Below are 72,089 nucleotides of genomic sequence, written 5' to 3'. Positions count from 1 at the left end.
TGTGGTTTGTGTCCAAAACGAGCGCCGATCTGAAATTATAGGAATTCAATCCTATCTTTTAGGAAAATTCATTTTTATTGACTCCGGTACAATCGCTACCCATTTTGGACTAGATAACTCAGGTTTAATGAAAAAGAGACTGTGGATTCACCCTATAAGGCTAAGGATAGTGAGAGTACCCTAAGAACTTATCGTGATAGATTCCTTCATTATATGATCTCTTAGTGGTTTAGACCATCCAGAGGTAGGTACTCTTCCCTTAGGAATATAGTTATATGGTGGATACACTGTATCCAACATAAAAAGAAGATTAATCTGCCACAAATCATCTTTAGTGAGTTTCCATAAACACTATTCCTTCAAAGAATATAGAAATCTTGGTTTATGGCTGTCTCCTTAGTAATTTGTTTATCAAACTCGGTCTTAGGGTCTCTTTTGATATTCCTATCCCTCTTCAAAACCAAATCAATCTTACTTCCTTGAAGAAAGCAAGATGGAAAAATGATAAGGAAACGGGCCAATGGATTTATCATCCCGAACTCAGAACTTTGAATTGTGAAACATTTTGATGTTCATGGATTGTTTTATTTTGGATGTTTGAATTTGTTGGATAATTGGATATTTGAACTTACATGCTTATATATTTGGTTTGATTTTAACTTTCATTTTGAGCTTAATGTTTATTTTTACATCATTTACATATTAGTTGCATTATGACCAATTTTTATCATTTCACATTATTTATGAATATTGAATTATGGAACTAATGGCTAATCTTTCTCTTGATTGTGATCTTAGCAGCTTAAGCTATATCTAAATATCAATTGGCTAATTTTTCAAAAACCTTGTTTAAAAACGTTTTAGAGTCTTTTTGATTTAACAAAAAGGGGGAGAAGATGTATTATAGTAAGGGGATGTATTATAGTAACGGGGAGTAATTTCAAATTTGATTTCAAAATGATTTTCTTAAAAATCTTAAAATTACTCAAATGTTTTGTTATATCAAAAAGAGGGAGATTGTTGAAAACATTTTGATGTTTCGATATAACAAATTAAGTTAAATGAATTTTAAGATTTTACAAAAGATTTTCTAAGTATATTCGATATAATTATTCGAATATCAAAATATTACTCCAAATCTTTCAAATGTCATTTTTAATCCTTACTCAAGTGTAAAATTAAGTTTTAATCTTAAAATAATTTTAAAACAATTTTACAAAGTATTTCGAACCATTTCAAAGACAAAAATTTTAGATTGTCCAAAGGGAACTGATTCCCCCCCAAGGGGGTACCGATTCCTCCTGAATGGTTTGGCTCCGAGAAAAACAGAATGCTCAGAGGGAACCGATTCCCCCTAATCAACGGTCGAAATATTTGAATTTTACACTTAGGGAATCGATTCCCTATGAGGGGGTATTGATTCCCCCCACGCTCCAAGTTGTTTTATTAATTGATTTCACACTAAAACGGCTCCATTGACTCCACTAATCATCCCCAACGTTTAGAATCAATTGAAGGAGTATTTAAACAAGCTTAGAAGCCATTGATCAAAAACAAGAAACAACAATTATCTAGAATTGAGAGAGAATCAAAGAGAAAGCATCAAACTCATTTTTTTAGCACTTCAAGCCTATTTTTCATTCAATATTCATTGTGCTTTCAAGAACACCATTTGTGCTCTATTGTATTTATCCTTGAGTGTTCTTTCTTTGTTCTAGAATTCTGCAAACAATCTACCTTGTGAGGTTTTCCTTGTAAGTTTGCAAATTTGTGTATTTCTCTTTGAAAAAGAGTGTGCTCAAGAATTTGGGGTATAATTCTTGAGGGAGTTGTAAGGTTACTCTTTGTCCTCAAAAGAAAGAACAAATTAGTGAATTTGTTGGAAAATCCTTAGTGTGGATAGCTAAGGTAGTGGATGTAGACTTTGGTTGAGAAAGTCGAACCACTCTAAATCGTTGTGCAAATATTTTCAATTTTCTGCAAAAGCTTCCACCAAAATTTTTATTGCCAATTCACCCCCTCTTGGCCAATTCCATCGATCGATTAACTCAACAATAACTTTAACAACCTCAGTAGCCTATAAATATCATATGAATCTTTCACATTTTTTTCATTTAATCTTTCAGAGAAAAATTCCTTACGAATTTTCTCTAAAAAGATAGTATTCGTGCGGACGTGTCAAATACACATATTACCACAACATGTTCTCTACCACTCAACAAGAGAATGGAGTATGTGAAGCTTAAATACCATTCCCACTAGTATTTCCAACTCTATGTGGGATTGAGCATTACCAACATTCCCCCACTAATGTGAAAGAATTATTCTAAAACTCGAAAACAAATCTTTCCAGAAGAGCAATAGCAAGATTAGTTACTTAAGCACTAGTGAATGTATCTTGAACTAGTACATAGTGATGATGATCAATCATTCTCTTAGATAAGTGAAACTAGTATTGAACTTTCTAAGATGAGGGGTAAACTCATAACACACAACTAACCTCTTCATCCACCTGAGTCCTCAATGTGTAAGATATATATATATATATATATATATATACAAAAGTATATATTTGGCTATCTTACCTCAGGATTCTAGTAAGTGTGCTAGAAAAATGGCCCAACATTTTTCATAGAAAGTGGCTAACCCTTCTCACTTACATAGGTTATTTCATCAGGTTCATCTCGACATAAACCACCCTTAACAGGGATATGAAATAATTAAGAGCTTTTATAATAGCTTAACTCACAAAGGGTATGATGATTTTCTTCAAGTTCATTAAAAATAAACCACCCAAACTCTTGGATAAAGAGTCATTAAGAATAATTATTCAACCTCATTAATCGGTAAATTCAATATGTCCTTCTCACTAAGACCATCCAAGCTTTTGGATTTGAATTTATTAAGAGTTTAAAAACTCAACCTTTCTGTCGGTAAGTTTGTTATTTCATTCTTATTTATGACTACCCACTCACTATGGGTTATGAACTTATTAAGAGTAGATATTCATCCAAAATCGGTAAATACATCAAGTCTTTCTCACTAAGACCACCCAAAGCCTAGGCTATGAATTTATTAAGAGCAATTAAGCTCATCATGGGCATGCACATTATTCATCATAGGGATAGGCAGTAGGAATGTGCACTATGAGTCTTTCTATGGTTTCGTTTGACCACATTGAACTTAGATAACTAAGTTGGATATCCACCATGAATTCCTCAACCAATGGGCTTTAAGCCCATCCCCCTCGAAGAATCTAGGACCAAGGATCTGCTAGGCTCCTTTCTGACTTCACATACTCTAAAGAGAACACTCAATTCTTTATTAAGTGTCTAACTGATTTATGCCTTATGCGAATGTCTTTGTTTTACCATTGTGAACATATTGCAGCTTGTGAATCACACAACAAAGAAATCGGAGGAGTCGGTCTTCCCCTCAATGGAATATATGCTAACAAGCTTCTAAATGACTCAGCTTCTTGCCCAGCTAGGTCAAGAGCTATAAACTCTGGATCCACGGTAGAACGAGCAATACAAGTATGCTTTGATGATTTCTACAAGATTGTTGCTCCACCTAAAGTAAAAACATACCCACTCATAGAACTTACCTCATCATTATCAGAAACCCAGTTGGCATCACAATATCCTTTCAGTACCTCAGGATAGCCAATAAACTCAAGTTTCCAATCTAAAGTACCCTTAAGATACTTCAATAAGCGTCTAAGAGCAATCTAGTGTTCACCACTCGGATTATGAGTATATCTACTTAGTCTACTCATAACATAAGCAACATTAGGCTGAATATAGTTCATTAAGAACATTAAGCTTCTGATTAATTTAGCATATTCTGTTTGGGAAACACTACTTACTTTATTCTTAAAGTGATATATGCTAGGGTCAGAAGGAGTTCGAACAGGGATGACATCAAAACTATCAAATTTCTTTAACATTTTCTCAAGATAGTGTGCTTGACTTAAAGAAAATCCTTTTTTAGTTTTGGTAATTTTGACTCATAAGATTACATTGACTTCTCCCAGACCCGCCATCTCAAATTTAGTGGACAAGAAACTGTTTGTTTTGTTAATGGACTCTATGTTAGAACTGAAAATCAACATGTCATCAACATACAAAACTTATGATGATGCAATCAGTACCAAACATCCTCGAATACACGCAAGCAAGCATCCGAACCATTCTCAATAAAACCAAAACTAAGTATAGTTTTATGAAATTTCTTGTACTATTGTTTCCATATAAATCTCCTCATCTAGATCTCCATTCAGAAATGTAGTCTTAACATCCATTTGATGTTCTTGCAACTTATGAATAGAGGCTAGTGCAAATAATAAACGGATCGTTGAGATGTTCATTACGGGAGAGTATAAATCAAAGTAGTCTAAAATAAACTTTTGAGTGAACCCTTTGACAACTAGTATTGCCTTGTACCACTGGATCAAACCATTTGGTCTCATTTTCTTCCAGAAGATTCATTTGCTACAGATTGGTTTAAATCCTCTAGGCAAGTCAACTAATTCCCAAGTATGATTAGACATTACCGATTCTAGTTCTTCATTGATAGCTCTTTTCTAGAAACTAACATCGATAGATCTTATAGCTTTTTTAGGATCCTCGTCTAATATTTAAGTTATATGATCAGAAAGAGAGTCTAAATCATTTATCTCAAAAATAAAGGAAGTGATAAAATTTGGTCCAAATAGCATTTTTCTTCTTCTAGGCTCGAAATCAATTTCTTGAGAAGACCTAGCAGGAATACTAGAAGAAGTGGATAAAATATTTTCTATTTGAGTTTTTGCATTTAACTACATTTTAAAACACCCCCACATTTCTAACATTTTAGGATATCCATAAGTGTCTTGAACAACGTGTAAACAAATTCTCAATCATACAAGAGTAAAGTTTGTTATGAGTTTTTGCCATAAAACTATATTTTAACAAACTCAAGTTTTGTTTACACACAATTATATTCTCAAAGTTTTGAGAAGTTACAAATCATTAAGATTAAAACGCATAAACCATTATGAAATTCTTTATGACTTTTTCTCATTCAAAATGAATTTTGGTTTTTTCCTAACTCTTCATAAGAAGAGTTTAGGAAATTATGAATATTATAACAAAGTTTATTGGAAGTTTTCAACTTTTCCTAACATCAGGAAAAATATTCTCAAGTTTAAAACTAGAGATTTTAGTACAAATTCTGAAATAGATAATCTCTTTTCTTTCATCTACTTAGGAAAATCACTTAAAGAGATTTAATAGCTACAACACACTTTTAGTAGCAATAGACTCTATCATATTTTTATTCATGATATTCAATATATTATCCTTAAAGAGATCATCATATATTTTATTTACTATGACTAAACTTGATATTCAACTCAACCAAATTAATCTCTACTCTTTTAACTTCTGCACTAAGTTTTAAGAGTTTTTATCTTGTCATAGTTTTTTTAAATTGAAATAGTGAGCATAGTAATGAACTGTGCACCAGGTAGGTTTCAATGAAAGAGAGGTGGTGCATTAGGCACGCTTAAGTACCAGGTCTTTCATAGAACCAATCCTAGACATGCACTTTCATACTCATCACACTACTTTTCAATAAATCATTTATATATTTTCTATTTCTTTAATTAAGGTCTCTTTAAAGAATTATGCTTGATACTTTTATTCACAATAGTATCTTATTAAGAATACATATTTTAGGCTAGCATTACTACCTTATCCTTAGTAGTACTACTTTAGTCTTTGCTAGTGGTTTTATCTCATTTCATACTATCCATTAAGTTTTAAAGACTAGCTTAAAGGCTCATGCAATCTAATTCATGTATTTAAAAGGCATGAATTAACAAGCAACAAGTCTAAATAATCTGACCTCGCAGGTGGAATCAAAATTCCAAATAGACTTGTTCATTTTCACCATGCATGCAACTTTATTCTTTACATCATCATTTTTAATCAGTATGACCCCAAAATCCCTCATGACCATCACTTCATCTAAACCAGCATCTCTTTTGTATCTTCTGAAGTCAAATGAAGAATATACATGGTTAGTCACGAAATTAATTTACTATCAATAATTAAAATAATTTATTGATAGTGACAAGAACCTTTTCTTTAGGATTTTGGTTTATTGTCTTCAAGAGATTATAGAATCAAAACTCAAATTTAACAACTATTCAGTTTGGAGAATCTTCTCGTTCAACATCATCATCTTAATGATTCTCCAAAATTGCAACCATTTTGTTGTCTTTATAAATTTCTCAAAAGAAATTATTAGTATGATAAAATAGATGATATTTATTTTCAACTTAATATTAAGAAACTGAATAATCTTACTCCACATGAAAATAAATAGTTACTCTTCTCCACATATGACTAGAAATAATTTAATATAAATAAAATCACATAATAAATTAAACCGAAATATATCTAATATATTTACATTATAGTCTGCCTTAAAAATATTTCAGGACTTTAAAAAGTCGAAAAAATAGTTTGTCGGTCTCATAGCTCAACTCATTGTACGTGAACCAACCATATTAAAATTCTTAAACACATAATAAATAATTAAATAAGACAGACCATGGAAACATGAAACAATTCACTAAGAATAAAACAGTCATCTACCACCTTTAGACAATTTTGTTAAAGTTTAATAATTTGTCATTAAAGCTTAATAAACAATTCAATTGCTTGCTAGAATAGACACATAAATGTTAAGGCATAATAATAATGCCATAAAAAAGCAAATAACTCTAAATAAAAAAATTAGAACCGCATAATATTTATAACACATTCATGATTACCAATAAATACCATTTATTAAAATGATATTACAATTCACATTGTTCTTAAACGCAGAGTATATGTGAATTTCCAAAAGTCATATTAATACACATTAACCAAAAGAAATGTGCATATATGCGTGTAACTGCATGAATTAATGCATGTAAATGCATTCACATGGCATTTTGTCGTTTCAAGTAATAATTGCATTTTTTAATCTGAGCATTATTCAGATATTGCATTACTTACAAACGTTTAAAAACATTTCTAATAAGTGTAAACAATCATTTTTGTCCGAGTTTACGTATTTATTATTATTATTATTAAATTATTACAAGACCAAATAAATAAACTAGGGCCCAATTACAAAATAGCAAACCCTACAAGACAAACTAGAGATCCAGAACCAGGTCCAGATCCAAAACCGATCCAGGCCCAAATTCAGACCCAAGAACCTGTCTAGGGTTTTTGCACACACATCTCCTGTCGCCTTTCTCATCCCCACTGTTCGAACAAAATGGAGATGAACGGCCCATATTAGTCTAATAGAAACCCTAGGGCTATTTTAGCCGCCGCCTCCAGGTGCTCCTGTCAACCGTTGCCACCCCATCACCACCTCACCAGATGAATTCAGAATATCTGGGTGCATTTAATGCACCCAGCAAGATAACCACACACATCATCGCCCCTATGGTGAGTCACCACCATAGCTCCAATGACTCACCAAAGCCTCATCATTACGAATGATGTCCAGGGCTTATAAAAGATCGATCCTGCAAGAAGAAAAAAATAGGGACAACCAGAAGATACATAGAGAGATACAAGCAAGGATGAAAGGGACGACAACAAGCAACGAAAAAAGGTAGCAAGGAACCAGCAAGGAGCAACAACCAACAATAACATACGTTCGAAAGTAAAAGAAAAAAAATAAAGAGAGAAGAAGTTTATCGTCTTCAGAGATCTTCAAACGTCGTTGAAATCCTCAATATCTTAGGGAAGTGGTGTCGTTCGGAGGTTAAACATTTAGATCTAGGTCGACCTATGGGTTTTTAGGAGGAAAGAAGCATGGATTCGGGCATGGAAAAATCATATTTGTGGTCCCTGTACTTTTTAAGCCTTACAATTTAATCATTGGATTCATGTTTTTGTACATTTCAATTTGGTCTTCTAATTTCATTTTATTTATATTTTAGTCACTAACCAATATGTATATTTGTTTGGGTAAAATATCCATTTTAGCCACTGTTATTTTAATATTTTATTTTTAAATTCCGAATAATTTATTAGGGTTAAATTACAATTTTAATATATAGATTTCGTGATATTTTCATTTATGGCCATAAATTTTATTATTTAGCAATTTAATCCCTTAATTTTAATATTTTTAATTTTTAATATTATTATTGGTTTATTTACAATTTTAGTACCTAAAATATGACTTATTTACATTGGTAACCTTGAACTTTTGTAGTTTTATAATTTAATCATTATGTTTACTTTTTAATATTTTATTTACATACTTATCAATTTTTGTAATTATAATTTTTATTTTATTTGATTAATTTATAAAAATATCTCACTAACTTGCTATGAAGGTATTTTTGAAGATTATTCTTATAAAATAATATCCCATTTTCCTTTTTATCATAATTTAAATATTACTTGAATTTGCCAATTTTAATAATTAAGATGACATATAATCATAAGTCCCAATTTTGGGCGTTGTGGGGTTCTAATCCTTCCCTATACGTAACCGACTCCCGAACCATTTTCAAAGTGAATCTCTGGTTAAACGCATAATAAATTTTTATCTTTTAAAATTGTTTTAAAAGATATTTTTAAGTATTCGACTTACCTAACCCAAAAGTCGTTTGGTGACTCCAAATTTTTCTATTTTAAAACTCGACATGTTCCCAATATTTAAGTCAGATCGATTCCTGAAAAAGCCCTAAAAAGCTTGACGGGGACCGTTTCGACAGCTTGGCGACTCCACTGGGATTGTTTTAGAGAGTCAAGTTTTAATTGATTATACGTCATCTTGTTAGTTAAATATGGAAATTATGAATGATATTTAAATTTTGATTATTGATTAGTTATACTAATTTGATTAGTTTTTGTGTTTCAGATTTCTAACTGTGTTTTAGGTTGATTGTCCTGAGATCGAAGAAAAGAATTGTAGGTTTCCCCTTACACACTACAGATGTTCGATATCAAGAACCTTCTAGCTGTTCTCTGTCCCTTTAGGAAGGGATGAACACTACGCTTACGTGAGAAAAATTATTTTTCTCTGTATGGGCTTTAGCAAGTAACCTCTAGGATACATATGCCTCATGTTTACGAGTGAAACATCGAGTTTCCTCGCATGGACAAGGGGAAATGAATTCTCTCGAATTGAACTCAATATGTTTAAGCTTGTAATGGGTAAGGATCGAGGGTCTGGTAAGCTCAAGGGGGCACCAGCAAAGGACAATTCAAGTACCCTATTAGTAGTACCAAATTTTTTTCCGTTTTATATTGAATTTTTGTTTGTAGAGGGAAATTCATTCTAACCTTTTCCTCGAATTTACTTATTTGTTTTGCAAGAAGCATGAGAACTAGAAAAGTATGCGGTTAGGTTCAATTTTTCAAACAAACATGCAAACTAGAAAGCATGAGGTTAAGATTTATAGGTTAAACAAAGCACGTTAGGGTAAATACCATGATAGATAAGATTTTTTTCCCTTTCATTTTCATTTTTGTATTGCATTTACATATTAATTTATTATGTTATTTGTACTAATTTGTTTTTATGTTGTTTTCTTTTGATTGCATTGCATGATCATGACATGGTTAAAAGGTATTGATTTGAGAGTGGTCATCAAAATAAAAGGTTTCCATTATGGACAAAGGGTTTCATGATCAAGTAAACTATAACACAACTAGAGAATGTCATCCTGAGGGAACTCCGAGGATAGAGGAGAGCTATGCACCCAAAGATCGTATGTCTGATGAAGAGGAAAATGAGATACGAGAGATAAAAGAGCAAATGTCCAAGATGATGGATAGAATATCTGTTTTGGCCAAAGGAAAAGAGACTCCTACACAAAAAGAGAGAGAGCCCAATGAACATAATCCTGAAATCTCAAATATACATAATATCACTAATCCTAATCAATCTAAGAAATTATGCGCAACACCATTCATATCAACAAGTTGTTAGGAGACCCCAAAGAAATGGTAACAACTGTAGAAATTTCCAGAGATAAAAAGAAGTCATGTAATCAGAACTTGTCGGTATTTAAGAGTTTTTTCCCAACGTTGAAAAATCAAGATCAATCCAAGATGAAAAGGGTTCTCATTTTGATGATATCCCTATATCATATAAGGAGTTGTACAAGAAGCTACTAGAAGCGCGAGAGGTGACTTCACATTATGGGAAACCTCGGCAACCTCCGTATCTAAATTGGTATGATATTAATGTTCATTGTGAATATCATGTCGGAATTCAAGGGCATTCCATTGAGAACTATACTGCTTTTAAGTATCGAGTCCAACATCTTTTGGATTATGGAATTTTAGTGTTTGAGGTAAAAATTGACCTAGTTTGGTCACTGATTATCCTATCAGATTAATACCAAAAGTGTTCATAGGTAAGAGTACTATCAGTAGGGGCATCCAGAAGGAAGAAGATTTGTTGAAGTATGAGGCTCAAACACGTCATTTAAAATTTGAAAATAATAAATTGAGCGCAGAGATGGAAACCATGCGTGATGATTTCCAAAAGGTCAGTCAAGCTTTTCAAAATGTTGGTTTAGGAAATACCCCAGAAGAGTAGATAAAAGGGGTTACTAAAATGAAAAAGAATTGCAAGACACACGAAGATCGAGCCAAGAAGCTTTCTCATGATTTACGAATTGTAGAAGAAAGGCACAATTTAGCTGTCATCAATTGGGAAAGATGTCAAGCTAAAAACCAAATGTTGAATATATCTACAACTAATGTGGAAATCTCATATCAACGTCACAAACATAATAATGAGGCTGAACTAGAAGCCATTAAGGAAAAAATCAAGACATTAATGGAATTTATAGATGATTGTAGAGATCTTATAAGGCAACTTCGTAACCATAAAGATTCTCTTACAAGGGAAATGAACAATAATGTCTACATCTTCGAGAATGGATTCAAAAGATGCAGGAAAAAGACAATGTCATGAAGGAAGTTGCTGCCCAGGAAAGCAATGTGGCTCATAAATTGGTTGATCTAGCTGGCTTCACGAGAGAATTAAAGCAGAATGACAACTCTACACTTAAGAATGAGTGTAAGTTAATTTGGGTTTTGAGGGAAATAGAGAAATTATGAGTGAAAGTTATCCATTATATTTAAAGTTGTTGGATGTATCAAAACTTTTGTGTTCAATGAAAGTTGTTTTAAGATAATCACTCTCGAATGAAACCTTTTACATACATGAATTTGCATTGCACAGTTTACATTCTCATTTCTGCATTTTCGCATTTGTATCACATTTATTTATTTAAGTATTGTTACATACATTAATTATAAGAGCATGTATATAATTCATGAAAGGTTTTGTAATAGTAAAACTGAGATAATTCATTCATATTACTGTATCATCATTATGGAAACAATGGAGCAATCTCATGAGGGATCACAAGATTAGTTGCTAGAACAATTGACTGGGTTACAACAAGATATGAGGAATGAAGCATCGAGATCTCTACAAGATGGATCAAATCAGATTATCCAGTTTATTACAACCAAGACTATTGATGAAGGAGATATAACTACTAAAGAACAACAGTACTATCAGATTAATGCGTCGAGAATGATAACATACCCTGGGGCATCCCACTCGAATATGATGAATAGCCTCATTAACTATATACAATATGAGGAAGGATTCAAGCTGGTGGAAGAAGCAATTAGAACTCTGAAAGGTGTTACTGTCTCCCACAAAGAACTAGAAGCAAGAGAGTTCAGCTTGGTTCCAGATTTGGTTATTCCCCATAAATTCATGATGCCTGATTTTGAGAAATATGTTGGCACCATTTGTCCCCTAATCCACTTAAGAATGTTTTACAGAAAAATGGATGGGTATCTACATATTGATGATTTATTGATTCACTCCTTCTATTATAGTCTCGTTGGGCCAGTGGTAGTACGGTACAATCATTTGAACCGAGAGCAGATCAAGAGATGGGTTGATCTAGCTGATGACTTTTTGGGACAATATTGATATGTTAAAGGTTTAACTCCCAAACGTAAGGATCTTCAAGAAATATGGATGAAAGCCAATGAAAGATTTAAAGAATATGCCTTAAGATGGAAAGGAGTAGCAACACAAGTTCAATCTCCCATGTTAGAAGAATAGATATCATATATGTTTCACGATTCCCTTCCAACTCCTTTTTTTGAGTTAATGATGTCAAATTAGAAGAATAAATTTGAGCATCTTGTAAAAAGTGGAGAATTAATTGAAAATGCAATCGGAAAAGGAAGCTTAAAAGTCACATCCAAAAGCCTATCCAAGCAAAAAGAAAAAACTGATGATGTGAATTAATGTCACATTCAGAGCTCACTCAACTGCAAAAGAAAATGAGCAATTAGTCGTTCAGACGGACTAAACAAATTTTCACGATCGAGAAATATTTTGGAGGTATTCCAAACTTCTATCTTAGATATGTACCCTCATTTGATTAAAGGTCAATACATCACATCGAGGCCAACGAAAGTACTACCAAACTCTTCTGCTCATAGCTATGATCAAGATAATGTTTGTGATTTACACTTGGGGCATCTCGACATTCTACGGGGAGTTGTAGGTCACTGTTAAAGGAGATAGAAATGCTTGTTGACAATGGGACATTAACACATAAATTTGGAACAGTGGATGACAAACTCAAGTAGGGCATCAAAGCAGGATTGAGTCAATTGTCGTCACATTAGATGAGTAATGAGGCATCCTAATTTTAAAGAGACCATTTCATTTATCATGAAGCTTTATCTCATGTTACAACATCTTGTTTGAACTTGTTTTTTTTTCCTTTCTCAGCCTTTTTGTAATATAAATAAATTTGTGCTACTTTATGAAAGGTAAGCATTGAATCAAATTTACAATCTTGCAGTTCTTTGAATATCAACTGGATTAAAAACTCTTTATGTTTAGAGTTATAAATCTTTAACAAAGTAACAAGATTGAAAACTGGTAAAACAAGGACCTTGACCTTACTACAGAAGAAATACACTCAAGCACCATACCCTTCTCTTACAAATATAGCTTTCTTATATCGCAAGGAATTGAACAAAAAGGCTTGGTATTTGGATATACATATGAGTGTACAACATGGGGCAACATATGTGTATGACGTTGCGAAACTTACTAGACTACTCTTCTATTGATGATGTTCAATGATGATCATAATCTTCATAGAGGGAATAGTCGAATCTAGTTTAGGTCAGTTGCATGGAAATTAAACTCTAAGGATGAGATTTTCTGACTTTCAACAAACCCATAGGCTATAACATGTTCTTCTTAACAAGCTTAAGAAGTTGAATCCATATATCTAGATTATATTACTATTACATACAATAAAGCTTGAGTTGTCCCTCTAGAGCAATTGGTTAATAGCCCCGACTTTATGGATAAGATTCAGCTAGCCTTATAAAGGTGATTATATTATATATATACAATAAAGCTTAATTCAGCTAGCCAAAAATGGCAAATTTACTAAATAAGGAGTTTCAGTAAAAGATGGACTAAGGGAGTTAAGGAACACCTGTTATAGTCAACCTCACACTAGCACTCATAAATTTCATTTTTAGACCGATATTTTTGCACTACCCCTATTAGAGGAGTCTACAAACCTTTAACAAATGAAAGATTTTAGAGAACCGAAATAGAAGCGTTCTAAAAAGTCTAGTAATTATGCTAGTTGCATCATTTTGTCCGCATCCAGTTAAAATATCAAGTCAAGAAAGTGAGGCATGTGATAATGTTCATAAAGATTGAGAGAGAAATGACATCTTTAATGGCCAAAACCATAGAAAATAGGAAAGCCAACCTAAAACCAAACCATCAATTTTGATACTTGTCAAAGAACTATAACTCTAAAATATTAAAGAGCGGTTGATTCTTTTGATTTTTTTGAACTCATATTTTATGATTTAATTCAATTGTGAGCCTAAATTAAGGGGAAATATTGTACACAATTATTTTATTCTTTGATTTTAAAACAAAATAAAGGATAAAAAACATTTTCAAACAGGACAATCTCAAATGAGAAAGGTCCTTGAAGCAAGTGATGCCTATTCTTTCTCTATTGGAGAAAAAAGAATAAGCGATGCCAGAATGATGAAGCATTTCATATTCTTGAAAGCAAGGGGTCCAAAAGATCATGAGGGTTAGAGGAGAGAACTTGAAACACTCTCTTGTTACATTGTCAACAATCCGTCAAGAAAAAATGACCGCCCTATTCGAAAGAGGTACATATCCTAGTACATAGTAAAAATGTAAGAGTGTGACCAGTCAAGATGAAGATGATCGCCTCATTCGAAAGAGGCACATGTCTCAGATCATATAAAAATGCAAGATATTTTTGTTAAAAAGATTGATCACTTCTTAAGTGTTTGTGGCAATATGAAGAGAAGCTCTATAGATATTTGATAACATTGTTGTTTAGTAACACCAGAATGAAAACATTCGAGATTAAAAGATTTGGACACAAAAAGAGCCACGAGTACCCACAATGGGGCATTATCAAAACCATACTTCGCAGGGATCATGAGATTCAAATCAAATAGAAATTGAGAAGTAAGCCTTATAACTTGGAATGTTGAGACATTTTGAAGGTTCATATTAGCAAGAAATAATGTTGGGATATTTTGAAAGCTCACATCAGTATGAAAAATGTTGGGGCATTTTGAAGGTTCATATCAGTAAGAAATAATTTTGAATGCATTTTGAACATTCGTATCAGTAAATGTTGGGGCATTTTAAAAGTTCGCATCAGCAAGAAATAATTTTGAACGCATTTTGAACGTTTGTATCAGCAAATGTTGGGGCATTTTGGGAGGCCATATCATCCAGAAAAAAGATCATTGAATTGAGTAAATATTTCCAATGAGATATAAATATATGAAGAATGAAAGTGGTGAAACAATGACAATCGAGCTTACCATATATGATCATTTTTTCTATCATACGGTTGCATTATCTAGGTGATTTCACCTACATTGATGCTGGGAAGCCAAAGCGTCCCACTTGTATTCCCAATGAGCTTTATTATTTGGTGTCCTTATAACGCCATACAAAAGCTCTGAACACCATGTAAAGAGTTTCTCTGGTTTAAAATCTAGGGAAAAGCCACAGGAAAGGATGAATGTGTTGTCAAATATTCTACGAACCAGTAATTATGGTGCTGAACCAATGTTATAATCATATGGTGTTTCCATTTGTTGACCCAAGATGAAAGTTATATTCCAAAACCTTAAGGTTAAAAGTGAGAAATGATGAAGATTTCTTTCCACGGAAGGGGTGCTGAAATTTTAACAACAAGAAACTAATGAAGCCAACTAAGGTTGAATGATAGGTTATTGTTAAATATCTCGACATGATATGGTCTAAATAGAATTGTTCGAGATCCGATTAGGTGTGGAGACACGAAAGGAATTAGGATAAATCCTCCTTTTGATATGTTTCAAGAGTCAAATTAGAACATAAACTGTTCTCCTAATTAATCTCTGCTGAGCTTGGAATAGTTACATCTACATTCTCCAAAGATGGTAGATTCTCCTTTAAAAAATGAAGGCTTTATTGGATTTTCACACAAGTCCAAGGATAAAATGGGGACAACAAGGTCATAATTCTGACTGCGACAATAGTTCCATAAATGAAACATTTCTTTTGAGATTTTAATGCAAATGGAGGCAAAGAAGACACAAAGATACAAGTTGATCAGATGACTCTTCAGAAATGCAAGTTTGAAATTATAGGTTGCTACACTGAAATTTGAAGTAAACCTTGGAAATGAATGATCATGTGGAAGAAGATTGAATTCGCCACTTTGAAGTCAAATGAAGATTGAATCAACATTTATGCATTCATAAGAACATCATTTGTATAAAATAAAATGCATTACATTGATACATTTGATTGCATTCAAACATGAGGTTTTTACAGATCTTCGTATGAAAAAAGAAGATTCATGATGACAAAATACCTTACAAGTAGAAGGTAGAATTCAAACCTCAAATACAAGAATCACGTGAGGAAGAGGCAAGACTTGAAGAATAGATGGTCGTAATGCACAAAGGAATCATTATTTTGGGGCATGTTACCCAAACATCAAATTGTTTTGAAAAATGAGAAAAAGATTTTCAAAGTTTCTCATTTAATCTTTTCCAAAAATGAAATTGTTGAAAAGTAAGAAACCGATTTCCAAAGTTTCTTACCCAGTAAACTATTTCCCAAATATGATAAGTCTTTCGGGCCATTCGTAAAACCTCCGGGTAGGATGTTTTCACATGAAAATGAGAAAGCGATTATCAAAGTTTCTCATTTAATGTTCAGAAAATGAAATTGTTGAAAAGTAAGAAAGATATTTCCAAAGTTTCTTACCCAGTAAACTATTTCCCAAAGATGATAAGTTCTTCGGGCCATCCGTAAAACCTCCGGGTAGGATGTTTTCACATGAAAATGAGAAAGCGATTACCAAAGTTTCTCATTTAATATTCAGAAAATGAAATTGCTGAAAAGTAAGAAAGCGATTTCTAAAGTTTCTTACCCAGTAAACTATTTCCCAAAGATGATAAGTCCTACGGGCCATCCGTAAGACCTTCGAGTAGGATGTTTTTAATCTTTATTGACTTCCTAGTAAAACGAAGTCAATCTTTGATTTCCTAGTAAAGAGAAGTTAACCGAACGAAAATTCCTTGTCCTTTTGTCTTTGCTCTATTTTTGTTAAACAAAAATTAGCAAAGAGGGGCAGTTGTCGACAATCATTTTCTTCTGAGTTTACGTATTTATATTATTATTATTATTATTAGTATTAAATTATTACAAGCCCAAATAAATAAACCGGGGCCTAGTTACAAAACAATAGACCCGAGAAGATAAACCAAAGATCCAAAACCCGGTCCAGATCCAAAACCGGTCCAGGCCCAAATTCAGATCTAAGAACCGGTCCAGGGTTTTTGCACACAAATCTCCAGCCACCTCCTCATCCAAACCGTTCAATCAAAATAGAGATGAACGACCCATATTCGTCTAATAGAAACCCTAGGGTTTCATTACAATCCTAGGGTTATTCCGATCGCCGCCTCCAGGTGCTCTAGTCAGCCGTTGCCATGCCATCACCACCTCAACAGATAAATCCAGAAGATCTGGGTTCATTTAATGCACCCATCAAGATAACCACACACATCATCGCCCCTATGGTAAGTCACCACTATAGCTTTGGTGACTCACCGAAGCTTCATCATTATGAACGACATTTAAGGCCTATAAAAGACCGATCCTATAAGAAGAAAAAATAGGGACAACCAGAAGATACACAGAGAGATACGAGCAAAGAAGAAAGGGAAGACATCAAGAAATGAAAATAAATGCAGCAAGGAACCAATAAGGAGCAGCAACCAACAATAACATACGTTTGAAAGTAAAATAAAAAATAAAGAGAGAAGAAGTTTACCGTCTTCGGAGGTCTTCAAACGTTGTCGGAATCCTCAACATCTTAGGAAAGTGGTGTCGTTCGAAGGTAAATGATTTACGTCAACCTTCGGGTTTTTAGGAGGAAAGAATCATGGATTCAGGTTTAGGATAACTCGGGTTTCGATTTGAGGTAAATTTCGGCCATCTTTAGTGGTTGTTGGCGTCGACGTACGATGGTCGGCCGGTGGTTGGTTCTCCCTCTGGTAAGGGAGTTAGAGAGAAGTCAAACCTTCTTAGAGAGAGAAACAAAATTGAGAAAATGAGGAAGAATGGCTTTTTAGGCTGGTTTAATGGGTATTTATACCTAATTCAAAACTACGTTGTTTCAGATGGGGTATTTGCATGATTTTGTGCATAGGAAAATCATATATATGGTCCATGTACTTTTTAAGCCTTACAATTTAGTCACTGAATTCATGTTTTTATACATTTCAATTTAGTCACTAACCAATATGTATGTTTGTTTGGGTAAAATATCCATTTTATTCCCTGTTATTTTAATATTATATTTTTAAATCCTAAATAATTTATTAGGGTTAAATTAAAATTTTAATATATAGATTTCGTGATATTTTCATTTATGGCCATAAATTTAATATTTAGCAATTTAATCCCTTAACTTTAATATTTTTTATTTTTAATATTATTATTGGTTTATTTACAATTTTAATGCCTAAAATATGACTTATTTACATAGGTAACCTTGAACTTTTGTAGTTTTATAATTTAATCATTATGTTTACTTTTTAATATTTTATTTACATATTTATCAATTTTTGTAATTATAATTTTTTTCTTTTATTTGATTAATTTATAAAAAATATCTCCTTAACTTGATAGGAAGGTATTTCTAAATATTATTCGTATAAAATAATATCCCATTTTCCTTTTTATCATAATTTAAATATTACTTGAATTTGCCAATTTTAATAATTAAGATGACATATAATCATAAGTACCAATTTTGGGTGTTGTGGGGTGCTAATCCTTCCCTACACGTAACCGACTCCCAAACCCTTTTCAAAGTGAATCTCTGGTTAAACGCAGACCAATTTTTTATCTTTTAAAATTATTTTTTTCTTAAAATTATTTTAATATATATTTTTAGATATTCGACTTACCTAACCCAAAAGTCGATTGGTGACTCCAAATTTGTCTATTTTAAAACCCGATATGTTCTCAATATTTAAGTTGGATCGATTCCCGAAAAAGCCCTAAAAAGCCTGGCGGGGAGCGTTTCGACAATAAGTATCGTATTAATCATTCTTAATATTAAGAATGCAATCGTACTAACCTTTTGATTCTTACCATTCCGAAAAGTATACTAAATTCAAACTTTGCAAAGCAGAGACACTATCTCATGCAGTGCAATCCATTTTCGATTTTTCTTACCGATAATTTTCCAGTAGACCATAGAATCCATATTCACAACACGGACAATAATAATTATTGTCGTATTTAGCAGAAGTAAGAATTCATTTCTAAATTTTTGGAAAAATATACTGTTGCAAAACGAGGCATTAATATTGACTGAAAAAATATATGTTGAAATATATTAATAAAGAACCAATTTACTATGTCGTGGTATTAACCACTACATTAGAAACAAATTTGCCCCAATGTGTGTAATCGCTGCAATAGGCGAATCGTCCCCCGAGGTTAACACGGTTGCTCCAAATTTCGTACACCCGAAATAGGAGTGGACTGCTGGTGGTATTGCACTTCTGATCGGAAAGCACGAAGAGAACAACTTTAAAAAACACTTGGAGAGTGAATTCTGAATGCAGAGAGTGAGTTGAGAAGCTGAATTCAGCTCTCTATTTATAAGCTAGAAGTAAGGGTAAATTCGTCCAACAAAAAATCAAATTAAATTTGATTTTAATTCTGAATTTAAACCCTTTTGTAACTCCTGAAATGTATTGATGAATCTAGATAAAAAAGAGTCCAGGTTCATTGCATAAAAACTCAACAGTTATAACTCCTAAAATTAAATCAAATAACTCCTGTAACTCTTGATATTAACAGCTTGTCTCTCCACAAAGCTGGAAATAAGTCCAAATACATCTTAAGTTCTGATTAATTTAGGAAAGTAACTTTAACAACCTGAGTAAGCTATAAATATCAGATGAATCTTTCACATTTTTTCATTTAATCTTTCAGAGAAAAATTCCTTACGAAGTTTTTCTAAAAGGATAGTATTCGTGCGGACATGTCAAAGACACGTATTTTCACGCTTTGTTCTCTATCACTCAACAAGGGAATGGAGAATGTGAACCTTAAATACCATTCCCACTAGTGTTTCCAATTCTATATGGGATTGAGCATTACCAACATATAATTCCATAAATGAAAAAAAATATAATAAAAGAATGTTTTGAAGTAAAATGGAAGTTACCCTCTTTTAAAGGAAAATATAATCCGTGAAGGTTAAAACTATATTTTTTTCCACTTTTACTATTGGATTGAAAAATATTTAAACACAGTGCTGATCAAAAGAAACTCGTCATTTGATAATGAAAAATATTTTTCAACAAGTGAAGGTTAAAATATAACTTTTGTTCACTTTTGCTATTGGATTGAAAAATATTTTTCAAACGTATTTTTCTCTAAAAATTATCTTTTTGAAATTGTTTATGGCTCCAAAAGTTCTTTAATCATTATCATAAAGGAAACTAAGCTAGAAAAAAAAAAAGGTTGAATGGAGGATTTCTTCTATGACTAGCCATTTTCAGAAGCTAAGCAGAAAGAGTATGTAGGAGATGCACATTCATTTCATAAGTAGGTATACAACGAAGTGTATTTAATTTGCAATCTGATCGTTACGAAAAACATTAAGGTCGCATGTTTTTTCCTGATACAATAAAAAGAATAGGGAGCACTGTGTTGTTCCTTCAAGACCTGAAAAACATCTGTGTTTATGGGAGAAAAAAAAGAAGAAGCAAATGAAGCTCTATGTACATCATGACGGCAACTTTCAATATGGTTGTTCAAGTATCACCAGGCAAATTATGATCTTAAAATGCACTTGAGTCCTTTGCCTACCATAGATTTCCTCCTCGATCGAGTATTTGATCCCTGTTCAAACAAACAACAAAATCAAAATTGTTAATTTGATTCCATATAAATCCTTTCCAAATGCCATTAATGAAGAGCTTGTGGATTCAAAATGTAATACCTTGCGATTGCCAGCATCCCCTTCGTGTTTGCCCATCATGTTATTTGCGTTACAATCACCTGTACAACAAAAAATGACGTTAGTGCCTTTGGCATTGGCGACCAAAATAATAATAATAATAATAATGAAGGCTTACCATGGGTGTTGTCATCGAAAGATGAATTGCAATATACCCTGAAACTTAGCGAGTGAGGTATATCTGTTCCATCGTCCTCCTCACTCTCGTCCTTGTGGTAATTATCTCCCCCTCTCTCATCGGACCTCGACTTACCCTTCGAATCCTCGTCTCCATCGCCGTCTACGGGCAATGGCTTCGGTATCACGACAGCAGCACTGTTCTTTCTATGAACTACTCTTAATTGACGCCTTTGCCTGTCCTCTCCTCCTACTGTGTTGTCAAATTTTGAAACCCCACAACCCATCGGTGGAGAGACATGCACCGGGGACAACTCAATCAATATTATCTCAGGTTTTCTTTCTTTTCTTTTCTTTTCTTTTTTGTCAAAAGAAAAAAAAACTAGGAGAAATAGAACCAGAGATCCAACGTGAATTGTGGGATTTAGCTACTTAATTATGTTATTCATTGGAACCTTCCTTTTATTTCTTTTTTCTTCCTTTGCTTGTTGTGTGGTATAACAAATTTTGGCATTTGATATAAATGAAAACAAATTTATTTTAATTTTCATTGTTTGGTTAGAGATCTCCTACGGGATACGACATCTAATTGCCACTTATATAAGGTAAAGCTAATAATCATCTTATTATTGATCAACTTTTTAATTAGGTGTTATACTTGAAAAAGGGAGGGTAAACTATATTAATTACAACAATATCAGATTTAACAAAATTAAACTAGTTAGTTTGGATCTAAAAATTGCTTCAAGCTAAATTATGAATTAAAAATTTTATAAGTGAAAAAGTAAATAACATGAGATTCACAATAAATAAATCATACATAAAAAATGAGATTTAATGTTGTTCACTTTTGTCAAACTCCACACACACAAAAATCAATAATCAATTGTAAACATAGAGATCACAAATAGTATAAATATCTACAATTTCTTTTAACTCATAATTCGATATATATCTCAAAATCTTGGTGTATCCCAAGAACTATCCCAACATACTTATAAAACAATCTCTATAACTAGGACCAAAAAATTACAGAGATCACAAAAAAGATTGCATCTCTTTAAATAATTATAGCATAAAAGTTAAGTGAAAATAATAAGGAATGGAATATCCACTATAACAAAACATGTTTTTTGCGGCGTTTTTTCGGTCATATAGTGGCATTTTTAAGCGCCGCTAAAAACCCTTGTGGCGAAAAAAAGCCACCAAAAGCGTCGCTAAAACCAATGTCGCAAAAGGTAGTAGCGTTTTTTGTCTGCAAACGCCGCTAAAGGTTACGAGTTTTAGTGGCGTTGTTTCCATAAACCCCACTAAAGGTTATGATATTTAGCGGCGTTGTTGAAAACGCCACTATATTCTTTTCTTTTGTGGCGTTTGTAGAAAATCGTCGCTAAATGTTATGACATATAGTTGCGTTTGTTCCCAAAAATGTATGTAAAAGATGTGACATATATCAGCGTTTGTAAATTAAAATGTTGCTATTAACTATGTCTATAGTGGCGTTTTTTGTATAAACGCCGCAAATGACCTAGAACTTCAGTGGTTTTTTTTCTAAAACACCGGTATTGATTATGTATTTAGTGGCGTTTGTTATACAAATGCCGCTAATTAACACAAATTTTGCCATGGGTGTTTTCTGCTCTTATGTTAACCAAATTTAAATTTTTAACTTGTAGCATTATCCAATAAACATAACATCCATAACAACAAACTTTAAATCAATAATAACCAACTTTAAATAAGACCTAAGATGGTGGAATATGAGATTGATTTTTTCATATCATCTGTATCATAGCTTCAAGCCGATTTTCAAATTCTTGACATTTTTACTGATATGTTGCTTCTCTCTCTACTTCCCTCGCTTCATTTTCGGCTTTCATGTTAGCTATTTTTTGATCCATTTTAGTCAACTGTTGTTTTAAACGACTCACTTCTAATTGGGACGGCTAACTCTGTGATGACATGTACTGAGATGAACTAAATCCAAAATATTTAGTGGGAGTAACGAATGGTCCTTGACAGCGAACCCGACATATCTTTCAGGATCCAAAACTTCATTAATAACTTGATTTTTGATGTCATCCGCATTAACAATACCATGACTTGAAGTCGTAGTTTCATACTCCGCCCTTTTATCCCTCAATTTTCCTAATAATCAATTCAATAATTATTTTAAAAAGAATGTCATACTATAGATATAAATATAACATAATTCAAATCTTGTGTCCAATCAATGTACCATAATTTATGCAGCTTCATCAGTCATATGAGTGTCATCCTTTTTTGTATGTGTCGTATCAAATAGCTTTATTCGTCATACTTTACAACCAGAAGTATTTTCCTACAATGTAGAATAAAAATTAAGTCTTTCAAAAAATTAATTAATAATATATTTAATTTTCGTTAGTATGTGCAGCCAACTGTAAATCACTATGTGAATAATCAATAATACCTCATCATTAGCTATACATGCAAAGCTCTTCGATCCAGCTATATGAGTAATTTTTTGTTGTTGTCTGCTAGCAACACCAACATGCTCTCGGTCCTACAATTTGAATTATTTACTTATAAAGTCAATATTATAATGAAATTATATTATTTTTGAAAAATACATCATACATGTCCTTTCTTTGAACTCTAAAACCTGACTGCATCTTCCCATTGATACCTGAACATTCCAGGTGGGACAATTTGTAGCTTCTCTTCAAGGTTGAGATCATTCTTGAAGTATTTCTTTTTTAATGAACGCTTGTGGTCTCTCCATCTCTTCCCTAACGCTTGCTTCAAATAATCATCTGAAACCTCTAAAGAAAATTTCTCCTACAAATAACATAAGTGTTCAAAGTAAGTATAAATTACTATTGAATTGTTATGGATTATGTATTATAATGACATTATTAGCTTAACAAAATCAAAAGCCTGATTTTTGTTACTATTTGGCATTTCACGCCATGACGCATAATTGATCGGTAAAAGATTAGCATCACGTACAACCATGCCTAAGTAACCAGATAGAACACGTGCTTCTGGGCCAATAGGTTAACCAACATCATTTCTTGAAACTTTAACATGGTGCCCAGGAGGAAGTTGGTATAATTCCTTTAAAGTTGTACATCTTCTAGTATTACGTGTTCAGCCATTTACAACTATATATGAAATAATTAAATGTAAGCTTTCAAAATGAAACAACAATTAAAGAAAATTTTGAACATTACCTTCAATTTCTACAGCTTCTTCAGCAGTAGTAGGAACGTTCGAAGAGTCAATAATAGCCGATTCCTCATTATTTGTTTGTTCCTCCTCTTGAGAAGCTTGAACAATCCACAAATCACTTAATTTTCTCCTGGGCATGATATATGTAATAAACAAACAACAACTTTAGTATGAAAATGATTCAATTAATGAATATATTGAAGGACAATATGTTATCAGTTATAATATTATAAATTAATAAATTAAGATATAAAATCTTACTACATTCTTTTGTCATATCAATTTTCATAAATATATTCATCCACGTCCTCCCGAACCCATTGAAATTGTGTAGTATTATTGATAGTTTCCTCTAAGTTTTGTGATACAAAAGGTAAAGATTCTGATTTTATTTCAATGTCATCTCTACTTCCATCCCCGATGTCTATCAAGTCTCTAGGGTATTACGGAGCACAACATACCAACCCTCATCCATTGGATCGTGACAGTAAAAAACTTGTTTTACTTGAGAAGAAAATACATATGGCTCATCCATCTTTGACCAGTGTGAATTAACCGAGATAAATTCACCATTGTAAAACCAAAATTATCTCTTTTTATGCCTCGAGTAGTGTTTACATCAACCCAGTCACACTGAAACAACACAACCTTTTATTTTCCATAATAATCTAACTCAATAATTCTGTAAGAATTCCATAATATTCTACATCTCCCTCCAAAGGATGATTGTCCCTGGCACTAGCATAAGTTGTAGTTGAAGAAGTAACAACTACTCCGCAATTTTGTGTTCTCCATAATCTTTCAAGAGATTTCATGTGGAACTTGAACCCATTAATGAGGAAGACATTATATCTTTAAACAATTCTATTCGTACCTTGAGAAAGCCATTTAACATCTTCACTAACTTCTCTCCCACTCCAAACCTATTACACGTGAAAGGTGAATTAATTAGCATTTATGTCAATATATTAAAACAAGAGCTATATATTATTTACAATTATGTGCAATGATTTAGTTGCTTACTGTCTTCCCTAACCATTCATGAAAAGTTTCTGTGAATAACTTATGTATCTTTCGCTGATGTAATCTTTGAGAGCGTGCACGAGATCTCAAGACTTATTTAAACTCACTATAAAGTATATTATTTCTTTAAAGAATGAGAAATATAAAAGATTAAGTAAATACATTAGGGTTTAGTCCGTAAAACTTACTTGGAAAATGGATCTATTGAATTGCGATGGAAAAGAATATATCGGTGTGCTCGTACCCAAGACGTATCATCTAAGTGTGCAATTTCAACTTTGCCGAGTGGTTCACCATAACTTCCAAACAAATAAGTCTCAGCTAAGTCATGTATTGAACAAATCATTTCTATTTGGTCTATTCAATCTTGTTTCAACATCTTCCAAATTTCTAGAGCAAAATGTCATACATTCCTCTGCTAAATACTCTTCAGCAATTGATCCTTCCGGATAACGCTTATTACGATAGTAAGACTTCAACTTGCACAATAACCTATACACAAAACAAAATACTATGTAAATAAGTTTGATGAAAAGGTATAATAACTAGTCATTTAATACATATAATTCAATTAACACCTCTCTATAGGGTATATCCCTCGATAGAAAACTAGTCCACCAACTTTTGCTTCATGAGGATGATGAATTAGAAGGTGCACCATAATTGTGAATAATGAAGGTGGAAATATCTTCTATAAGTTGCATAAAGTCAAGGCATCCCGATCTTGTAGTTTCTCAAGTTCTTCAACCATAAGAACTTTCCCACACATAACTTTAATTATATTAGAAAGTTCAATGATATAAGACGTCACCTTACTCGACATGCAACCATGTAAAACTACTGACAGTAAATCTCGCATTAATATGTGATAATCATGTGACTTTAAAGAATAAAGTCTTCGATCTTTAACACTGACACATCGAGATATATTTGATGCATACCCATATGGGACCTTTATATCCTTCAACACCATCCAAAACACTTCTTTTTCTTTCTTCGACATTGCAAAAATAGAAGGCAACAAGAAATATTTTCCATTAGGATGTAATTGCAGATGAAGATCATGTCGAATTTCAATGTCGACTAAGTCAAGTCGACTCTTTAGATTATCTTTAGATTTTCTTTCGACATTGAGAATGGTCCCGATAATATTCTCATAAGCATTCTTCTTAATGTGCATTACATCAAGATTATGTCTCAAAATGTGATCCTTCCAATAAGGCAACTCAAAGAAAATACTCCTCTTTTTCCACAAATCTTTCCATAAGTAAACTTGATATGTTTCAACATGGAGAAGATACCAGACCCGGTTGTTTGCTCAGGAGCTTTTCGAAACTCTTCAGTGCCATCAAACATATTCTTTTAACATCTAAATCTATAATTTTCAGCTAACCACCGACGATGTCCCATATAAGATAATTTCTTTCCATTAAACAACCACTTCGAACATGTTTGTGCAGCACAACAAGGACAAGCATAACGACCTTTGCTACTCTAACCATATAAATTTGCATATGCAGGGAAGTCATTAATTGTTTATAATAAAGTTGCGTATAAATTAAAGTTCTCCTTCTTTAACACATCATATGGTTTGACCCCTTCCCATAACTATTTCAAATCTTCAATAAGAGGTTGTATATAAATTTCAATATCATTTTTGGGACCTTTCTCGCCAGGGATTATCATGGATAAGATAAAAGATGATTTTTTCATGTAAATCCACGGAGGCAAATTGAATGGAACAAGTATAACAGACCAATTACTATACGAAGTACTCATGATTTTGAAAGGATTAAACCCTTCATATGCAAGACCGAGCCTGACATTTCGAGGATCTCTTGCAAAACTTGGAATATTGTAGTCAAATGACTTCCAAGCTAAACAATCCACGGGATGCCGTAATAATCTGTCATCGGTTCTTCCATCATGATGGCACCTCATAGACTCAGCAGTCTTTGAGGACATAAAAAGTATTTAAAGCCTAGGTATTAGAGGAAAATATCGCATAATCTTTACCATTTTCTTTCTTGATCGTTTTTGATCTTCATCCTCACTCACATTTTCTGCGTCCCTAGTCATCCATCGAGATTTTCCGCATACATGACAAGACTCTTGATTTTTTATCACCCCAATACAACATACAATCATTCGAACAACTATGAATTTTCTCATAACCAAGACCCAAATATTTTATCAGTTTCTTCATATCTTTGCATGATTGAAGGATTTTTGCAAAAAGAAACATTTCTCCTAGAAACTCTAATAATTGCGTAAAAGAGTTATCAATCCACCCTCCCAAGCATTTTAAGTGGAAAAGACGAATGCAGAAAGAGAGATTTGAATATTTTGATCCCTCATAAAGTTGTTCATTCATTTCATTAAGTAACTTGTAAAACTTTGCCGCTTCTCTCACTACAACAAATTTTCTTATTAGTGGCATCTAGGTTAGTGTCACTAAACTTCAATTTATGTCACTAGATGTATTTTGTGACGTAAAAGTCAATGTCACGACGATCGTCACCCTAGGTGTGTCACTAAATGTCAAAAGTGACGATGTATGTGTTATCGTCAAGTATTGTTAAATATATAATGACGCTAATGGATAATGTCACAGCTTAATTTGCATTCAGTGACAATTACTTTTGTCACTAAATGATGTACATTTTCCTCATTAATAAATCATATCGTCACCAATAACACAATAATTTCATTGTATACGTGACGAAAAGAAAATTGCTACATTGTTAGTAATGTAGTATATCATCACCTAATAGTAGCATGAATGACATTTATATATAATGTTACTATATAATTAATATTCAATGACAACTAATTATGTCACTAAATTATGTAAAATTTCATTATTGATGATTTATATCATCACAAATAATACATTAAAATCAACTTATATGTGACGAAAGAGATATTATCACATTTTTAGTGACATAATATATCGTTACCTAATAATATTTTGAATGGTGATTATGCATATAACATCACCATATATAAGGTCATAGTTGCAAAACTAAAAATTGTCACATTTTTAATAACAATATATATTAAAAATTTATTTATACAAATCTAAATAAAAAATAGTTCACTTACTGAAAAATAATAAGATTTAAACAAATATTTCACTAAAAACATAATAATTTCATTTATATAAATATAAAAATGTTTAAATGTTTACATAAAATAAAAATAATATGATAACAATATGACTTGTGGAATATTTCGTTGTAACAATCTCAATCCAAATCTTGAGTCGATTGTGATTATATTGATGTTGAATTCGTAATATCATTTGAAGCTACAAATTAAAATAATCAACATTAGTTACTACAATTAATATTATATAATAATTTTTATTTGATTAACCATATTATGTAACTGAAAATTGAAGTGATGGCACTTGAATTGCAACAACTAACAAAGCAGATCTCATAGCTTCCATTTGAGTTTGAATCAATTCAAAATTTGACTTATAGTTATTAAATTCATCTTTTTTATTCTTCAAACTCTTTTTTAACTCTATTGTATCTGCACTTGAATTTGCTTTCTTAGGCTTTAGCCCATATCCAAGCCCCGAAATGTATCCTGGTCTAGTACCAAGTACCTCATCCATTATATCATCAATATTCTTAGGTTATGCTCCTTCTTCAGCTGGAGTTGATTGCAACTCCACCATTTTCTCCTAAAAAAAGTCATTCATAAATAAAATAATCCTTAGATGAAAATTATAATTTAATACTTAACTTTGTGAGGTCTTACATATTTTGCTTGTGCCTCAGATGTTGTCCATCCTTTGTCATTTGAATAATGAGTTACCTTGAAGAAATCCATCCTATTCGGTTTTTCATCATCCTTGCACTATGATTTCAAAAATAAAAATTAGACTTTAAAATAAAAATAAACTTTATAATAAATATCAAAAGTGTCAAATTTACCATAGGATTTTTCTTAAACAATAATAGCATTAATGTTGCCAAGGTATTTACAGAGATGAAAGTGAAAATGAACAATATACATTTCAATTCCCAATATCAATGGAGTTACTAATATTGATATGGTTTATGGAATATTTGTTTCTATCTTATGTAAACGCACAACACAGGACTCGCCTCTAAAAATGCTCAAACTACATATCTTTATTTGACCTAGGAAATTTATTTACATCGAGATAAAATGTAGTGAAACTTGATTGGAAAATTCCTCAACAGTTTTTTGAACAAAAGAACACTCCTCTTCCTTCTCTAATGCTTTTCCTGAATTTCTGCACCTATCTTCATGTACTGTTCACAACCAAATATGCACATGCAATCAATCCAAGACTGCCGTCCTTTCTTCTCTTAATTCACTCCTAAATCTTATCTCTTGTATATACTATTCACAAGCTTTATTTCTTCACATTTCCTAATTTGTTTTTCCCTATAATTGGTCGGCCAAGTCAACCCAAAACTTACATGATCTAGAAGGTACCGAGAAATTACTACAATCTCAAACCCAATTTTCGTGCACCAGTTTGTGATCAAATCTATAGTCTACACGAAATTAAACTCAAAATCATTCTACCACAACTACAACCTAAAACTCCCTAAGGCAAATTTATCTCAAATTTGTCATACATTAGCCAAATCCCCACCAAAGGGTTTATTATGTTTCAACAACAGCTAAAAAGCAACGTTTATCCATTCAAAGAGCTATTACATTAGGAAGTGCTCCCTTAAAATTTTCTCTAATGTCATAGTTACGTATCCAAGATTCCTTAAGAATCTCATTTTTGGGTATTTATTTATAGCAAAATTTGGAATGAAAAGTTAGAAACTACCTTTGACATAAAGATGACAGATCAGTTCAACTGAGTCATGCAGATGATCACCACATATCAGACTCGTTCTAGATTTAAAGATCGATTTCCACACAGTTTATCAATATGCCCACATGCAAGAGATTCAAATAGGTTTACAGCGTTTATGAGTATATAATCAACTTGAGGTGGATGTTTACACCATAAGGGAGGCCTAGGTTCATTTACTTTTCAAGGAGAAAGGAATCTGACCTTGAATGATTCGATTGTTCTTTCAGACCGAACTATGCTAGAAGCCCTTTACTATCTAGATCTTCGTTCTTTATTGGCACAATGAACCTAAAATAAAGAAATGAGCAAGAGAATTGTAAAATTTCGTTGATCAGGTTTAGCGTCAAGGAATAGTTCAGGTAATGTACTTGGCATCCAGCAGTTTAGCTAACTGCACTGCATCTTCTTGTCCAGAAACCATAGTAAATTTCGGAAGAAGCTGCTTGATGACTGGGGTGATAATGATGTCGGCACGCTCCTTCTCGAGAAAATCTTTTTTGTATACGCAATGAGGTTCATAATAGAGAGTTAATTGGCCCTGTGGAGAAATGACTAGATACCTGAAACACATAATTCCAAGACCATCGTGGCAAAAACCATACATGTAAGTTTAGTCATAAGAAAATAATATAGCACACCATACGGTACCAATGATTAGTGACGGAGAGTGCAAGTGTTATACTTAAAGTCACATTCGCAAGTTGAAGCTCGGAGAGCCTTACCCATTCTCAGGTCATTGCCATGGAGGACCGAGAATTGGCCCAGGAGTAGCTTGAATTCTGACTTTGGAACCATTGCTTGATTCAACTTCAGACTCCTGACCAGGTTCTAGATATGTGACCTGAAAGATTCTAATGCAATAGTGAACAGAAGTAAAACCATATGCATGGATACATCGAACAGTAGCAGATTCGGTTGAAAATTAGTTTACAGCCAGATGCTCTACAACTAAATAGATTAATAAAATGACAAGTTGTCCTGAATTGTTTACATTTAACACTATCATCAATTTATGATGGTATATTCAATGAACCAAACCATAAAAATGCAGTGGAGCGTGAACCATAAACAGTAACAGATGCCTAGTAGAACCCCTGAAAACTAAATTAACGATTTAACTCACATTTCTGAAAAGAGGATCCAGTAAAGGCTTGGCATTTGGAGAGTGGTTTTAAGGTCCTTAAATGGAAGTGATCATCAAGGTTTTGTGTAATCAGTAGGCAATCAAGTTGAGGAAGATCAGAAAGCTGCACAAAGGAAGTTACACCCCAATTACAACAAACACACTTATTAAACAACAAAGCAAATTATTTATATATATATAACATGGATACAAAAAGAAACCTTGAAATTCTTAATAAATTTCTTGGCAGCATCATAGAGCAATGGAATGTCGAAGTCCAAGTTACCAACCAGAATTGGATCAGCCAAAAGTTTAACCCCACTTACATCCCACAACCAACTATTCCCCTAAAAACCAAAAACTAAACCATGCCAACAACAAAAAAAAAAGGTGAAAATTAACTGAAATTACTAAATCAAAAAGAAAAAGAAACCCACCTCTAGGTAAGTGAGGTTGAATACATCAGTCCCAGAAGAGTTGGACCCAACAACATTCTCTTCATAAACAGCAGCAGAAACCCCCTTATCCCACCTGTGAAACCAACCCAAAACGAAAACATATACATATAAAGACGAAAACATATACATATAAAGACTAAAACATACAGAAAGAATCGTAGGTTTTGGTTTAAAAGTTAATGAATACCTGCAGATTGAGAGCTTTCATCTATCTAAATGGGTTCGAGGAATTGAGGATAGACGAGCGGGTAAGAGAGCGGATACGGGTATGGGGCCTCTGTTTCTCAATGGTTTGCAACACAGAGGAGTGGAATTGCAATGGAACGCCATTCGTTCTTCCTTGATGAGTAAATTTAACATTTTAGGGTTTCCAAAGACCTTCGTAAATTGTAAAAGTGGTGGAGCGATTGAAAGAGTAGGACTGGGGAAAGCAGAATATGAATAAATAAGACTTGTGTTCTCGGAATTGTAGAGTGACGAATTTAAATGAGTAAATTTAATGATTTATTATTTTATGTTTTACTCTTAAAAAAAATTGAACGTGAGATAATTTAATATAAAATAATGTTAATAAAATAAAAAATTAAAAAATATATAAATTGTATAATTTAATAAGGTTGTTAGATTATCTTATTTTTTAACATTAACTGACATAACTTCATGACGTCTTTTAAAATCGTCATATAAAAAAAAAGATAAAAGCAAGTGACAAATAATTGATTTCGTCGTACTAAAATTATTTTTTGTGACAATAATAAAATGTCAATTTTAATGTCTTATAAAATATGACAAATTAAATTGTCACGAATAAAACTTATTAGTGACAAATGTGCAACGCCACTATTTCAAATTCAATCGTCATTATAATAAATCGTCACTAATATATTTTTTCATTGGAGACGATTTTACAACTCATTATTTTATCTAAATGTCATTAAAAGGTTTCCACCAAAGAATTTGATGGGAAGATTTTAGCGCCAATCATATAATGACAAAAATTAATGATCATTTTTAAAATTGTCATAAAAGATATATCATTAATCAATAAATATGACGAAAATAAAAAAAATCACATTATAGTATATTTCGTGACGATATAAATAACGTCATATAGAAATTTTGTCATAAATTGACAAATTTGTTGTAGTGTCTATTTGGCTCTTCAGCACATCCACTTCTTCCCATCTCAGTGAAATCATTAACATCATTGTCACAATTATTTTTTCTAACAAATTGATGATGATTGCATATTAAATGCATCTCGCAACATACCTTCCATGTCATCATCTCTAACAGATCGATGGTAAGAATTAGGAGGATAAGTCTCATAACTCGTGAAAAAAGATCTATGAGATGTAAACTCTCCATGAAATATCCATTTTCTATAGCCCGAACAAAGCCAAAAACAGCATATTCTCTTGGTTTGCATTAACAAAAGCTAAATTTAGAAAAGTTTCGACTTTGTTTCGAAATTCGTCGCTTACCCTTGACAAATTCATCCAACGCTTATCCATTTCGTATTTCTGAAATATCAATTTCTAATGTTAATTGTTAATATTATAGAAAAAGTAATCAACTAAACATAAGCATTACATTTAATTTCTCAATTTATATTATTATTAAATTAGAAATAAAAAAAGGCATTGCGGCTACTATGTACATGGGACCAGGGGTCAATCCCTAAAATACTTTTATGGAGAGTTAAATTTAATTTCTAAATTTTTGAAACATTAAAAATATAATTTAATTTATTGTCATTATTGTTATAGTTGTATATTTAAAAATTATAATTTTAATTCTTAAATTTAAGGTTTTTAAAGGAAATACAAAAATGAAACTCATCTAAGAAAAGCAACTGTTGCACCCAAAAAATATGAACTTCATGTGTAGGTGCAATGAGTTGAAAATGCAATAGAGATATCACACACCAATAGTTAATCCCTAAAGAGGGGAAATAAACAAAGAGAAGATGACCATATAAAACAAAGATAATACATATATAGGGCACATCCCATTCTAATTTAGTGATGCTAATAATAATAACAATAAAACAGTGAAATAAAAATAAAAGTAACCAAATTAGAAACAAAACGGCAGGACCAGAACTTTACCTCATCAGTAGAATCAGACAGAGCTTTCAATAAGGTGTCAAACATGTCATAAATTCACAATTTGTATTGGAGAAACACTAGCATCAGAAACTACACCTAAAGATAACATACAATAAAGAAAACTATCACACCTTCACACAGACAATCTTGTATTTTTTGTACATGAAAATATTTTAGGTAGCATTAGATGTGCTTCCACCAAGAATGCTAAAAATATTACAAAAACACTCAATTAGGACTTTCTTTGGGATGCAGATATTACACACATCCATGTACCAAAAGAATTTGAGAAGGTCCCTTTTTGGCATTCATGTACCAAAATATTAGATATTTATGGAAAAGAATCTTTAAATACTTCAACAGTAATAAAAACTTACTATTTCACACCTGAACTGGTCACAATCGGTAACAATGTCCTGTTTCCCATTGAAAAATAGAAGAGCAATAAATTTCTATTTCACATAATTATCAAGACGCCGACATTTAAATGAGGTAAAACTTACTAACCTTCACAAGCCTATCTAAAAGTTGAGCAGCACTCTGTACATGGACAGCTGGATCAGCGGACAGCTTGCATGAAGCATTAAATATCTGGCTAAAGAATATAACTAAATCTCCCCGTACAACCTGTAGAGCAGAAGAAGGAATTTCATGTCCACTGTTATTCAAGAAAACAAGAAATGATAACAAAAAAAATACTCTACTTTCACCTTTGCAATGTTATATAGAGCTTCACAAGCATAATAACGAACTCCGCTATCTTGGTCAGAAAAATAACTAAGCACCGGTGGCACAAAGATTGCATCAAAAGCAAATTAATCACCAAATTATAACAAAAGTCCATCCTATGCAATGCATATTTCTTTGCAAATTAACAAAGTTGTATGGAGCATGCTTGTGGATGGTAAATCATTTGCTGAGATCGAAATAAATGACATGGTGAGTTCATGAAGAATAATATGCTAAGAACTATCAATTTATATCTTCCTTCATCTCTTAACGAGGTTGTATTTCCAAATACATTTGTTGCCCTGAACTAACAGTGATTAGGATAAGTGTAGTCAAGCCATGTGCTTAGGCACAAAGGCACAGAGCTAACCCCTCCCTCCCAGATATGTAAACTATCAATTTATCTGTAAACTCACTATGAAAAAGCTTGAATAAAGGAGCTGCAGAAGTATTATATAGAGCATGACGCATTTAATAGCCATTTGATGCATGAAAAATCAACAAAGACGAAACCTATTCAAATTCGCACCTTTACAACCCTAACAAATGTGATAAATAAACTGTAGTTTTTAATACGAGACTGGACGAATAATTAAAACATGCCAATAAACAAAACTCTGCATGAAAAAGTAATGCGAAAAGTACATGAAAACTAATAACGTGAGAAATAACATTAATACAATGCGAATCCCGAAACTGTAATGCTTATGTAAAAGTTGTCAGTGAAAGGAGCCGACATTGTTTCATATTATTAGAAATGAACTCCATCCGCATAATTTGCATTGGGTTTATACTGTAAAAGCATACGTGTTGGAAGCAACTTGAATATCTCTTTCGTTTGCCAAACTATTAAGTGAGGTAAATGAGCTGCCAAGAAAGAAAAATTATCTGGATATCAATGTTCTTCCAACAAACAGACAAAACAGAAACATGCTACAATGAATGCAGAGAAAGAACATCACCTTTGGCCAAACAAACGGTGAAAGATATTCCTTCGCCAAACTATTAGTGAGGTCAACAAGCTGCTGGAGAAATAACAATAACCATCAACAAACTATAGAGGTTAACATATTATGAATGACAAATGACCGCAGTAAAACAAATTTCCGCTTGACAGGAAAACACTTGAAGGGATAATTCTGAATCCGAAAGGCACTAGGATCTTAAGGAGACTTAAGGAAAATGACCCGAAGTGCTTTAAAATAATCTTGATATCGAGTTCTTCCAACAAATACCCAAAAAGCAAAACATGCTACAATTTATGCAGAGAAGAAAACACTATGCAATTTAAAAGCAGTCATAATTAAAATGAAATTGATAGCAAGGAATCTGACGTGCTCTTTGTACAGGAGCAGCACCACGGTACAATGGCAGTAGACTTGGGTGTATGTTGACTGTTCCTGAGAAGACAGAATGATGCATTACAACTTCAGAATTAAGATAGCATACCCTTTATCCTTAGTAAGACCATTGTTCTTAATACCAAAAGAGTTTGCAAATGCAAATATTATCCATTCTATTTCTCCTATTGGGTAACTATGCACAGCTGATACCTATAGGCTCGTAGGTAATTAGAACACGCTCGTAGGTACAATGAGACCATGGGCATCGTAGTGAACACGTTTCTTGAACTGGAGCCCCATGCCATTGACTCGCTCTCCTTTAGTGGGTTTCCTCCAGTTTATCCAGTCTGTCCAATTCTTAATATTGCTGGACCTGCTTAATGGAAATCGGAGGGTTCGTGTCTCACTGTGGGTGGAATTCCATATTGGACAGCATATGGCATGGTGTTCCTATCGCGACATGACCAGTATATGCGGAGCAACAAATAAATGCATTTGAGTTAGTGAAAGAGCTAGGATTGAGTGTGGAGATCAGGTTGGATTATAGGGATGACTGTGATTTGTTGGCGTCCGACGAGTTTGAAAGAGTGCTGAGGCGTTTGATGGACGATGAAGATGAAGTGAAGGCAATGGCAAAGGAAATGAAGATCAAGAATAGGATGGCACTGATGGAAAATGGTTCCTCATATAAATCTATAGAATCTTTAATTCAGGAAATCAACAATAGAATACAAGGTTTCAACTGAAATACTGAACAATTTAGTTCCATATTACGAAAATCGCTGAGTGCGAAGGAGAAGAGAGACATACCTGTTGTTGACCGGAAACAAGCAACGGCGGCGTGACGCTACGCTTCTGATGATGGTTGCCCGGGGGTGACTTCACTGTGATTGATGGGCGTTGGAGCACAAAATTAGGAAATTCTGAATGAAACAATTAGGGATTTGGAACTAGATGGGTTAAAGGATTGGATAATCACGACTGTTTATAATACAAACGCTACTAAGGTACATGACTATTGCGGCATTTATTACAAAAAAAAAGCCACTAAATTACACGATTATTGTAGCATTTATTATAAAAACGCCACTAAAGTACAAGTCTATAGACAAACGCCGCTAAAAATGCTGCTATACACCAAATATCACTTTTATTTTAAGTATATCATATTTTGGTCAGCCATTGTGAAAAAATACATTTTACTCATTGCGGCGTTTGTATAAAAACGCCGCTAAAGTACTATTCTATTGCGGCATTTATTTAAAAAACACCATTATAGATGAACCCTATTACGGCTTTTGTATAGAAATGTCACTAAATTACTACTCTATTGTGGCGTTTGTTAAAAAATGTCACTATATACTAACCCCATTACAACATTTGTATAACAATGCCGCTAAAGTACTACTCTGTTTGTGACGTTTATTGAAAACGCCACTATAGATTAACCTTATTATGACGTTTGTATAAAAACACTACTAAATTTACCATTTTGTGCCGTTTGGAATGGAAACTCCGCTATATATTTAAAGTTAGTGGCGTTTACTCTCAAAACGCTGCTAAAAACGCAGTTGTAGAACAATTTTGATGTAGTGATCTAACCCATATAACACAATTCAAGTTCAAAACATATTATCCACTTCTTCCACGAAATTCCTTGAAAGAGTATTTTTTAACAATGATTGTCAATTGGATTTAATCTTGTCCGAACTTGGATTTAGTTTTCACATCGATAAGGAATTCATAGGTGCCAACTTTACTCACAATTGTATCACCACGAGCAAATATTATATCCAACACCATCTCAATCAGCAATGACAATATTATTTATTTCGTTGTTAATCCATGTGACAAATTGAACTCTCTTATTCTTAAATTCATTATACTTGCAAAATTAAATGCTTTTCTACTTTCTAAAATTATTATACTCACGATTGTTTTGTTCAACACGAAATCTTCTACTTGAATCAATCAAGAAATTAAATTTTCACAGTAACACTGTCATTTGACAGAGAGGAGAGAGAAACAAATGTATCATCTAAAATTATTAAACCTTACATAATATAAAACTTCACAATCTTTTTTTATCGTTCCATTACAATAAAAGAGTCCTTTTTAATTTTTATAGATCCACATTCATTGAAAATTTGTACCCTTTTGAATCCAAAGTACCTAATGAAAATCAATTTCCTTCTCTAGTTTTGTCCGTCTCGAATTTAGTGTTGAGATATAACAACAAAATTTTATAATTCAAAGATGCTATTATCAATATCGAAACAAATATAACATTTAAATTTAATATAATATTTATAATGTCGTGATACTAATTAGTTTTAATTTAAACAACTCTCTTATCATATATAATATACATACATATTTTTTTCATATTCTTTTTAGCTAGTGTAACTAAGATTAGTAATGTTATTTAACAAATCAAATATCATCTAAAATTTTATAATATATTTAAAATGTTATTTTTTTAAAGAATATATTTTTAGGGCAAAATATTGATGATGGGATAAAAGAGTCAAGTAATTGGTGAAAAGAAAGAATTTATGGATAATATTGTCGGATGACCTAATTGATAAATGCAAAGTTGAAGGACTATATTGTAAAAAGGGATATTTATTTTCAAAAAGAGGAGCTAAATCAATGTAAGTAATGCATAGTAGTTGAGAAGCATGTGATTCAAATTTAATAAAAAAATGAACTTAAAACGAATGAGGAAGTGAAAAAACAAGAAAATTATGATCAAATAGTAAAAAGTTCAAATTACTTAACTAAGGATCAAAACAACATTATTTTAAGTTTTTAGTTTTCCGGTTATTAGAACTTTAAAGATTCAAAATTTGAACAAAAAATTTAAACTTAACTCGAACTCAAAATTCGAACAGAAAATTTAAATGTAACTCGAACTCAAGCCATTATATAAAAGTTTTAAGTTGAATTGAATAACCTAAAATTTGAAAAAGTTAAAAATTTCCTATTCTAGTCAAATTTTGATCATCGTTATAATTGCACTCCTTTTTCTTTATTTTTGTTTTATTTGGAAAAACCTCAATTGCCTTTAACAAGTCCAAGGCAACACCATCAAGTCGAGTCAAAAGCAATTCTTTAGTAGACAAAGAGTGGAATGATAGGGTATTGAGCTTGTTCTCATGTGGAGAGAATCAACCTCCATGTGCAGATGCCCAATTCTACCAATCGCCATTGTCACAAATGTATTTCACATTATACAAATCCTTTTTATACTTCTTTCCTTTGATGCCTTCTTTTTTAATAATAAAAGCTTTTTATACTTCTTTTTTCTCAACTTTCTGTCTCACAAATCATTCCCCTTTTGATAATAAAGCTTAGATACTGAGCAATAATTTGTGCCACAACTTTCCCTCCCACTATAATCATATATCATGGTTAAAAGTTTGGGGATTTTGCTAACAAAACACAATTAATTTGCCTTTCTTTGCCCATTTCTCATTTCTTGCACAACAGCAAATAGAACAAGATTGTAATACAAAGCCTAGTGACGTGTTTCTCTTTACTTTCTGATACAAGGGTTTGAATAGGCAGTTAGCAAAGCACCACTGCTTTCTTCCTCATCTAATCCATTGAATGAAATCTCTGTAATTTCACTTGAACTTGGTGAAGTAGGCTGAGGTGGACCAAACATAGATCTGTCTTCCACTGTCAAATCAATACAATTTGGCATCTTCTTCACTGCTTGTTTTTTAGCTTTACTTTTCCTATGAAACACTCGAAAAACTGACCAATCTCCAACCAATTCCGTCTGCAGATATGGAAAAATTCATACATAAATAATGATTCTAATGAAAAACAACTCTGATAATTGCAAGTTAGTACATTTGTAGATTATGTTCACCTGAGTTGAATTTGGATCAAAAGTTGCCAGGGAGCGGACGAGGCGATACTGATGCAAGAACCATCGAGTGTTGGTGTTATTAGAACGTTTCCTTTGACAGAAAACCAAAGCTTTTTTCAAACCAACAACTTGATTGGTTCCAGACGCTAGAATTGATTTCTCTTTGCCTATGGGCTTCCAGTAGCCACACCCAGCAACTCTCTTGCGTTTCTTGTTGCTTTCATCGCCATATCTGCTGCTAAAGAAATACCTCTTTTCATTCAACTCACCTGAAAGTGAAAACCCACAAATATTAACACACTTTATAAATCAAACTTCAACATATATCGTTAATGGAAACTGACCTGGCAAGCTCCAAGGATCAGTTTGGAGAACGTCCAAGTCAGAAATGATGGAAGCAGGTAAGGGTAAACTCAAGGCCTTTCTCTTCAAGTAATGAACCACGAGCTCTTCATCTGTAGGGTGGAATCTGAAGCCAATTGGCATCTTGATCCCTCCATTTACAACAAAGTTTTGAGTTCCCATGCTGATTAACAATCAAGCGAAGCAAACCATGTGGATTTGGAGAGAGAATAAAGCACAAGGCAAAGGGAAGACTTTTGTGGCTTTTCTTTTATGGGGGTTTGCAGGGAGAAAGAAGATGTGGGGATTGCATTTATATGGATAGAGTAGTTGAACGCAATTAGGAATTGACATAATAACAAAATTACCCTTACCCTCAACATTTGCATATATAATCATTTTGATCTTTAATTTTTTTTAACATTTTAATCTTTAATGTTTTATTTTTTACTCAAAATATTATATGTTAAAAGAAAATCGTTAATTAACTAACGGTCATCATATATTATTAGCATAATATTTTGATATGTACTTAATTACTAGTGTAATATATATCACATCATCCAAATACAGGGTCGACCCAGGACATGTGTCACATGGGCCTGGGCACAAGGCATCATATTTGAGGGGCATCATTCTAATATTTTGTCTTCCCAGTTATTACCTCTTTTGCTTCTACCAGACACGACAACGCCCATTTTGCTTGTAAAATTGAATCCGAGATTGAGTTGTTTCTAGTTTCCGGTTGTTCGAGATCCTTCGCACTATTCTCTGATTTACTTCGTGTTTGGATGCGTTTATGCTTTTCCGGTTCTCCCAGGTCAGCTTTCTATAATTTATGTAGTGAGACAAATTTTTTCGGTCTACCTGGTTGATCTATCCAGTCCTCTTCGAAATTCCCTCCTTTGTCTACTATATAATTCCCATTATTTATGGATTTTAAAGATATTACGGGTTTTGTTGAATTGATTAGATACCTTATTGTATGATCGGGATTTTTTTTATATGAGTTTTGTTTAAATCAGGGGTTTATTTTTAAATGTTCAATATAAATTTCCTGTTTGGTCTTATTGTCTTAGCATTGAATTGAAGCGATTAGGTGTTTCTTTTTAGTTGTCCTTGTTGATTTTGATATTAATGAATTTTTGGCACTCCATTATCAAAATACTTTAAAGGAATCTGGAATGTGCCTCAATATTTTTTACTTTGGGCCTGTTTGTCCAAAGAATCATGTTCGCTTTGAAGATTTTGGAAATTGTATTAGTTTGTTCTTGCCTAATGGTTTTAAGTTAGCCATTTGGTTCGATCGGGTGGGGCTTAAACCAGTTCTTGTTTTTGGAAAATGAAATGCAGTAGTCCGTATACCATTTGATTTTATTTTTTGAAACGAGGCTTGACTAGTGAGTGCAGAATTTTAACATGCAACAAATTATAGTTATGGAACCCAATTATTGTTCAACCAACCGGACCCAAAGATTAAACGGATTAGATTGAACGGATAAGCAATTCTAAGCATCGAAAGTCAATTTTTACAGTCTTGATTATCGTAAAATAATAGAGGTTTTTGCTTCAAAAAATACACGAAGGCATCATTTTAGGTGATATTTGTAGCATTGTAGGCTTTGGTTTGTATTAACATTGATATTGTTTGACGATAATTTTTATTACATTTTTGTTTTAAAATAATTTATATTTTGTCTATTATACGTTACAAGTATAGGGGCATAAAATTATTATCTCGCCCATGACATTAAAACTCATTGGACCAGCCCTGTCCAAATAGATGATATAACATGTGTTGTGTAACCTAAATGATAATGTGACAAGTTTCACATCACTAATATAATAATATGACATATTTCACATCATTCAAGATGATGATATGTCATATTCTACATCACTTAAAGTGATAATGTGATAGGGTATTGTTAATAATTAATCACGTGTGAAAATATTACATCAATAATTTGTGTTGACCGTTAGTTAATTAACAATTTCCTTCTAGCATTGTATATGATAAAAAAATGAAACATTAAATTAAAATACTCCAAAAAAAATAATAAAAAGCTGAAATGGTTATTTATACAGATATTATGGAGTAATTTTGGTATTATGCCATTGGGCAATAGCTAAATTTGAAACGACTCCTCTAAATTCTCTGACCGGGGAAGTCGGGACTCCTTCGTTGACTAAAACATCGGATTGGCCATTGCTTTGTGTTGACGGGTCGTTTCTCTTACATAAACAAACGTGTAGGAAAACTTCCAACGTTTTACTGTTTTTGGTCAACGACATTTTCTTCCGTACAGTGAGCCCCACGTGTTCCACGTTGTCGCTGATTTTCAACTCCCCACTTATTCCATCATTTCCATGAACCTTAAAACGATCGAACGGTCCGAAATAATTTTTCGATAATACATGCTCTCTATCATTATTCTTCTCGTTGTACGAACTTCCATAAAACTAAAATAAGGTTCAGTACATAAGAATTTTACTCAAATAATATCATGAAAAAGTATTTATTAAATCAGATCCATTTTTAATTAATTTTTAAAGTAATGAACACTTGGTTCCCACCTATAATGAACATTACATTGATATATGGCATGTGATTATGCCTCTGATATATTTTGAAATAGTTGAGTGGCATCCGAATTAGGGATGTAAAAGCATGTAATCGTTCATGTTTCAGTCGTATCTTGTCAGTTCGGATAAAATCGGATACAAGTCAAGTCATGTAAATTTGATGTTTTGAATCGGATCAGGTCAGGTCCGGTCAAATCAGGTCGGGTCATTTTTAGGTTGATTTGACACCAAGTACAGTTCGGGTTACTTTCAGTTCGAATCGATGTCAGTTCAGGTCCGGAGCAGATAAAGACCAGGTTAATTCAGGTTCAGATCGACTTCAGGTGGATCTCGTTCAGATCGGGTGAAATCATTGGCAGATAAAATTCAGGTCGGATCTTTATCAGATACAAATTGAGTTCAAATCGGGTCAATTTTTATTTTCGTCTTTCATGAACGTTTAATTGAATTTGTAATTGTATATGATTTAGAGTAAATTACTAAGAATATAAATAATCATAGATCAATTTTATGGAAAATATAAAATTAAGGACTAAATTGAACAATTATTAAATTACAAGTAAAAATTTAAATAAATTAAACAACATGCATTGATGAGGGACCAAATCAAAATAATTTTAAAATGTGAGGTTGAAATTAATATAAAATTACTAAATTATACCTATTTAAAAAGTTATGGGCCAATTAAAAATATAAATAAGTAATAAGTATGGGTTAATTTTAGATGCAAATATAATTTTAAGGACTAAATTGAACAAATATGAAGTTACAAATAAAAATTTAAATAAATTAAACAACACAAAGGGATCAAATCAAAATAATTATAAAATGTGAAGAAAATTTGTAAAATAGACTAAAGTATATTAGTAACTATAAAAGTATTTTAATAAAAATTTGTTAAATATAGTTTAAATATAAAGTATATAAGTGTCTATAAAAACTATAAATTATATATATATATATATATAATATAAAGTATAAGTATGTTATATATATAAAGTATAATTATAAGACTAAAGTATATAAGCATATAATATAAAGTATATAAGTATATAATATAAAATATAAAAGTATTAAATATAAAGTATATACATGTATATAATAATATAAAGTATATAAGTATTAAAATATAAAGTATAATTATAAAGACTAAAGTATATTAGTATATAATAAAAAGTATTTAAGTATATAAAGTATATATAAATATTCTTTATAAAGACTATATATTATATTATATATATACATAAAGAATATAAACTATATATACATATAATATATATATATATATATATATATATATATATATATAAAGTATAATTATAAAGACTAAAAAATATAAGCATATAATATAAAGTATATAAGTATATAATATAAAATATAAAACTATTAAATATAAAGTATATATATGTATATAATAATATAAAGTATATAAGTATTAAATATAAAGTATAATTATAAAGACTAAAGTATATAAGTATATAATAAAAAGTATATATACATATAAAGTATAAGTATGTATATATATATAAACTATATAGTTTATATTTATATTATTATATACTATATATAAACAATATATATATTATGTATAAACTATACATACCATGTATAAACTATAGTGTTTATATATGAACTATTGAATTATATATAAACTGTATAGTTTATTAATATAAATTATATAGTTTATATATAAATTATATATGAATTATATTTAGATATATACAGCTTATATTTATATATTATGTATAATTATAAATTATATATTTTCAATATATAAACTATAAATTATATATATATATATACATATATAAATAATATATAAGTATATTATATATATAAAGTATAATTATAAAGAATAAAGTATATAAGTATATAATATAAAGTATATAAGTATATTAAGTATATAATATGAATATAAAGTATAAATGTATATATATATAAAGTATAAGTATAAAATATATATACATATATAATAATATAAAGTATAAGTATATTATATATATATATATAAATTATAATTATAAAGACAAAAGTATATAAGCATGTAATATAAAGTATATAAGTATATAATATAAAATATATAAGTATTATATGTAAAGTATATATATATATGTATGTATGTATATTGTAACACCCTCAGACCGATACGGGTGACCCGATCCGATCCGAGGTGTCACATTAGAGCCACCAGAGCGACCCACAATTAAAATCTGGGAAAATTTAAACTTTTTGTTAAAACGCCTAAAATCATAAAACAATTTATAAATACAAAATAAAATTTAACAATATTCATAAATAAAACAAATTTCAGACTCAGATATAAAAACACAATACAATCTACATGCCCCCTAATCACATGCACCATACTCTACAAGCAACGTCGTGAAACTCCTTTACTGATGTCAGTAGCTGCACCGATTTGATTATTTTAACTTGAAATGGTGAGTAAAAGAGTGAGCTTTGGGAAGCTCACTAATACATAACTACCAAGTGAAGCTAAAGGACATGCAGATAAAAAGGAACATCATAAGTTTTCCTTATTGACTCAACCGTCTACAAATTTTCATAATAAGCTGAGGTTCCACTGATATTTCATCGAGTAAAAGCCATAAAGATTTCAGTTCATAGGAAACATTTAGAGTACTAAGTTTTTAGGAAATTAGAAAAGGATGTCTAGTGTGTTTCAACCAAAACCAGTAAAGAGATACATATCTCTTTTAAAACAGTAACAATTTAAAAATAGTTTTAATAACCATAGTAATACCCTCCAACCGAACACCGTTATGCAGTTCCCTAGAATTGTATCCATAAGGACTTACCCTAATCACACAATAGAGGAGCCATCCTAAGGGATTAGCTTGGGGCCTGAGAGCCTACCCAAGAAAGTTTCTCAGGGCCTTAGAGCCTACCCAAGGGTCACCTTAGGTCTGTAAGGAATTACTAGCTTGATCGGTCTAAACTTATATAAGGAATTACTGGTTTGACCGAGCTAAACCTTCATACTTTAGTATCCTACCCATATAATGTCCCACTAAAACAATTCAAGTAGTAACCAATAGATTCCATGATCCATAAATCAGTAACTATTATATTTTCCAGTGAAAACAGGTAACCAGAGAACATATACCATGCAACCAGATCTCATAAACTAGTAAATCAGTGATTTCAGAAAATCACGTTTTAAAACAAGTAAAACATTTACATGTCACATAAGGAACACACTAGAGGATCCATATATTATTCGGAGATACTTGGTATTTATCAGGTAGGGAGCTATGAAACTTCTGTAATTTAATAGAATTTCATAATTGAGATCCCTATAAAAGAGTGTTTGATAGCTAACTGATTCATATTGATTTATCAGGATATCGAGTTAACTCAAACTGAACAACTCCCAACACTATGATACCTGTCAACCGGTCAAATCGTTGCACTACAAGGATATTCGTACTTTAATATTGACAACTTTGTTGAACTGATCATCTTTAGAATCTTCACTGAATGAATCTTAGGGAGACGAACATGTAATTCTAATGGTATTTATTTCACTTATGTTTGCAACGATATCAAGAAATGTCGACGTGCTTGCTCTGTGATTCATAACCCTTAAGAATGGTATATTATGTAAGTTCATCAGCGTTTTCATACTTATCCATGTCACTCACTTAATCCTAGGTCATTGAGGGTACTTAGGTCATTTAGTAGTCAAGTCTATCCCAATCACTTCGAAGTTTCCAGAGTAATTCAGTCATTTTTGCAAATTCAAATACATACAATACTTCCATTCAGTTTAACTTGGTCATATACTATAGTCATTTTGGTATTCGAGGTTGATTTATTCATTTTAGAGATGAAGGTATTTAGTTATTCTAGAGCTTGGACGTATTTCAAATCATATTACACTTCAGACGCATTCCAAATAGATCAGGAATTTAATCAGTGATTCCAAGATTCAAGTGGAGCAAAATATAAGTTCTAAGGTCATCTCCATTATCATAGCCATCCATAGTCCTTTTTACACTTTAAAGGTATTATCATTATTTCATTCAATTCTGCCAGTGACATTACTTCCGATAACTTAGGCTTCAAGTGTTTAATCAATAATCAAAGTTTATAGTCATTGTTCTTTCTCTGAGGTTTAAAACTGATTAAAATATATTTTCCAGATAATTTAAGAGTTACAAGGTGCGCCATAAATTTTATCGGGTCGAAATACAGATTCTTGGGGTAATTCCACTATCAAGATCAATACATACCATTTTTACAACTTAAGGGTATTTTTGTAATTTCTCATCTAATTACCTTTGGCATTTAACTTTTAATGAGATAAATCAAAATTTATAGCTTATAGGGTTGATTACTTTCCCATTTAATCACATAACTTGTAATTAAATTCCTATCGTCTTATACGAGTCATCTGAGTCATATTCGGTTACCAACTTTTTATCGTATTCGGATCGAGTTTATGAATAATTTACTATATAGATGAGACCAATCATATTAATCCATGTATCTACCAATTCCAACATGTTCCATAAAACATGCATAAGGTAGTAATGTATTACCTCGATTTTCATGCTCGACCGATCAAATATTTAAACTCCATTCGATCACTCTCGATCTTGAATTCAACGTCCAATAATTTGCAAAATACATAGCAACCGAATTTATGTTAGAAACTAAATTGAATTGAGAAACCAAATTGAATCCGAAGGTAAAACACTGAAAAATGGCTTATCGGGTGCGAATTTGGAAAAACGGACTTCAGATTCATGCTCAATACGACGAAAAACATAATATAGAACTTTTAAAAAATTTTGACTTTTTCGGTCAAAGTCAACGGAAAAAATCAACGGGTTGACTTAGACGAGTTGACTCGGTCTGGGTTGACTTAGTCGGGTCAACCAGACCCGGATCAAACCAATTAGACTAGATCGGTTTGGTCCGGCTGAACCGGTTCCAGACACTTTCTGGATCGACAGACGAATCCTACGCGCACATCTGGTGCATGGCAGCGCGTGCGACGACGACAGAGGTCATTTTGACTGGTTGATTCTTCCTACGAGCAATCAAACACCAAAACAACCCATATTCAAGCCAAAACACCGTGAAAAATAAACGAATCAAACGATCAGATGCTTACCCACGGTGGACGGCGAGAAAGACGATGATGCGGTGGCCCACGGGTCAGTTTTTGATCAAAACTAGCTTAGGAACACAATGGTAACGGCGGTGAGGCATGACGATGGCCAAGGTGACCGGAATTGCTGAAAAACTAAGCTTTGGGTGAGAGATTTCGACGGTTTCAATCTTTGATTCGCTCCGATTGACGCCGAATCAGTCGACGTAAATGCTTTGGCTATGGTCTCTAATCGACGACGAGTCAGTGGGGGTGACAGGGCGCTCCAATGGTTGTCAGACAGCGCTGAATCGGGGGGCTGCAACGGCTAGGGTAAATAATTTAGGGGAAATTTTGGTTCGATCGAAATCGGGGGGTTTACCTGGTTTATTTTTCACTGCCAACATAAAATGGGCAAATTTTGGGTTGGGTCCCCAAATTTCCTACAACTTCCTAAAACTGACTATAAGTTTCAAAAACTTATAATTTGACCCCTAAATTGGGGTGTTACAATTCTCCCCTCCTTAAAAGAAATTTCGTCCTCAAAATTTACTCAAGTCATAGAAATGTAGAAACTGAGTTTCCATCCAGTCTTCATTCTCTCGGGTATCCTTTACAGGTATATGATTCCTCTACTAGACTTTATCATACTGATTTTGCACATATCTCTTCTTTGTCAAAATTCCAGAATCTAAACATAATTCTCCTCGTAGAACCAAAGTTACTTTAATTACCCATCCTTAATCAAAATATCACTTGCTTACTTTCAGTGTAACATGCAACATAAATGTTTTCTTTTGTACTAGCAACATCACCTTGAGACTAGCATTTTCCCAAATATTCGAATATTTACTTTAATCTCATACATGTCAAATCATTGAGGTATAAAACTCATCACTTATTAGGATTCAAACTCATGAAATTGGAAGAAGGATAATTTCCAAAAAATTCTTCAATTTCGTACATCAATGCAAAACTTTAGGGGGGACACCTTATTAATGCTTGGACCAACTACCTTACTCTTCAATCCACTTGAGTAGTAATTCTTAATATCGAAAACTTCACTTATAATGTTTGGTTATGAGCTTATTAGTACATAACATTTAGAGATAACCAAAACTCAAATTCAGGTCGGGAGTCAGGTCAAAATCCTCAAACAAATAATCTCCCACGTTACTCACAGGGTAACTTCCAAGATTGGGACAAATGCGAACATTATTCCCTTTTCACACAGATTGAGTTAATACAGATAAGATATTGTAGTACACTTATTACATAAATATTTATTAACATATGAGTTCTAGCTAAGAGAGTACAGTCATAATCTAGAGGCATGTACAGACCAGACATCCTATAACAGTTGATCGACCGATCTACCCAAAAGACTCGACTTAACCTAAGCTCTGATATAACTAAATGTAACACCCTCAGACTGATTCGGGTGACCCGATTCTATCTGAGATATCATATTAGGGCCACAGGAGCGACCCACAATAAAAATCCAGGAACATTAAATTTTTTTGTTAAAACGCCTAAAATCATAAAACAATTTATAAATACAAAAGTAAAATTTAAAAATATTCAGAATAAAACATATTTCAGACTCGTATATAAAAACACAATACAATCTACTTGCCTGCTAATCACATCACTGTACTCTGTAAGCAATACCGGTGGAACTCCTTTACTGATGTCGGTAGCTGCACTGGTTTGATTCTTTTAACTTGGAATGGTGAGTAAAAGAGTGAGCTTTGGGAAGCTCAATAATACAGAACTATCAAGTGATGCTAAAGGACATGCAAATAAAAAGGAACATCATAAGTTTTCCTTATTAACTCAACCGTCTATAGATTTTCGTAATGAGCTGAGGTTCCATTGATATTTTCAAGTAAAAGACATAAAGATTTCAGTTCATAGGAAACATTCAGAGTACTAAGTTTTTAGGAGATCAGAAAAGGATGTCTAGTGTGTTCCAACCAAAACCAGTAAAGAGATACAAATCTCTTTTAAAACCGTAACCGTTTAAAACATATTTTTAAAAACCATAGTAATACACTCCAACCAAACACCGTTATGCAGTTCCCTAGAACTGCATCCATAAGGACTTACCCTAAGCACACAGAAGAGGAGCCACCCTAAGGGAGTATATTGGGGCCTGAGAGCCAACCCAAAAATGTTTCTCGGGGCCTTGGAGCCTACCCAAGGGTCACCTTAGTTCCATAAGGAATTACCAGCTTGATCGATTTGAACCTATATAAAGAATTACCAGTTTGACCGATCTAAACCTGCATACTCCAACCTATTCATACTGTACAAAGTAGAAATCAGATTAAGCAATAACTTTAATATCAAAATAATGATCCAATAGTATATAGTAAAAATGATCATGTAGTTATTTAAATCAAATAAATGCCCTCCACACATACACCATATGTAGTCCTATGATTTACTCAAGGGAGTGCCTTGGGGCTTGAAAGCCTACCCAAGAAAGTTTCTCGGGCCTTGGAGCCTACCCAAGGGTCACCTTAGGTCCGTAAGGAATTACCAGCTTGATCGGTCTGTACCTACATAAGGAATTACCAGTTTGACCGAGTTAAACCTCCATACTCCAGTATCCTATCCAGATAGTGTCCCACTAAAATAGTTCAAGTAGTAACAATTAGATTCCATGATCTATAAATCAGGAACTATTATATTTTCTAGTGAAATCAGGTAACCAGAGAACATATACTATGTAACCATAGCTCATAAACCACTAAATCAGTTATTTCATTAAATCACATTTTAAAACAAGTAAAACATTTACATATCACATAAGGAACACACTGGATGATTCATATATTATTCAGAGATACTTGGTATTTATCAGGTAGAGAACCATGAAACTTTTGTAATTTACTATAATTTTAGAATCGATATCCCTATAAAAGGGGATTTGATAGCTAATTGATTCATGTCTATTTATCAGGATATTGAGTTAACTCGAACTGAACAACTCTCAGCACTGTGATACCTGTTAATCGATCAAATCGTTGCACTTAAAGAGTATTCTCACTTTAATACTGACAATTTTTTTCGAACTGATCATCTTCAGAATCTTCACTGAATGGATCTTAGGGAGACGAACATGTAATTCCAATAGTATTTATTTCACTTCTGTATTGCAATGATATCAAGAAATGTCGATATGCTTGATTTATGGTTCATAACCCTTAGGGATGGTATATCATGTAAGTTCATTAGTGTTTCCAGACTTATCCAAGTCACTCACTTAATCCTAGGTCATTGAAGGTACTTAGGCCATTTAGTAGTCAAGTCTATCCTGGTCACTTTAGAGTTTCCAGAGTAACTCGGTCATTTTTGCAAATTCAAATACATACAATTCTTCCATTTAGTTCAACTTGGTAATATAATATAGTCATTTTGGTATTCGAGGTTGATTTATTCATTTCAGAGATAAGGGTATTTAGTTATTCCAGAGCTTTGACGTACTTCGAATCATGTTACACTTCAGGGGCATTCCAAATAGATCAGAAATTAATCGGTGATTCCATGATTCAAGTGGAGCAAAATATAAATTCTAAGGTCGTATCCATTGTCATAGCCATCTATAGTCCTTTTTACATGTTAAGGGTATTATCGTCATTTCATTCAATTCTTTCAGTGGCATTACTTTCGATAACTTACGATTCAAGTGTTTAATCAATAATCAAAGTTTATAGACCTTGTGCTTCCTCTGAGGTTTAAATCTGATAAAAATATATTTTTCAGATAATTTAGTATTTAACAGGTGCGTGATAAATTTTATCGGGTTGAAATATAGATTCTCGGGGTAATTCCACTATAAGGATCAATCATACCATTTTTAAAACTTAAAGGTATTTTCGTAATTTCTCATCCAATTACCTTTGGCATTTAATCTTTAATGTGATAAATCAGAATTTACAGCTCATGGGGTTGATTACTTTCCCATTTATTCACAGAACTTGTAATTAAATTCCTATCAATCTGTAAATTTCTTATACGAGTCATCAAAGTCATATTCGGTTACCGACTTTTATCGTATTCGGATCAAGTTTAGGTATAATTTACTATATATATGAGACCAATCATATTCATCCATGTATCTACCAATTCCAACATGTTCCATAAAGCATGCATAAGGTAGTAATGTATTACCTCGATTTTCATGCTCCACCAATACAACATTTAAACTCCATTCAATCACTCTCGATCTTGAATTCAACATCCAATTATTCCTCGGATACATAGCAACCAAATTTACGTCAGAAACTGAACTTAATTAAGAAACCAAATTGAATCCAAAAGTAAAAAACTGAAAAATGGCTTACCTGGTGCGAATTTGGCAAAACGAACTTCAGATTCAAACTCAAGACGTCGAAAAACATAAAGTAGGACTTTTAAATTTTTTTGCCTTTTTCGGTCAAAATCTACGGGCAAAGTCAATGGGTCAAAGTTGACGTTTATTTTTCGGTACGGCTAGACCGATTCCAGAAGCTTCCTGGACCAGTATATGAATCACACGCGTATTGTCGATGCATGACGGCTCGTGCGACGACGACGAAGGTCATTTTGATCGGTAGATTATTCTTACAAGCAATCAAACACCAAAAACAACCCATATTCAAGCCAAAACACCAGGAAAAATGAACGAATCAAATGATCAGATGCTTACCCACGGCGGACGGTGAGAATGACGATGGTGTTGTGACCCACGGGTCGGGTTTTGATTGAAACTGGCTGGGGAGCAATGATAATGGCAGTGAGGCACGACAATTGCTGAGATGACCAGAATCGTCGGAAAACCAAGAATCTGGTGAGGGATTTCGGTGGTGATTCAATATTTGATTTGCGCTGATTTACACTAAATCACACGACGAGAATGCTTCGGCTATGGTCGTCGGTTGACTGTGAGTTAGTTGGGGTTGACAACGCGCTCCAACGATTGTCGGACGGCGGTGAATCAAGGGGCAGCGATGGCTAGGGTAAATAATTTAGGGAAAATTTTGGTTCGATCGAAATCGAGGGGGTTTACCTAGTTTTTTTTATTGCTAACAGAAAATGGGCAAATTCAGGACTAGTCCCCAAATTTCTTGCAACTTCCTTAAATTGACTATAAGTTTCAAAAACTTATAATTTAACCACTAAATTGGGGTCTTACATATAAAATAATATAAAGTATATAAGTATATATATATAGATATAGATATAGATATATACTTATATACTTTATATTTAATACTTATATACTTTATATTATATACTTATATATTTTATATTATATACTTATATACTTTATTTTATTATATATGTGCATATATATATATATACACTTATACTTATGCTTTATATTATTATATATGTATATATACTTTATATTTATATACTTATATACTTTAGTCTTTATAATTATACTTTTTATATATATAATATACTTATGTAATAGACTTATACTATTATTATATATGTAAATATACTTTATACTAAAACTTTATATATATATATACACACTTGTACTTTATATGTATATATACTTTATATATTTATATACTTTTTATTATATATTTATATACTTTAGTCTTTATAATTATAATTTATATATATATAATATACTTATACTTTATATTAATTATATATGTACATATACTTTATACTAAAACTATATATATATATATATATATACACTTTATAGTTTATATATATACTTATATACTTATATACTTTATATTTAATACATATACTCAATACTTATATACTATATTATTATATACCTGTATACACTTTATACTAAAACTTTATATATATATATATATATATATATATATATATATATATATATATATATATATATGTGTGTGTGTGTGTGTGTGTATATATAATATAAAGTATATATATGTAAAGTTTTAGTATAAAGTATATATACTTTATAGTTTATATATACTTATATATACTTATACTTTATAGTTATATATATATACACTTTATACTTTAAAGAATATATATATATATATATATATATATATATATATATATATATATATATATATATATAAGTGCATATATATTTATATATATTTATATACTTATATGTATATACTTTTCTATTAATATTAATATTATATATATTTATATTTATATATAAGTATATATATATATATATATATATATATATATATATATATATATATATATATATATATATATATATATATATATATATATATATATATATATATATATATATATATATATATATATATAACTATAATTATATACTTATAATGTATTAATGTATTAATCTATGCATAAGTATAATGTACATTATATATACATGCATCATATTATCATAACATTCATTATACATATTGTAAACAACATCTTTTTATTATTTGTTTTGTTTTTTTATTATTATTTTATTATAAAAAAGAAATAATATTATATTGTAGCAGTTAAAGTTATTATTGTTGGGATCGTCGGCGCACCCCACGGCGCAGCGAAAACAAAACTCGATAGTCTCACTAGCGATCCAAGTACGTAAAACCAAAATCGGGAGAAAGGGATGCGAATACTTACAACGGGTTCCTTGAAAAACATCAAGGATAACAGCGGCTGATTGTGGTGTCGATCGGTTCAAATCGTAAGCCTCCACGAAATCACATCTCGGCCTCTACTCAGTTCACCCGATTGAGAGCAATATTTGTTTTCGCCAAAACTGTTTTGGAGAAAAACGACTGAGGATTATGTGTGTGTTAGAAAAATGACTGATATACCTAACACATCCTTTTATATTTGAGTTACCCTAATCATATTAGGTATTTTTTATTATTTAAAATTAATTAAATCTTTATTTAATTAATTGGAATTAAATATTCAGGATTATTAAAACATATGTATATCAAACATACATATATTAACTCTAGATATATATTTTAGTAACGTACAACAATTGTACATCCTTGCTTGTTTCAATCCTAGGGTGTGACCCTATAGGTTCTTGTAACATTAGCAGTAATTATTAGAACAATTCCAATATATACAATGAGTGACATCTAGCAATATATCATTGTCACCTAAGTTACAAGAAAATATGATTCGACATATTATCTTGGTGATTAACTCTTTTATGTATTACATCCTTATGTCCTTTATATCTAGAATAGTCACAAGTCTTGGAATAGTCACACTTGTATAGCCCATCTATTGTTTCTTGATATCTAGAGTAGAATTTAATTAATGAATAGTTTGTGATATCTCATATCAACTTATTCAAGCATGGCCATGCGTTTCTAGTCTCACTCAATCAAGTGTCCTGTGATATATTTCCTATTATGTTGGAAGGACAAATCCTATCTTAATCATGCATACCCACTACATATATTGAGATATATTCAATAACATTCTTTATAAAGTAACCAGTTACAGAGCTTGTTTAACTGCATCAAAACATACAACAATATATGCTGGGATAGTATTGATCTCAAGTCTGAGGATCATACATATAGTTACCACCATGAGCAATGTTATGACTGCCACATAATAATCCAAGACATATGCTCATGGTGGGTTAATCCAATAGATTATTCTCTAACAATGTAACCATGTATCAATTCTGACATCTCTATGTCAATGGCAACTCGTTGTCATCAATCAATAACATGTTAGTCTTAAGTGTATTATTATTGTTCATGCCCATAATAATACTTGACTAAGGATCTTTTAATAATAAAAGTTATGTCATTATATGGACTTTATTATCTTCCAGTTTATGTTAAACACATATATAACTGAAAATAATAGCGACAATGCCTTTATTCAATAAAATCGGTAAATGAAAGTATTTTTACAATCATCATATGATTAGTCTTTGGGCATACTCTAACAATCTCCCACTAGAACTAAGACCAATCACGTACATATCTAATACTGAGTGACTCAGTGTGATGATCATGCCTCTGCTGTGTAAGAGGCTTCGTCAAAGGATCATCAATGTTGTCATCCGTGTGTACTCTGCATATTTCCACATCTCCTCGATCTATGATCTCTCGAATGAGATGAAACCAATTAAGAATATGTTTGGATTGTTGATGAGATCTGGGTTCCTTTGCTTGTACAATGGCTCCATTATTGTCACAACGGAGTTCTACATCATCTGATATGCTAGGAACAACCCCTAATTCTAATATGAACTTCTTGATCCAAACAACCTCTTTTGCTGCTTCACTGGCTACAATGTATTTAACCTCTGTTGTAAAATCAGCTACTGTATCTTACTTCGAAGTTTTCCAGCTCACAATATCTCCATTAAGACAAAACACAAAACCCGATTGTGATCGTGAGTCATCCTTGTCAGTTTGGAAGCTGGCATAAGTATAACCTTTTATGCTAAGTTCTTCCTCCCATCCATAGAAAAGAAATTTATCCTTAGTTCTTCTTAAGTACTTAAAGATATTTTTAACTGCAACCCAGTGATTTTCCTTAGGTTTCCTTGATACCGACTCGTCATACTTAGAGCATACGATACATCTGGTCAAGTACATATTATGACATACATTATAGAACCAATAGGCGAAGCATATGGAATCTTATTCATCTGTTCTCTTTCTTGTGGAGTTGAAGGACACATTTCCTTCGAAAGATAAATGCCATGTCTCATTGGAAAAAAATCCTTTCTTGGATTCTTTCATACTGAACCTTTTTAACACTTTGTATATATATGTACTTTGACTTAGACATAGAAGTAATCTTGATCTATCTCTATAGATCTTAACTCCTAAGATATACACTGCCTCACCCAAATCTTTAATAGAGAAACAACTACCTAACCAAGTCTTAACAGACTGTAAAGTAGGTATATCATTTCCTATAATGAGTATGTCGTCTACATATAAGATTAGGAAAGAAATAATGCTCCCACTAGCCTTCTTATAAACACAAGGCTCATCTTCATTTATGATAAAACCAAATTTTTTGGTTGCATCATTGAAACGAAGATTCCAGCTTCTAGAAGCTTGATTTAGTCCATAAATAGACCTCTGTAGCTTATAAACCTTTCTCGCATTTCCTGGAATGACAAAACCTTCTGGTTGTGTCATATACAAATCCTCTTCAAGTTTTCCATTAAGGAAAACAGTTTTGATGTCCATTTGCCAGATTTCATAATCATGGAATACAACTATTGCGAGTAAGATCCGGATGGACTTAAACATATCTACAGGGGAGAATGTTTAGTCATAGTCTACCCCATGAACTTTTCGAAAACCTTTAGCGACTAATCTCCCCTTGTATGTTTGTACATTACCATCCATGTTGATTTTCTTCTTGAAAACCCATTTACACCAATAGGTTTGACCCCTTCAGGTAGTTTAACCAAAGTCCACACTTGGTTTACTGACATGGAATCCATCTCAAATCTCATGGCTTCAAGCCATTTCTCATAGTCTGGGCTAGACACTGCCTCTTTATAAGTCCTAGGCTCATCTTGATCCATAAGAAGAACATCTCCATGTGCTGTAATGAGAAATCCAAATCTCTCAGGTGCACGTCATTCTCTTGTGGATCTGCACAGTGGTTATGTTTCTAAATCTATTAATTGTTCCTCAACAACTTGTGAAACATGCTCAACTTTAGGTTTATTGATATGTTGTTCTTGAACTTCTCCAAGTTCAATATTTCTACCATTCCCTTTCTTTGAGATAAATTCTCTTTCGAGAAAAACTCATGTTCGAGCAACAAACATTTTGTTCTTATTAGGGTTGAAGAAATAATATCCCTTAGTTTCTTTAGGATATCCAACAAATATACACTTATGATATTTAGGTTCGAGCTTTACAGACATCTGATATTTTATATAAGCTTTATAACCCCAAATCATCATAAAAGACATACTAGGACGCTTCCTAGTCCATATCTCGTATGTTGTCTTTTGAACCGATTTAGATGGAACACGATTTAGTGTGAAAGCGACTGTTTCAAGTGCATGTCCCCAAAAAGAAGTTGAAAGATCATTATGACTCATCATCGATCGAACCATGTCTAACAGATTTTGATTCATTCTTTCAGAAACTCCATTCCACTGTGGTGTACCAGGTGGTGTAAGTTGTGAGACAATCCCACATTCTTTCAAGAGTTCATCAAACTCTATGCTTAAGTATTCTCCACCTCGATCTGATCGAAGTGCCTTAATACTCTTGCCTAGCTGATTTTGTACTTTATTTTTAAATTCCTTAAACTTTTTATGGGCTTCAGATTTATGGCGCATAAGATAAATATACCCATATCGACTGAAGTCATCGGTGAAAGTAATGAAGTAATGGAATCCACCTCTGGCTTGTGTATTCATCGGTCCACATACATCACTATGTATTAACCCAATAAATCACTTGCTCGCTCACCTTTACTATTAAAAGGAGCTTTCGTCATTTTTCCCAACAAGCAAGATTCACATACATCATATTGTTCGAAAACAAATGAATCTAAGAATCCATCTTTATGGAGTTTTGAAGTGTTTCTCACTCATATGGCCTAAACGAAAATGCCAAAGAAAAATTTGAATCGATTCATTTGTTTTTGATCTCTTAGTATTTATGTTATAAATGGTGTTTTCTTGATCCAAAATATAGAGACCATTAACCAATTGTGTCGAACCATAAAAAATACTATCGAGATAAAAAGAACAACAAATATTCTTAATAATAATCCCAAAACAAATCTTGTCCAAACAAGAAATAGAAATAATGTTCTTAGTCAGCCTAGGCACAAAATAACAATCCTCTAAATTTAAATCAAGTCCACTAGGCAAAGATAAAACATATGTCCCTATAGCTAATGAAAGACTCTTGCTCCGTTTCCCACTCGTAGGTCAACGTCTCCTTTAGCCAGATTCCTTCTCTTTTACAGTCCCTGTACGGAAGTAAAAATATGAGAACCACAACCGATATCTAATACCCAAGAAGTAGATGTTGACAAATTAACATCAATAACATAAATACCTAAAAAAATGTTCCATTTTTTTGCCTTCTTGACCTCTTCAAGGTAAACAGGGCAGTTTCTCTTCCAGTGTCCGGTCTGATCAAAATGGAAATATTGTCCTTCCTTGCCATCTCCCCCTTTGGGTTTCATTGCATTTTTCACGTTTGGTTTGGCCTTAACATCCCCCTTAGACTTTTCACTACCTTTTTTTCCCTTTTTTTTGTCCTTGTGGACCATCAGAATGGGCTTAGGTCCAACCTTTTTCATGTTAATTTTAGCAGTTTGTAACATGCCAAGTAACTGTTGCAAAGTCTTATTAATTTCATTCATATTGAAATTAAGGAAAAATTGGCTAAAGTTATCTGACAACGATTGCAAGATAACATCAGTAGCCAATTCATCTTTGAGAGGAAATCCTAACATTTCCAACGTTTGGATGTAGCCCATCATCTTGATGACATGAGCTCCTACAGGAGTTCCCTCTGCCATTTTGCATTGAAATAGAGCTTTAGAGGTCTCATATCTCTCTTGACGTGCTTTCCCTTCATATATTTCTTTGAGATTTTAAATCATCTCATATGCAACCATGTCCTCATGTTGCTTCTAAATCTCAGGAGTCATAGTGGCAAGCATCAGACATCCAACATCTAACATATCATCCATATGTTTCTTGAATTTGTCTTTGTCATCTCTTGAAGCATTAGCTGCCGGTTCATCAGGAACATGTTCTTCAATGTCATATTCCTTCCTTTCATGTTTGAGAACAATTCTCAAATTACGAAACCAATAAGGAAGTTTATGCCATTAAGTTTATCCTTCTCAATGAGTGATCGCAGTGATAAAGTGTCGTTTGCCATTGAATCTACAACAATGGAAATATTGAAGTAAGTAAATTTACCGAATTGAAATTTATAAATAGGTCTTTATTTACAAATTACTCCCACTATTTTATTCAAAATTAAAAACACTCATTGTTTTAATTTCAGAAAAATTCAACGAAAATATTTCTAGTAGGTGAGGATCCATAATACATCAATTTCCTAAATTAGCTTTGGGTTTTCTTTTAGGATAATGATTTTTAGGTAAGTAACATTTACTAGTTGCATCTCATGTAACTCCTCCTTTTGGTGAACAACTCTTGTTCAAGTCATCTCATGACTTATCCAAATATTTAACCTCTAGGTTTCTAATCCTATTAGAATAACCTAGCTAAGTTATTACCAATATCTCAACTGGTGAATATCACTTACTTATTCTTCGCGTTTAACCAAGATAGATTTATGTGCCAATGCTTTGGCAAAGCCCACACAATATCGATCGAAGCCTTAACGAGGGTAAATATTGGACGGTTAAGTTAACTTATATTATAAAGAGGGATTTGCGTAATTATCTCATCATTGTTCGTTTTAATATTAGGCCCTTATTGATCTCATCAATATTCATTCTTATGTTCTTTTTGAATCTTCATAGGATTACAATTTTAAAAGAAACTCGTTTTACATACGAGGGAGTAAGATAAGAAGAGAAATATAACTGAGATATAGAAAAGGCACGGCTCGCAGACCGTATTTCAAATTAAACCATTGTAAAATTGAACAAGTGCTATAACCATGCATGTCAAACACCGTGCAAAACAAACATATCATATATATATACACATTGTTACGCCTTTGTTAAAATATTAATATGGGCCTTTAATCTGTACCGCGACTACCGGTGGGATTTTTGAAAAACAGTACTTTCGTTTCTATAGAAAAACCTCATGATTTGATAACACTTATCAACAGAACTGTGTTTTTGGGATTTTCAATCCCGAAGGTTTTCTACATCGAAACTACCATTGTTCCACTACCAAACGTGATCTGCTATCGTACACCTACAGATCATCATGTCAACAATTGACATATGAATTTCGTAAAATCCTTGCAGCAAAATATAGGTTGTAAAAATAGATTAACAAGTTAATATATATTTATCGATGCGGGTTTTGAATCAAACAATGATTTCATGCATATTTGCCGAAAACGATAAAACTAGATCATGCATCTCATACATATCGCATCAACCAAGAAGTTAACCCGAATTCGGATCGTACAATTAGCTATGATACCACTGTTGTGACCGTCAGTGCACCCCACGACGCAGCGGAAACAAAACTCAACGGTCTCACCAGCGATCCAAGTATGTAAAATCGAAATCGGGAGGAAGGGATGCGAATACTTATAGCGGGTTCCTTGAAAAAATCAAGGATAGCAGCGGCTGATGGTGGTGTCGATCAGTTCGAATCGTAATCCTCCACGAAATCACGTCTCGGTCTCTACTCAGTTCACCTTATTGAGGGTAATATTTGTTTTCCCCAAAACTATTTTGGAGAAAAACGGTTGAGGATTATATGCGTGTTAAAAAAATGACTGCTAGACCTAACACATCCTTTTATATCCGAGTTACCCTAATCATATTAGGGATTTTTTATTATTTAAAATTAATTAAATCTTTATTTCATTAATAGAAATTAAATATTCGAGATTATTAAAACATCTTTTTATTAAACATACATACATTAACTCTAGATATATATATTTCAGTAACGTACAACAATTATACATCCTTGCTCGTTTCAATCCTAGGATGTGACCCTGTAGGTTCTTGTAACGTTAGCATTAATTATTAGAACAATTCCATTATTACATACAATGAGTGACATCTAGCAATATATCATTGTCACCTAAGTTACAGGAAAATATGATTCGACATATCATCTTGGTGATTAACTCTTTTATGTATTACATCGTTATGTCATTTATATCTAGAATAGGCACAAGTCTTGGAAAAGTCACACTTGTATAACCCATCTATTATTTCTTGATATCTAGAGTAGACTTTAATTAACGAATAGTTTGTGATATCTCATATGTATTTTTTCGAGCATGGTCATGCGTTTCTAGTCTCACTCAATCAAGTGGCTTGTGATTTATTTCCTATTATGTATGAAGGACAAATCCTATCTTAATCATACACACCCACTACATATATTAAGATATATTCAATAACATTCTTTATAGAGCAACTAGTTACGGAGGTTGTTCAACTGCATCAAAACATACAACAATATATGTTGGGATAGTATTGATCTCAAGTTTGAGGATCATACATATAGTTATCACCATGAGCAATGTTATGACTATCCATAATAATCCAAGACATATGCTCATGATGGGTCAATCCAATACATTGTTCTCTAACAATGTAATCATGTATCAATTCTGACATCTCTATGTCAATGACAACTTGTTGTCATCAATCAATATCATGTTAGTCTTAAGCGTATTATTATTGTCCATGCCCATAATAATACTTGACTAGGAATATTTTAATAATAACAATTATGTCATTATATGGACTTTATTATCTTCCAGTTTATGTTAAACACATATATATAACTGAAAATAATAGCGACAATGCCTTTATTCAATAAAATAAGTAAATGAAAGTATTATTACAATCATCATATGATTGACCTTTGGGCATACTCTAACAATTAATACCACAACCACCCTTGTAAAATCACACAACCTTTTTCCTCGAAAATGAAAAAAAAAATGAAAGAGAGTTCTTTGACTTTGTTTTTCCTCTTTATAATGGCTTTGCTTTTTCCTTTTTCCTTTTTTCTTTGTTTTTGGTTTTCGTGGGGTTCACGGGTTACAGAGGGAATGGCCACCGTTGAGTAGTGGTCGACGTGCGAGAGAGGCCAGCTCGTGGCCTAGCAACGCCAGATTTTAGTGGCCAGAGGTAAGCGCGTGGGGTCCTTGGTCGGGTCTTGGTCGAAAGGAATGAGAGAGGAGAATAGTTTGGGTCACTTAGACCCTAGGGTGGTTTGCTTCGGTCGGTTCGAAATTGGTCGAAGTTCGAGTCTTCGCCTTTGAGTGGCCAATGCATGGTGGTCGTCGTTGAGGCTTGGTTTTGAGCCCTCTTGACCGCTGAATGGGGAGGAGAAAAGGAGGAGAAAGAGTAAGTTTAGGAAGAGAACGAGTAGAGTTTTAGGTTGTTCAAGGTGTTCGGTCGGACCTCTTTTGGTGATTGTAAGGGTCACCGGTTGTTGTAGGTCGATCACCGACCCGGTGGCCAACGTGTGGGGGTCGGTGGCCGAAGGTGTGGAAGCTTTAAATAGGCTCCTCGTCTAGTTCACGTAAACAGGGGGAAGTATTCTGGTTGTATGAAAAATGGGTAAATCACGCATCAGATCCTCAATGTTTAGTATGTTTAACTAATAGGATAAAATCACATTTAAGCTCCCCGTATTTTAGTTTCTTTTTCTATCTGGTCATTTACTTTGTTATTTGTTTCAAATATGCATATTGATTTTATTAACTTTTGATTTAGTCATTATTTTTGCTATTTTATTCATTATAATTTATCTATTTTTTATTATTTGTTGTATTTTGGTCACTGGACCTTTCTTTTCTAATTTATTGCACTTTTATCATTCTATTTTATTTTATTTTAATTTAGTCATTGTTTTTTTGTTTATTCATTTTAGCCACTGTTTGGATTCTACTTCTTTTATTATTATGATTTGGATGTGATGTTTACAATTTATTCATTTTAGTCACTCTTTAATTTCTTATTTAACTACTAACTTTTATTTTCTTTCATTTTAATAAATGTAATTAGATTTTATGCAATTAGGTTCTTTTACTTATTTTATTATTTATTTTATGTTTTTTTTTACTGTTTTTATTTCTTATTTTAATTAAGTTTATTATTAATTGTTTTGTTTCATGATTTATTTTTTAGATTTAGTTTTAAATTAAATTAATATTTGAATCAAGTTTAGAAATTAGGACGCCACTTTAGGTATTAATTAGGGATCAATTATGTCGCGTTTTCACATAAGATGCCCGATTACTTGAGTCGATTGCTCGGCTTTTAAAATTTATTAATAATTAATATTTTCTAAAAGCTCTAGGTTTAATAATTTAGATAAAAAATTAGTTTTAAAATTAGTCTTCAACTTTAGAAATTATTAACTTAGGTCCTAAGCTTTTAGATTTTTAGAAATAGGTATTTTTAGATTTTGACCTTTTAGTTCCCAAATTTTGATTAAAATTTTATTTTTTGACATAATTAATTAAGATTAATATTAGAACCTCCACTTTAGGTTAGATTTCACGCTAATCCTTTTAATTTAGGGGATAATTCGAGTTGGCCCTCACCTAAATGCTCGAAGGAACATCTCGATTATTAGATTCAATAATTGATTAAAATTAAATAGGGTTAATATTAGAACCTACTTTTGTAGGTTCGAGCTTCTAGGTTCATTTAATTTCATAATTTGATGCCTTAAGTTAGAAAAAAAGCCTTAATTTACTTTTAATTTAATTAGGATGAATAAAATTTTGTTTGATTGCATTGTTTTTAAACCTAAGACAATGTTCACTTATTAGGGAATTAATGGTATATCTCCTGCAAGTTTGCTCAGGGGGTGACTATTGGTGATTCCTGAAATAGGACAACATCCTTTTCAAAGACTGCATCATGTTTTCTAAAAATGAGGTAATATTCGTTTATTAGGCACAATAGTTGATCTCATACATTTACTCTTGGGAGCGAATGCTATCGGTCTCAATAAACGAATACCCTTTTCAACTTTGTATCCGTAATGATTTTCAAATTAAATAAAGATTGAACTCAAAATTTACGATTTTAAATATAGGGTAATCAACTAGGTACCAATTTTTGGGTGCCTGTGGGGGTGCTAATCCTTCCCCACGCGTAACTGACTTTCGAACCTGATTTTTGGATTTTTACAGACCTTAAAACTTGGTATTTTATTAAAAAAAATGTTTTATTAAAATCACACAATTTTTATGGTGTCCCAATCACACCTTAAATGATTGGCGGCGACTCCTCACATTTCAAAAAATCTTTTCAAAGAGAAAACCCCCGACTCGGTATCAGTTTTTCCCCACCCGGACGAAAAACGGTGTCGACAGTTTGGCAACTCCGCTGTGGACTTTTGTTTTTAAAATAAATTGGGAGTCGAGCCACGAGTTGGTTACTCTATATTTACTATTTTTGAAATTATGAGTTCGATCTTATTTAATTTATAGTTCATTATGTTATTTCGATATAAAAGAAAAAATAAGATTTTCTCTCTGATTAATGCTTACACTTCTGTAAATATTTAGGATTGTTGCATATCATAGCTCTGAACCCGAACTCAAACCCAGTTTACCTAAGTTGAGAGAAACGTCACACCTCACGAGGAGCATTGGGCTTCCTTATATAGGTCTGATAAAGTATCTCTGGAAATCATCCTAAGTTGCCTGTCTGGATATCAGTTCTGAGATACGTTTTTAGCGGTGTGATCCCCTAAGCAGAATTTGATTCACAATTCTTTAATGGGTTAGAATCGAAGGCAACCTTAGCAGGTTGTAAAAATGGCCTGGTAACACTTTGCTAGAATCTAGCCTCATATAGAGAATTTAGTATACCTACCCCGCTAGAGCCATGTGGATAACTAGGGGTGTAAATGAGCCGAGTCGAGCTCGAGTATTGCTGAGCTCGACTCGACTCGAAAACTCTGAAATCGAGCTCGACTCGACTCGAAAACTCGCGAGCTTAAAATTTTCAAGCTCGACTCGAACTCGAAATCCTGAACTGAAACTCGTGAGCAGCTCGAAAAGGCTCGAAATGAAAAAAAAAATTCTTAAACTTAACTCGATTGAAGCCTCAAAATCAAACTCGAACATGAACCTTAAATACATAAAATCTTACTGTATTTGTTTTTAAAAAAAAATCAATACATAAATATTAATATTATTATTAATTTATTTTTTAAATAAAATCTTAATATGTTATATTTTCGAGCTGCTCACGAGCTTTTCGAGTCGAATATCGAGTAGCTCGTTTCAGCTCGTTAAGAACTCGAGTCGAGCTCGAGCTCGAGTCGAGTCCATTCGATCCGAGTATTTATCGAGCCTTGATCGAGTCGATCTCGAATAGCTCGCAATCTGTCTCGTCTCATTTACAGCCCTATGGATAACCTAAGAGAACTAGAACTCATGCGGTTAGGACTATTAATTTTCTTTATAATGATTTATTTTTCAGTCTCAACTTTGAGTCGAATTTAATTATTTCTGTTAATATGACATTTTTTTTACTAATCATTCTTTTTGTCTTGTTTCTACTAACATGGATTTCCTTTTGTTTGGTTTTGTTGCTTTTTTACATAAACATGACATATCATTCAAAGGTATTGATCCCTTAAAAAATTGATCGTTTAGAAGGTTCTTGAAAAATAATACCCACATCAATGACTTTCGCTGGGATCGGTAGAATTTCGAAGACGATCTACGTAGATCGAGTAGTGTCAAGGGAGAGTCTACCTACTAAGAAGCCAAACGTATACTTGCTGAGGTAACAAGTTGGATTCGAGAAGATTACACACTGAAGCCAACAGTTGAAGATCACGAACCAGCTCGAAAGACTTTTGAAAGTAGGATATAAAGTAGAATCTTTTGAAGATGATACAATACCCAGATGCTCGCAGGAGCTGGACAACTTACAGATGGACAAGATTTTCACTTCCCCACTGTACCAAGAAATTATCGGTTTTTCAGGAATTGTTCAAGGAACAGTTACTTTTGGGATCAATTCCTTGTCGTATTTGCATATCACATTTTGCACTCCAATTTTTGTATCTTTGAATTTGCATGTGCATTTTTCCATTAGTATATATATACATTGTACATTACATGGTATACGTTGTGTCTCAACGTACATTAATCATGAATATGGGCAATAACTTGCAGAGAGTCTCGTGATAAAAGCATTGAGGTAAAATGAAGTCACCCCATTCGTACCTATAAGAGGATTGAGAGCTATGGACATGATGTTAGTGTCGTCTAAAGTTTGAGGCACATCATAGAGGTCTGTGGGGCACCTAGGAGCAAGTTCCATTATTTCATTAACCCAGGAGCTTAAACCTTTAATAATGAGACATTCTGGGGCTAATTAAAAAGAAGTTATTTCTCCCACTGTGAAACCTTTTGTAACTGGCTTTGTCCTGTTAGAATGTGTTTTTGTTCTTTCTTTGTTTTCTCAATAAATATTTTTTTTATTGAACTTATGTCGTTTTCCAAGATTATGATCAATAAATCAAGTTTTAATCTTGTAATTCTTTTAATATCAAGTGAATTAAAGGTTCTTTCAGTAGTTCATTAATTATAGACCGTTGACAAGGGCACGATTAGACCTTCTATACCCCATCCAAAGCCGAAATAACCATTGCTTGATTCCTTATTCGAAATAACACATGATCGAACCTTGACATCACTTTCCTCTGAAACAATAAATTCACGCCCTTATCCTCCCCGAGGCACCAAAACCTATACTTTTACCTGCCCAGACAGAAATAACATTTCCATAACATTATCTTTTTTTCAGAATTATGACTTTAAAGTCATACATTTCCCTTCCTAGACACGGAACCAACATTCATTTTCCAACCTCAATAAATCCTAGGTACATAACGAGGACATTTCCTGCAAAAAAGACAAGATGAAGTATTGCAGATCATGTGTTTGCAAGAGAATTCGAATAATTGGGGCATACTAGAATCAAATGGAAGAAGAAGAAATAAAGAGAATCATTTAAATAATTTTATCATGCTTTAATTACATTGTTTTCATAAAAATATGGTTAATCCTAAAAACTCGTCCCCCTAGGGATACCTCTTTTACAAAGAGTTCCATGTATGAGATGACGAACGACTTTGTTTCATTTATCCTTTCAAATATATGCATATATATATAAATATCCCTTGTTGTCCCCTTTTGAGCATATAGTATTATTTCTTCTGATTCAACCATAACCAAGGATCACCCTCCACACTGGGGGCAAAGGTGAAGGACATTGGCTCGCATGAGTGAACATCATCAATATTGATTTCGCTATAGAGGCAAGTCATAAAAAAAATAACAAGATACCACAAGGTGGACTAAATACTAAGTGCTCAAAGATCAAATCGAGTTGACAATACATAGAAAAAAAAGAAGAGATATAAAAAAACACAAAAAAATAGAGAAATGAAAGAAAAAAGAAAAAAGGAAAAAAGAAAAGAAAAAAGAAAAAAAGAAGAGAGAAAAAAGATAGAAAAATAGATACGAAAGAAAGAAAAAAACGGATACAACATTTCAATGCGAGCAGTTCAAAGATCTAGAATCAATTCGCCAGAAGATCAGAGAACACCAAATTAAAATAAAATAAAATAAAAGACAGACGAGCAGATTCAAGTTGAGCAAGACAAGATTGAAGACAACATGATAAATTTATCTTTGGTTTGTTAACCCTTAAACACATGTTTGAGACTATTTATCCCTTTCTTTCATAACCATTAGCCCCGACCTATGTTACATACATGAAAAATCCCTTCTAAACATACATGGATTTCTAAGTGGAGAGATTATCTTTAGATTTCATTCTGTCGCTCAGGGTTAATCTTTTTTGCAAAAAAAAAGTTTTCTAAAATCTTTAATGCGTGATAGGAAAAAATAAAATAAGGGTTTAGGACGTAAAACTTTAAATGACGTCTTGAAACTAAAGGAGAATTCGAGTTGAAAACATGAAAAGGCGGCTTGAATACGAAGATTGTCAACCACTACATAGAAGATGATCTTATACATCTGGATAAAGCACTACATAACCCAAAGGTGCAAACGAGGGCTTAGAACCAGTAAACATTTCCAGAAAAGAAGCATGATGGCTGCCTCATCAGGTCAATGAACACCATAATCGAGAACGCAATAAGCCAACCTGAAACACATTACCTTCCCAAATTAACATGAAATGCATTATCTTCCCAAGTCAACCTGAAATGCATTATCTTCCCAAGTCAACCTAAGCCTTATTTCAACATTAATCTTTACACTTTTCAAATGTATATAATTTTTGAAGGATTAAAAGAAAATTTGACTCATTTTATATTCAGTGAACTCTTGTTTTACAATTTTTTTTTATTGTGAGCCGGAAGAAAATGACAACATTTTTGAATTTAATTCAACATTTTTTATATTTCTAAAATAAAATAAAATAAAATAACATTTTCAAATGGGACAATCTCAAGTGAAAAAGGTCCTTGAGGCTCATTCTGCCTCTATAAAAAAACAAACGATGCCAGAATAACGAAGTATTTCTTGAAAGCAAGTGGTCCAAAAGGTCAGAAGAACTGGAGGATAGAACTTCTAACACTTCTTTGTGACATTGTCAGTAACCCATCAAGAAGCAGGTGATCGCCAACAATTGAAGGTGGCACATACCCCAGCTTATAGAAAAAAAATGAAAGATAATTATGATAGAAGAGTTGATCACTTCTTAAGCGTCTATATGATTTTGGCATCATGAAGAGAAGCCCTCAAGTTATTCATTAACATTGTTTATTAGCGACACAAGAGTGAGGCCATTCGAAATTAAGATTTTGGCACGAAGAGAGCCATGAGTACCCACATTGGGGCATTACCTAAACTAGATGTCGTTAAGATAACAAGATTCGAATCAAACATACATGATGAATGAGCCTGGCCGATTGGAGTGCCAAGGGCAGAAAATGAAAGCAAAAAGATCATACCTTGAAAAACAAACTATTCAAGCTTCAGTTGGAAGACCTTTACTGAGAAACAAATTTGATTGAGTGGTCGAATTAGGTGCAAAAATGGCGTCAAGGCTATATATCTGGTCACAACAAGAATTTGAAAGAGAAAACATTTCCTCCAAAATGAAGATAGAAAACAAGGACCAAAAGATGATCAGGTTGATCCTCAGAAGATTGCAAATCTAAGCAGGCAAGTTGTTACATCGATATTAAGGCAGGTTCCATGCAAAGATGATTAAGTGAAGAAAGATTGAGGTCTCCATTTTGATCCAGGAGAATAACTGATGATAAACATTTCTGCATTCAGGAACCTCATGCATTACATATAGATAGTTATCTATTGCATGCACATTTCATGAATCAAAGCATATTTTTACGGATTGTTTAATAAAAAAAGAGAGTGAAGAAAGAGCATAATTCGTCTCAAATGGAGAGGATTTTTTTCAACATGGCTAAGCCTCAAGGATTGAGGAGCCCAATCGAGAAGAATCATTACGTTGATGTGGGGCACGTTACCCAAACAATATGATGTTTTCAAACAAATTTTGAAAGAAGCTAAGCCTAATTTTTATGGGTTTCTTGATGTTTTCAAATGAGTTTTTAAAAACTAAGCTTGATTTTCAGGGGTTTCTTGATGATTATCTCCAAAGAGTTTTTTTAAAGGAAACTAAGCCTAATTTTTAGGGGTTCCTTAACAACTAAGAAACTAAGCTTGAATTTCAAGGGTTTCTTGACGAGTAAGTCTTTCGGGCCATCAGTAAGTCTTTCGAGCATGATGCTTAAATCCTTCGGGTCATCTATAAGTCTTTCGAGAAAGATGATAAGTCATTCGGGCCATCCATAAGACCTTTGAGCATGATGTTTTCAAATGAATTTTTAAAAATTAAACATGGTTTTTAGAGGTTTCCTGATAATTATCTACAAAGAATTTTTAAAATAAGCTAAGCCTAATTTTTAGGGGTTCCTTGATGACAACTGAAAACAAAAGATTTTTACAAACTAAGCCTGATTTTTAGGGATTTCTTTATGGGTTTTAAATGAATTTTTGAAAGAATCTAAGCCTAATTTTAGGGATTTCTTGATAATTGTAAATGAATATTTTTGAAGACGCTAAATATATCAAGGGCAATTTTTTTTTACTGAGGCAAGATGTTCCCATTCACAAGTCAAGATTCGCAAGAATACACTCTGGTGCGGTAGATAAAGAAGACAATCAAACCAAGAAAAGAATGAAGATTACTCTTGCAACCATTTCCAACAGATCAAGAAAACCATAATTCATACATGAATTTGCATCTTTGCATCTTTGCATCATATATTTCATCATTTCATATACATGATAAATTTTGATTTTCCTCTCATGAGGATGCCTGTAAAGTATATTTTGGAAAACTATTTTTTCCTTCTTAGGATCATTTTTTCTAGAGAATTGTTTGAGTTCTTCTTAGGACCGTTTTTCTGGGATGTCGCATGAGTTTTTGTTAAGATTTTTTTCCCTAGAAGCATTTTTAATAACGTCTTTCTTCAAATTTGACTTTTCTAGGTCACTTCAATGAGAATGAGCAGTGTAGTTTCCAGGATGGACCCAACAAAGACAAAAACTCAGCAAAGATAAAGTAGCAAAGATTCACTAGACGATAGAATTTGCAACTTTAAGGAATTCAAAGAGTCAACAAAGATTTCATTTCATGACTTCAGCAAAGAATCAATCCATATTTTTTACCATTGAAAGAAATGTATCTCAGCAAAATTCGAGGACCTTTGGGTCAATACCTCTGGGTCAAAATTGAAAGAAGTTCACAATGAGAATAGTTTGTTCGACCTATCACTCAATTCACGGCATATCAAATAAGTGATGCCTCGCTTGAGGGATCAACATTTCCAGTGGAGAGTTCATAATGAGAAGAACTCATCCAACGATGGAGAAGAAGTACATAATGAGAAGAACTTGTTCAACATTGGCTCAACATTTCTAGTGGAGAGTTTTATAATGAGAAGAACTCATCCAACGAGGGAGAAGAAGTTTATAATGAGAAGAACTTGTTCAACCTTTGTTCGATTCCATCATAGAATAAGGTGGATCAACATTTCTAGTAGAGAGTTCATAATGAGAAGAACTCATCCGACGAGGGAGAAGAAGTTCATAATGAGTAGAACTTGTTCAACCTTGGTTCAATTCCATCACAAAAGGAGGTGGATCAACATTTCCAGTGGAGAGTTCATAATGAGAAGAACTCATCCGATGAGGGAGAAGAAATTCATAATGAGAAGAACTTGTCAACCTTGGTGATTCCATCACTGAAGGAAGTGGATTAAAATCCCCAACGAAGAGTTCATAATGAAAAGAACTAGCCCGATCAGAAGAAATTGGAGCTCAAGATTTTAGCAGTTTAGGCTAGATAAAAAAATGGTATACTATCTTTGCTTTTTCCTTTCTCTTTTTTTTCTTTGTTTTTGGTTTTCGTGGGGTTCACGGGTTATAGAGGGAGTGGCCATCGTTGAGCAGTGTCCGGCATGCGAGAGAGGTCGGATCGTGGCCTAGCAGCGCCAGGTGTTGGTGGCCAGAGGTGAACGCGTGGGGTGCTTGGTCGGATCTTGGTCGAAAGAAAGGAGATAGGAGAATAGTTTGGGTCATTTAGACCCTTGGGTGGTTTGCTTCATCTGGTTTGAACGTCGGTCGAAGTTCGAGTTATTGACGTTGAGTGGCCAAGGCATGGTGGCCGTCGTTGAGGCTCGTTTTTTAGCCCTCTCGGTTGTCGAATGGAAGAGAATGGGTAGAGTTTTAGTCCATTCAAGGTGGTCAGTTAGAACTCCTTCGGTGATGGTAAGGGTCGCCGGTTGTT

The 72,089-nt window shown here is 32.6% G+C and overlaps 2 protein-coding genes and 1 pseudogene across 2 annotated transcripts; all 3 read right to left on the bottom strand.

The window, feature by feature from the left end:
• Window positions 1-20,517: 20,517 nt before the first annotated feature.
• On the bottom strand, window positions 20,518-21,140 carry LOC120187721. Its single transcript, XM_039191371.1, has 3 exons — window positions 20,823-21,140; window positions 20,687-20,745; window positions 20,518-20,586 (listed from the first exon to the last, which is right to left on the bottom strand). Exons 1-3 carry the CDS (start codon window positions 21,106-21,108, stop codon window positions 20,518-20,520), a joined length of 414 nt encoding a protein of 137 aa, XP_039047302.1. The 5' UTR covers window positions 21,109-21,140.
• Window positions 21,141-29,220: 8,080 nt separating this feature from the next.
• LOC120187720 lies at window positions 29,221-35,807 on the bottom strand (annotated as a pseudogene).
• Window positions 35,808-39,120: 3,313 nt separating this feature from the next.
• LOC120187522 (NAC domain-containing protein 83-like) lies at window positions 39,121-40,158 on the bottom strand. Its single transcript, XM_039191230.1, has 3 exons — window positions 39,904-40,158; window positions 39,556-39,828; window positions 39,121-39,468 (listed from the first exon to the last, which is right to left on the bottom strand). The coding sequence occupies exons 1-3, from the start codon at window positions 40,082-40,084 to the stop codon at window positions 39,218-39,220; spliced, it is 705 nt and encodes a 234-aa protein (XP_039047161.1). The 5' UTR covers window positions 40,085-40,158; the 3' UTR covers window positions 39,121-39,217.
• Window positions 40,159-72,089: the final 31,931 nt, after the last annotated feature.

The sequence above is a fragment of the Hibiscus syriacus genome, unplaced genomic scaffold (assembly GCF_006381635.1).
Source record: "Hibiscus syriacus cultivar Baekdansim isolate YM2019G1 unplaced genomic scaffold, ASM638163v2 tig00113725_pilon, whole genome shotgun sequence".
Classification (NCBI taxonomy): domain Eukaryota; kingdom Viridiplantae; phylum Streptophyta; class Magnoliopsida; order Malvales; family Malvaceae; genus Hibiscus; species Hibiscus syriacus.
The sequence above is the reverse complement of the archived record's forward strand: the minus strand, read 5'-3'. Positions and strand labels throughout refer to the sequence as shown.

What these genes read in the sequence shown, in the direction of transcription:
- LOC120187721 (XM_039191371.1), bottom strand. Translation starts at nt 21,108, where the DNA reads ATGGGTTGTGGGGTTTCAAAATTTGACAACACAGTAGGAGGAGAGGAC. An exon ending in TTTCGATGACAACACCCATG is followed by an intron (nt 20,746 to 20,822) that starts GTAAGCCTTCAT and finishes TTTGTTGTACAG; the next exon opens with GTGATTGTAACGCAAATAAC. An exon ending in GGGATGCTGGCAATCGCAAG is followed by an intron (nt 20,587 to 20,686) that starts GTATTACATTTT and finishes TTGTTTGAACAG; the next exon opens with GGATCAAATACTCGATCGAG.
- LOC120187522 (XM_039191230.1), bottom strand. Translation starts at nt 40,084, where the DNA reads ATGGGAACTCAAAACTTTGTTGTAAATGGAGGGATCAAGATGCCAATT. An exon ending in TGATCCTTGGAGCTTGCCAG is followed by an intron (nt 39,829 to 39,903) that starts GTCAGTTTCCAT and finishes TTTCACTTTCAG; the next exon opens with GTGAGTTGAATGAAAAGAGG. An exon ending in TCCAAATTCAACTCAGGTGA is followed by an intron (nt 39,469 to 39,555) that starts ACATAATCTACA and finishes TTCCATATCTGC; the next exon opens with AGACGGAATTGGTTGGAGAT.